The sequence below is a fragment of the Phalacrocorax aristotelis genome, chromosome 6 (genome assembly GCF_949628215.1).
Source record: "Phalacrocorax aristotelis chromosome 6, bGulAri2.1, whole genome shotgun sequence".
Lineage (NCBI taxonomy): Eukaryota > Metazoa > Chordata > Aves > Suliformes > Phalacrocoracidae > Phalacrocorax > Phalacrocorax aristotelis.
In genome coordinates, this window is record NC_134281.1 from 35564758 (window position 1) to 35636846 (window position 72089).

Here is a 72089-nt window from a genome sequence, read left to right on the forward strand (position 1 = left end):
CAAAAGAGGCTTTGTGAACTCATACTTGGTCATTCAAAAGTCATAGAGGAGCCTTGTGAAGTCACAATGGTGCTTTGTGAAGTCGTAGAGATGATTTGTGAAGTCATATGGGAGCTTTGTGAAGCCATAATGAGAGCTTTGTGAAGTCGTAATGGGGTTTGTGAATTCATAGTGGGGTTTTACGAAGTTATAGAGGAGAATTGAGAATTCATAGAGCTGCTTTGTGAAGCCTTAGAGGAAGTTATGGGGTCATAATGGAAGCTCATAGAATCATAGATGAGCTTTGTGGAGACATAACGGATTTTCTGAAGTCGTAAAGGAGGTTCATGAAGTCATAAAGGATTGTTGTTAAATCATAGACGAGCTTTGTGAAGTCATAGTAGGGTTTGTGAAGTCATCGTGAGTTTTGTGAAGTTATAGGGGGGGCTTTCTGCAGTGATACGGGGGCTCTGTGAAGTCATAATGGGGCTCTGTGAAGTTATAGGGGAGGTTTGGCCATGCAGTTCCAGCCAGGTTTCACTGACTCCTTTTGTGCTTTAAATGCATTTTGTAAATTGCTTACAACATTACTAACACTGCCAGTTCTTCCCAGTAGCGTCCCATTAGCTGGTAAGTCTGCCCTAAGCCTCTAATGATTCAAACCACAAAGCCATTTTTCATGCTATGTCTTCTTCCCCAGTGAGTAAAAGTCAATTAGTGTTTTCAACTTTGCTCTGAAATAGCCCCTGCTCCCTCTGCTTCTTTATGCTACCAGGAAACCATCTACAATAATTACTTGTTTGGATGTCTAGTGCTCAGTTGAGGTGAATCTCAAGCTTCTATACTTTCCTCTTTGTGGTTCAAACACCTTAAGCAGGAAGCATGCTTTGTTGCCAGAAATTCCAAGATAAATGAGCTTTTCAACCTGTCATGTGGCCACTTTTAAGGTTTTATTTTCATTTTTTATGCTCAAGAAAATAATGATTTTTTTCTACCAGACCTTATTTCCTATCTTAAACACTTAATTTTTCATCAATCTCTTTAATTTTCTTTATTCTCTCTTAGTAGATGAATAAACTCTTGAAAAACAAATTCTCCAAAATGTGTGCAGGCTGAGACCTGATGATCTACGCAGTCCAAGCATGTGCAGCCAATGCAGGTTGTCCTGTGGCCACCAGTGAGTTTGGGGCCCTGGCCAGCAGCAGGTGCTGTCATGCAGCATTGGCCCAGGCCTGGCCCAGGCTCCCTGTAATGTGACTGCCTGCAGAGATGCCCAGTGCCACGTTTGCGAGGAGCTTGAAGGAGGGGGCTGCTGCACTCAGTAGCAAATCAGCTCCAAACACAAGCTGCTGAGAGACAGTGTGAATTTCTTTTGCATTTGTCAGTGTTAGGATGTAATAAGGCATTAAAACTTGACCAGTGTGTAATAATTGTATTAGAACTGCAAGGGTTTCAAAGTTAAAATAGAGTAATGTTTCTAAAATGAAGAAACTCAAAACTAGTGCTTTCTACCCTACTGATATTTTAATTTGAAGGTATAGCCGTTCCACAGAGTAAATTAAAATTAAATAAGCTTTTTTATTAAATTATTTGTTTGCTTGGCCATTGCATATTCAATTATTAAATTTAATTCATTTATTAAATAAAATAATACGTACTTAGGTTCATTCCTACCCTGCAACTAATGGACACATTTGCTTAGATTTAGTTATCATATGTATTTTTGAACCAGAAGCGGAGAGAAAAAGCTTGAGAAGGACACACTTTTAATGTGTAGCCCATGGGTCTCCTCCAGTGATGGCTGTCAGTCATCTGCTGATAATGGCTTCTATTTCTCAGCAAGAATGTCAGAGAATTGCCAACCCTTCTTCTACTAGTGTTATACACATATGTTTTGTTTGGATGTTCCCTCTACATTTGCTCCCAAAAGAAAAAAATCCCATCTTTCCTCGAGGCTTCCAGAACCATCTCCTGGACACAGATGCCCAGCCTGCAGCTAGCTGGTACCTCTCCAGTTAGGCAGTGGTGGTCCACATCACACCTCTGCCTCCACCACAGTGACAAGTGTCTGGTCCAGTAGGTTTGTCATACCACCCTCTTGTGAGTGACTCATCTGCAGCAGACAAACAGCACCCCTGAGCACTCTGCCTGAATACGGTGTCTGAGATCTCCTACCCTACCATGGTGTCAGTGTCCTCCCTTCCATCCCCTGTGAACATCCAGACCTGTGGATATAGCAGATCCTTCCATTTGTAAATATTCCCTCCTGGGCAGTTGGTATTGTATTATCTGCTTCAAAGGATTCATGGTCTGTGGCTCATCCACAAGCAGAGATGTGGACTAGTCTCTGAATTCCATGGCATCCTTTCTGGTAGCTCATGGTGTAAGCTGCATGCCATACCAGGCCCTGAATGCTCCGGTGAGTATGCTCTCTAGCATCCACATCTCCTGATTGTGCGGGGCTTGCCTTGGGAAGCAATGTGGTGGGCAAAAATAAAAGCCTGAGTCAGTTTTGGGGAGAACAGACACTGTTTAGGTGTAACTGAACATGTGCACAGTGAACTCTCTGTGAGGGTTTTGCACATCTCTGATTCAGCCTAGGAAGCAGCTGGCAAAAGTCACCCAGCCTGGCTTCAGGCCCAGCTCACACAATTAGAAAAGTATTAGCTGAACTTAATCGGGAAATCAACATTAAGCAGATAGGAGCTGGTGCAGTTGTTAAACACAATGTAGTGTTTTTCCCTGGCAGAAGCCCAGCCTAATGGAGGGCTTCCAGCATCCAGAGCAGCCGCCAAATGAAGGCTTAATTGGCCTCTGAAGCCACACGTACAATTACAAACACTTGTAATGAAGCATGAAAAATACAAGAGCCCAGGACCGTGACATGGAGGGAAGAAATGATCTCATCTGTCTCAGAAAAATAAATCAAAGTTACTTTCTTCCTTACATTGAACCTTCTTCCCAGCTCTTATCTGGCCTGCAGACTCCATTCTGGTGCTAGTTTCCAGGGCAGTGCTAAGACCAAGGGGAAACCTACCTTCTAACACAAAGCAAAACTTCTGCCTTCCCCTGGCTGCTGGGGACACCTCTTCAGCCTCCCACCCTCAGTGAATGTTGGACACTGGGTGCACATTAGAATGAACTTTGACTGCCCACTGCTGGTGTGCACAGCACAGCCCTGCCAACAGCAAAATATCTGCTTTGGCAAACACTTTATATTTTGATTCTGCTTTAACTTTAACTAAATAAACCTCCATGATTCCTGTTCAACAGCTGCTCCCTGACCCATGCGTCTCTGCCAATTACTCAGACAGAGTCACAGCAGCAGTAGCATCTGGTCCAGGCAGAGCCAGGTACACCCCACCTCATATCAGGGACCTGCAGCCCCTGCAAAGCATGTCTGAGAGCAAACTGGTGGAGATTTCAAGGTACAACTCCTTTAGTTGCTACCCTGGATTGAGGCAAAGATCAATGGGGTTTGTGCTGTTCGTTGCTCTACAATATTCTGGTTCTTTGGGAACAATTTGCTGGCTTGTTTGTATTGAGGAACACTCTTGAGTCCTTTGGTGCATTCAGAATCAGAGAGTAACTGAGGTTGGAAGGGAGCCAAGCCTCATCTGGTCCAACACTCATGCAAAGCAAGGACAGCTTTGATGTCTTGTATCACAGAATCACAGAATGGTAGGGGTTGGAAGGGACCTCTGGAGATCACCTCATCCAACCCCCTTGCTTGAGCAGGTACACCGAGAGCAGGGGGCACAGGAACGCATCCAGGTGGATTTTGAATGTTTCCAGGGAAGGAGACTCCACAACCTCCCTGGGCAGCCTGTGCCACTGCTCTGTCACCTGCACAGGAAAGAAGTTTCTTCTCATATTCAGGTGGAACTTCCTGTGTTCCAGCTTGTGCCCATTGCCCCCTGTCCTGTTGTTGGGCACCACTGAAAAGAGTCTGGCCCCATCCTCTTGAGACCCACCCTTCAGATATTTATAAGCACTGAGAAGATTCCCCTTCAGTCTTCTCTTCTCCAGGATGAACAAACCCAGGTGTCTCAGCCGTTCCTCATAAGAGAGATGCTCTGGTCCCCAGATCATCTTGGTAGCTCTCTGCTGGACTTGCTCAAGCAGTTCCACATCCTCCTTAAGCTGGGGTGCCCAAATCTGGACACAGCACTCTAAATGTGGTCTCACTAGTGCAGAGTAGAGGGGGAGGATAACCTCTCTTGATCTGCCAGCCGCACTCCTTTGAATGCAACCCAGGATACCGTTGGCCTTCTTGGCCACAAGGGTACATTGCTGGCTCATGGTCAACTTGCTGTCCTCTGGCACTCATAGGTCCTTCTCAGCCGGAGCCACTTTCCAGTAGGTCAGCCCCCAACCTGTATTGGTGCATGGGGTTGTCCCTCTTCCATTTGAGTTTCCCTGGAAGCATTTTGCTCATCCATGCAGGTGTCCTGGCTCCTTTGCTTGACTTCTCCTAGGGATGCACCGATCTTGAGCTTGGAGTAAGTGGTCCTTGAATACTGACTGACCAGCTGTCTTGGACTCCCTGCCTTCAGAGTCCTAACCCATGGGATTCCTCCAAGCTGGCCTTTGAAGAGGCCAAAGTTAGCTCTCCTGAAGTCCAGGGCTGTAATCCTACTTGTCACCCTGCTTCTACTGTGCAGGATCCTGAACTTGACCACCTCATGGTCAATGCAGCCAAGGCTACCCCCAATCCTCACATCCTCAACTAGACCTTCTTTGTTTGTTAATATAAGGTTCAGCAGCACATCTTGCCTAGTTGGCTCCTCCACCACCTGTGTCAAAATGTTATCCTCAATGCTCTGCAGGAACTTTCTGGATTGCATGTGCTTTGCTGTGTTGCTTTTCCAGAAAGTATCAGGGTGGTTGAAGTCCCCCGTGAGAACCAGGGCCTGCAATTGTGAGGCTACTTCCAGCTGTCCCATAGAAGACCATGTCAACTTCCTCTTCCTGATCAGGTGGCCTGTAGCAAATACCCACAACAGTGTTGCCCATATTTGCCTGCCCCTTAATTTTTATGTATATGCTTTTGACTTGTTCTTCCTCCACACCTAGGCAGAGCTCGATACATTCCAGTTGCTCCCTCACATAAAGAGCAACTCCCCGACCTTGCTCTGTTGGCCTGTCTTTCCTAAAAAGTATGTAGCCATCCATTACAGTATTCCAGTCATGTGAGGTATCATCTAGGGATCATGTGATAGCTGGTCCCACCAAAAGGAAATCTCAACCAGGCATGTTAGGGAGGACCTAGAAGTGGTTTAACTTTGACCAAGAAGGCTTCCTCCCTGCACATACCAGCAAAGCAGCTGTACCAGCACAACACCCAGACTTGTCCAATTAGCCATGCCATCACCCTGGCTGATTAGCCTACTCAGAGCTTTGTAAGGCCAAAACAATATTGCTCATTCTTTCAGTGTTGGTTCAGATGACACTGGACCACTTCACCTCACACTTTTTCATAATGTTGATCACTAAGGCCAGGGGCAGGAGCTGTACACATCTGTCACCCATGCCTCTATTCCCAAAGCTCACAGCTGCTAATGCAGGGAGAGAAAAATTGCAGGAGAAAAATTCCAATGTCTCCTAAGGAAGGGGAAGGTATGGCACAGGGACTACCACCCCTGCCAGAAGGACAGCAAGGAGGCAACAGCCAGCTGGGTGCCTGTTTTGCAGTAGATAGGCACCAATGAGCATCACTTTTTTTCAGGTTTGTTTTCACCACACACTTGTGATTTGATGGGTCACTGCTCTGCATACACCTTGGCCTTCTCTCCTCGACCCTGCACCCCTCCATCTTAGGAGCCCTGGTACTTGTTTCTTGTGTGTCCACATCTGCCCAACACTATGTCCATACAAAGCCAGTGAGTCACTCCTAGTGCGGATGAGAGATAAGAAACTTCTGTCCTCTTCAAGAAACTACCTTTAGCTGGACTTACTCAGCCTCCTGTTATTACTGTGGCATTCAGCTGCAATTAAACACTGAGGGCTGAACATTGGTCACTGGACAACCATCTTTTTCACGTGACTAATATTGTTCACCAGCAACTTCTGTCCAAGAGTTTAAATTCTGCGTAGACCAGACTGCATCAAGAAATACCATAGGACAGTCTCACATCTAGCACTCATAATCTTAGAATGTCCCAGCTGGTCTGATGAAGCAGGCAGTATTCAAGCAAAGGGGGAGCATCCTATCCCACCAAGGAAGATGGTAGTTAACAAACTCCAGCTTCCCTGGCACAGTCTGGGCATAGCCAGCCCCAAAGCCATGAGTTTTTCCTTGCTTGTACTGGGTTTTTTATAATTTTACAGCTAAGGTTTGATCCAATCACGCTTAGCTAGGGCAAGACCTGATATGAGCTTAACTGCCCTCAAGTGACAACAAGCAGAAAGTGCAGATTAAGAAGTCACCTGAAAAGAAGCACGTTTGCGGGAGCCTGAGACTTCAGAGAGGCTTACCTGTGCGCAAGAGGCTTTCCCTCGTGTAGTAGGATCAAGCCTAGGATTTTACTTTGAAGTGGCTGCTCTGGTTCTGCCCCAAGGGCTTGCTGGCTTCATTGTTTTCAGCTTTGCTCAGATAACCATCACAGTCACTCCTGCTAAATGAATACAGCATGGCAAGCGCAGAGGTGAAGCAGTGCAAATAATTCTTCAGAAGCTAGAAAAGGACCCCAGCTCATAGTCCATCTGTTTTCTTGCAACTGAGATTATGTAGGTTCCTGCACGCACTCAGTTACAATATAATGACGCCAGGTGCAAACGTCAATAGAGCAGTTGTGGCTTTTGCCACGTCTACACAGCCCTGCCACAAAAGTAGTGGAAACAAAAATGACCAGGGTGTGTGCCCTCAACACAAACGGATTTCTTACTGATGGGGCTGTCATTGGAAGAAGGTGACCAGGAAAATGGTGCATGATCACCCAGCTCTAGATATCAGAGATCCATCAGAAGTGACAATGTATAGGTTGAGCAGGTAATAAGAGCATCCTGATCATTCTCAGCAGGGACAGAAGGGTTCTCTGATACAAATGGTCTTCGAACTGAGGGTTGGTGGTCTGAGTTTGCAGAGTCAAGGGGGCCAACTCTTTTTCCCCCCCAGGTGGCTGACAAGGAAGTTCACACTGTGGCAAGTGTCTGGGGTGAGTCACTGTGAACCCAATAGCAAAACTGAGGGTACTAGAGAGGCCTGGCTCACATATGAGCTCTCCCATAGCTCACAAGGCAGATCAGGCTGTAAGCCCAAACCTGAAGCCAGGGCAAGAGTCAACACAGGACTTGTGCACTCATGTAGGCTGCTCAGCTGTCCCACCAGGAGACACTGCAGGGGTCCACTAGGGGTATACCATGGACACGGGTGTATTCCCCTTGGCCCCAGGGCGGCCTGGCTGTATTCACCTCTCACTAGCTAGTCTTTCTGCTGGCTGCAGGTCTGGCCCTGCTCACAGAGAGAGCTCTGAACCTTGGGGGAAACCTGAACAGGACATGATGTGACAAAATTACCTCCAGAAAAGGAATGCAGTATGATAAGGAAAACAGCACAGGTAAAAGGCATAGGATAAAGAGTAGGGTAAGCAGACCAGGAAGCCCAGTTTGCCTGTCCTTGATCACAGCCAGCCCAACCCAGGGCAACTGTTTACAAGCAGCAACAAGTGAGGGAGCAGGGCTTTCTGCCACCCGCTTGCTGCAGGAAACCCAGTGGCCAGAACACTGTTTTCAGAACGCTGAGGCAATCCACAGCCTCACCACACCCCAAGATGACATCTTGTCAGCCCATGTCCAGCCACTGCCTGTTGCTCTCTCTACCCACGTAAGGAAGATGAGAGTGGGGTAAGCCCAGAGGCAGAGCACTGCCCTGTGTACAATTGCACAGGGTGATGGCTTTGCAAGCTGCCCCACCCATGCCAGGGGCCACACTGGCAGCTACTGCTGGTGGACCCTGTCAGGGTCATCCTCTCTGGGCCCTCCCCTGGCCCTACCCAGAGGGAATGCCAGGAGATACAGTCCTGGCGCCCTCACGTGAGAGAACACCATCCAGGCCAGCATGCTGTGACCACAGTATGCCGGGAGATGGAGCCTTGCTGGAGGCCCTTTTCTGCCCAGCAGAGCTTTCACCGCCTTTCCCATCAGCAAGCGTGGCCCCGCAGCCCAAGCCACGCCGTGTGTCTGCTCCCAAGTGACAGCCACCCACTGCTGTGGTGGAGGCTGAGGCTTTGCCCCTTGGTGGGCCCCGGCAGGGCGCTGAGGCCATCGCTGAGCCAAGGCCATTGCCACGCCAAGGCCTGTGCCCTGCACTGGAAATGGGCCTGGCGAACCCAGGTGTTTTCTGTCCAGCAAAAAAACCCCAACAAACTCCTTTCGCCAGAAAACCTCCTAGGCAAAATATTTGCAAGATATCAGACTATTTTACTGCTCTTTTTTTTTTTTTAAATGTATTAAATGTAAAAAAAATATATTGCTCTGTATATCGCTACTCCAAACTGAACAAAACCAAAGCAAGCTCCCCTTTGCTGGGCTGCATCAGACAAACCCCAGCGTTAGGTGGGAAGGGAGGAAGGAAGGTGGCAGCAGCAGAGGGATGCGCTGGTGCACAGCTCTCGCACACAGCTCTCTTGGATTGGACTGAAAAACACCTGGGACGTTGATTTCCAAAAGCAGGGCTGCTGGAAAGGAGAAAGGATATGTCAGAAGTTTTCCAGTAGAGGGAGCACAGGGACAGCCGTGGCCATGGCACTGCCAACCCTGTCAACCTGAGGTGCCTTTTTTCGGCGCTAGAAGACCTGGATGCCAGTACAGCTATCTCACCTTCCACCCTCTGGGGAGGATATAACAACACTGTCAGGACTGGGGCATAATTTGGTCATCAGAAAGCAAAGATTTTAATCTTGGACAGCATTATGTACAGGGTCAACACTTGCGAAAGTTAAGGACTGTGTCAAATCAAAACCGTAGTAATGAAGCACATCATAAAGCCAGAAACATTAGAGACATGGATAGTGCCCAAATGGCAAGGTGTTTTGTCACAAACATGATGGCAAGGGTGACAGTGAGGAAACCATAAAATCCGTAACTGCCTAGAGTCCAGAACAGAGAGTGGGTCCAATTCTTTCTTACGCTGCAGTTCACATCTGCTGCATCCCAGAATGTCTCAGATCTTGGCCAGATCACATAGTCTCCAATCCAACATAGCAAATTCATTAGATAAGATTTCTTGCATGACTGAAATTAAACATATGCATAAGGACTTTACTAGAGCAGAACTTTATCTCTGCTATGCCTGAAGCTTTTCTGAAGGCTAAGATTCACAGCCCTCTGGATATTACTGTGCTAGGTAACCAGCAAGCTTTTCTTGGGGGTACTTGCAGATCTGAAGAAGAAATTGGATGGCAGTTTTGGGGAAGCTGGTGTTACCCTGATGCCTAATAACAAGATTTTTGTTGGAAATTCTGGTATTAGCTAAGAAGAGGCGAGACTATGACTGGCTGGTGAACAGTGACAATGAGTGTCCCTGCCTTGAAGCCAGCCTCCTTGTAAAAGAAGATTTATAATAGACTGGGAGAAGGAAAATGAAACTAGTACTGCAAAACTTTCATCATCTAGGAAATAAAACTGCCCAACTGCCCAAGTTATATTTTAGAACACAGCTTTTTTCGATCCTCAAAAAAAAAAAAAAGAAAAGCGCAGAGGGAGGACATGCCTGACATCCAACATGAGGGCTCTGCTTAAACCACACAGCAGTTCAGTGATAGCAGACTCAGTTCTGATGTAAAATGCATTTTATTGCCTTGTCTGCTGTAGGGAATTTGTTTTTATGGCTAATATTCAGTGGACCAGGAGTCACAGCCCTCTTGCATGACTGATAGTCTCTCCATTCTGTTCTCTCACACCTTTCATGGAAGGACCAGAAAACACTCAGCCTAATACTTGCTGTTGCTTGCACTGTTAGCAGGGATTGATAAAATCTTTCTTTTGGAAAAAAAGCAGGTTGTCATGTGAGGTATTCTTCTGGGTTCCCGTAAGACGGAAATAAATCCAGTAGCGAACAACTTCAGTAGTATATTTTGGGCAGGATTTAGAGTACACTCCTGCCTTTTACATTTCCTGTGAATACCACACTAAAAAAACCACATTTTAAAATGCATGTGAATGTCCTAGGTGAGTACTTACGGAAGCTCATCATCAGAACGCAATTGTCTAATGAGCACTGATGTCATTGCTATACATTTGTGGAGAGCTAGTTGTAAACACTGAGTGGTTCAACTGAGAAACTAGCTTCCTGTAGATTAATTGTGACAGTGATGTATGTAATATGTAAATAGAACTAATCAGAGATGCTGGCCATATAACCATGGGGCAGGCAGGAAATGAATACAGCTGAGAACTCTGCAGACTCACTTTCTTATTTTGACCTTTCAAAAGACTGAATAGATTAGTTTAGTTTAGCACAGATGTAAACATTTTCCACAGCAGAAGTTCTGCAGAAACCACAGAGATTCCCAAGCCTGCACCAAGCTTGAGTTTTCGTATCTGAAGAACTGCAATTTTGTTTCCTTCCTTTTAAACAGCAGCAACAAAAGAGGGTTTTATGATGTGAACTATGGGTAGGTGTTATAATGCTTCCTATCCACTAACCCTGAAGTATCGCACATACCAAGTTCCTCCTCTAGGATTAATATTTTAAGTGCACCACTAAAGAAATTCACTGAATTAGCAGACTGCAAGCTCCTCGACTTGAGATTTACAATAAAACTATTTTCCTTTTGGTATTGCTTCATTTTTTTACCTGAAGATAAGCAAATCAACCATATGTTAGATCATATAATTATTAACGCGTAGGTACAATTATGGTTTCCAATAAGGAATAAATAACATAAATATTGAGGAGTGACAAATTAAGAAGTTAGTGAAGAACAGAATTATTTATTAAAGCCAAATTAATTCAAAACTTAATTTTAAATTTGAACTCTTCAGATCCCGTTACAGGAAAAAGGAAGAGAAATATGGAAATACATCCTTTCAGTCCATGCTCTTCAGTGAAGTTTCTTTCCATGCTTATTCTTCACAGGACAGTAAAGAGGATGTGTTGCTTTTTTTTTCTTCCCACAAAGATGAATATCACTTCCCTTCAGCAGAAACTAAAGCAAACATAACTCCACAAAAGCCATACTGGTAAAATTGTATTTGAATAAGAACAATGGTGGAGCTCAGATATGGAGGAGCCCAGGCAGTGCTAGAACCTGAGCATGGACATGAAGGAGGCAAAGTTTACACTCACCTGGGAAGTAACAAAAAGAGCTTGAAGAGAGATGTGACAGGATTACTAACAAAGGAGAACTCATTGTGCTCGAGCTCTTTATGCTGAGCTGAACCTCTCAAACGGGGCTTCACGTCTATTCAGCTGAATTGACAGTCTGGATCTTTCAGCACTTACCTTTAAAGAAGAAATATGATGTATTCGGTGTAAAATACAATGTCCTTATTGCTAATGGTATCAGTCAATATTTCTTTCACAGGGGGCAGCTATTGGTTCTACACAAGTCAAGCATGACTTGATCATCAGCTATGATAGGATCTTATCAAACACTAACAGAAGCCAGTGCAGACACTTTTCAGCTGAAGAACAGGCCCAAAGAAATCAGGACATCACCTCAAGGAACTTCCTGCACTTTGTGATCTATTCAATTTTGCTTTTTTGTTACATAAAGATTGTTTTGAAAATACATATTCTGTTCATGTAACTATGAAAGCTCTTGAAAAATGTATTTATTCTCTTCTACAAGTAATAAATCATTAAGTCAATATTGCTTTCACTTTGCAGAGATGATCTTGATCTGAGGGCTTAAAAATCACTAGTCTCCTTCCCAAAATATTTGTGAATACACTTCAGTGTTTAGAGGAATGGTTGGGAATCGGGACATCCCAAATTTATTTAGAGCTTTCTAGGTCTCTAGTCATGTCATCAACATAATATTCTGGGTCTGCTTTTTCTGGCTTAAAATAACTCATTCATTTTTCTATATCATCATCTTGCAGTATACAAAACAGCCCAGAAGCATTCATAGGGTCATTAATACCGTTAGTATAACTACTGTAGCCTGCAGTGCAAAACAGAAACACTTATTAGCTCCAGCACCACCATTGACAAAACACAGACTGACTTTGATGCAATTTGGCTACTTCAGGGCCTGGTTTTAATATTAGTTTTCTATTAATGGAAAAAAAAAGTAGGGAGAAGAAAAAAAAGAGATTGTTTGTAATTATTCTTTCCCTTGTCCTCCCAAAGTTTCCAAATGAATTCTCAGGAGATGCACAGCACATTGCTACATTTGGGACTGAAACTATTGTCACTGTATAGTACAGTAATATTTCAAGCAACTAAGACATAACACCTGCTGCTTTTAGAGTCATTTTAGAGTGGATTGGACAAACCATTCAGATGTGTGCTGGGGAGAGCCCATCAGTGGTGGGTGCTAAAAGAGATGACATAACAGGTCATTTCCATTTATAAGTTACACGGTATAGTGGCAAGGCCACCATAATTCACCTGTGAGTGATGTTTCATGCTACAAATCTTTCTTAAATCAGCTTATATAAACTATTGAAGCTACAATTAACAACATTTTTCAGGAACTGAAATCACCAGGTAATAAAATTACAGCAGATGAACACAGACAGTATTATATGCACATCATAGGTGAAAAGAAAAACACCCCTACCATTGTTGCAGAAAAGTGAAATAAAAGAATGCATTCTATATTTATTTACTTATTGATAAAAGGCAAAATATATTATTAAAGAGAGCTGTGGTTAAAGCCAGTTTAAAGGAAACAGGATGTGATATATAAACCTACTCTGAAACTGAAAATGCAGTTTAAAACCATACCCCTGATTCTTAAAAGTCCTTGGGTCACAAAAGGCAGAATATTTCCCATTCAGTCTGATTTTAAAATTTGTATCATATATGTGAATACAAGTGAGTTTTCTTTCATTTTTTTCTCTCTTAAAAAACATCACAATAGATAACATTTTTGTTATGTTTCAGGAACTTAGAGTCCCAGCAGAGTTGTCTGATTTATTTTTTTTCTAATTTCTTTTGAATATTAGTATCTCCCGTCCTCCTCAGCTCTGCAAGCCACAAGGAAAAGGCCATGGCGGGACTCTCACCAGAACTTGCCTGTGTTGCAGTAACTGCACAGAACTGGGCAAAACTGTGGGAAGGTGATGGGGTCACATCTTCTTCCCAAGGCTCGGTGTCTTACCTGAATAATCAAAATGATGCGTTTGCATTAAAAAAAGGAGGACGAATTAATTCTTAATCAATTCATGGCTGCATAATCTTCATCATTGCCAGCCCCTCATCCAACTAACACTGAAGAGGTTTCTCTGGTAGGTGTATTGCTCCTATGACATCTCCAACACAAATTGTACTTAAGAATGAGAAACTTAATTGACATCAAGCTTATATGTGAAGAGGTAATTTGTGCTGATCAGCCTAAAAAAAACCCAAACATTTTTATGTTATGCAAACTGAAATGAGAAACTTCTGGTTATTGACTGTCAAAAAAAAAACCAAAACCAAAAACCAAAACCAAAACAAAAAACCACCCAAAATTTGTGCTGAACTAAAGATGTTTTATCCTGGCTGGGAGATTATAAATGAAAATAAAGCCCTAGATATAAAAGATAAAGGATGAGGTTTAAGCAGACAAACTTGAAATTAGAAATGTGTTAAGCATTTCTGAAAAATAGTAGCAAAGTTAAAATCCCTGCTTATAAAATATCTGATCAAGACAGCTTCATCTGGCTCTTGCAGGAGACTCTAGGAAACCCTGAGTTTCAAGTTACCTTGCTGCAGATAGGTGCAGATAGAACTGTTTTTGTGTCCAGCATATGGCACCTGAGGCTGTAGAGGGCAATCAGGTCAGACAGAAATTCTTCTAAGAGCTTAAGACAACATTGTACATTCTTTTACGCAAAAGTATTCCTATTAAAGTTAATTTTAGAGAAACTGTGTACACTTCTCACAGGTCTTTGGGGGAAAGTGATAGTGTCGCCCTAAGCCTAGTAAAATATCAAGTTCCACAAGCAGAAACCCAGGAGTTGCTGTCTGCTGGTAGCTGTGTTTGTCTGGGTGATCAACGTCCATTTTGCAAAGTTGCAATCTCACTTCCCTAAATGACGACTGTAAAACCAGAACTCTACTTAAAGTCCTGTGTATGTGCAGCTGCAGCGGCAGTGAAGGTGGAGAACCTCCTTCTTCACACTACCTGCTCTGGAAACTGCTCAACAGCCAATTGGGGGCAACCCAGCCCAATACAGCATGTGAGAACCCTCCTGAGTGCATGAGCTACCCCAGACGCAACTGCTGTAAGGAAGTAAAAGCAACATTTTCTGAAACTGGGAAGCTCTTTTAAAGGAAGATGGAGAACCCACTTCTTTTATTCCCCCAACTAAACATTTCTGCTTCAAAGGATAAGTCCTATTACAAAGTAATGAAAACAACAATTAAAGAAGAGCCGCACCAAGCAAGCAAGTCTGGGTAAGTTTTCAGGTCAGGCTGACCCTCCGAGCATTCTGTGTACATAGAGGATTCTTCTAACATAGCTTGTGGGTAGGAATTTAGTGCACAGATCATTTTATTTATGACTTATATGAAAACTCATATACTGCAGTCCTAGGATTTGTATATATAAAATATTAATTAATTGGGGAAATATTTCTAAGAACAAGAACAAATCAAATAAAGCAGGAAAACAGGAGGTGGAGGTTTCAAGAAGTTCTGGGAAATGCTTCTTTAAATTCTGAACATGATCTGGGAAAGTTTCTTTTTAAAAATTTCAAATGACAGGAAGCAATACTTCCTTTTTCTTTGCAAAACATTAAAAGTAGAAGATGCTGAGCAAACTGTTTATGTTCGCTAATGTGAAATTTCACCCCCTCATCTTTAAAATAAATAAAAAAGATATTGAAAATTAAAACATTTCCATTTCTCTTTGCCAGTGCTTCATATGTAAATTTGTTCTAAGCTATAAAGAAAAAAAATCATTCATGGGAATAATTTATGTAGGAGAAGTAACATCAACATTACTGTAAGTGAACATAAGGAGATCTATGATGTAGAAGCAGAGATATTAGTCAAAGGAAATGTCTGAGAAAAAAAAACTAAAACAACTCCAACTTTCAACAAGGTTGCTTGAAAAGCTACCCTAATTCTGTTGTAGAGCTAAGCAGAAGAGAAATAGGCTGAGCCTTCTCCTGCAGAAATCTGAATTCCATGAAGGTGATCATCTTGGTAAACCTGGAAACTTGACAAAAGCAGCAAGGTAAGCATTATAAAAGACTGAGCCGATGGGGATTCCTTTCAGAAAGTGACTGTGTGACTCAGAACATTTCCTGCATTTGTGTGTGTGCGCGTTCAGACCTGGCAGAGAGCAACACTTTCAAGATCTATTTAATCTAAAAGTTAGCAATCTAACTGAAGCATACAAGCACTATAGAATTATTTGGTATGCGTCAAGGTAATTCACCACTAGTGCTTTCACATCACTAAGTGTTGACCAATCCCCATACACTTGCAGGCACATTTAAACCTTTACTCATGCCAACTCCATTTTCATTAGTCCGCTGACTATATTGAGCAAGAATCTACTCAGAAATATAGCAGACAAATTACTGCTCACAGGGAAATCATACAGCTCCTTGGAAAGCAGGTTTGCAAAAAAATTCTGTTGCGTACAAATGCCAGATGCATGTCAAATACCAAATGCATAGTTCCTCAATAATTGCGGTAGTTGTTTGAACACTCTTGTCTCCAAAATTCAGATACTGATGTTTAAATGCTGTTGTAATAGCATTCCTGTTATACTATTTCTCATAAGAGTGCAGGGTGAAATCTTGTTTTTGTTGGCTTCAATAACAGCTTAGTTCCTGACTTCAGTGGGGTACCAAGTTCTCACTGATATATTAAGAATTGCATTTGTAGGTCTTGACTTAAAAGAAGGAATGTGTAAAACACTGCAACTCCGTGGCCTAAAAGATTTACCGCCCCTTTCTTTTCATCACAGATCACTTCAGAACACTTCAGGGCTTCCTATGCCTTTTTGTCTTGTTAAGCTTGATGAAGTTGTTTAAGAAGTTACTAACTTTGTGGCCAAGATGCCTGCGATGATCACAACTGCTTCTACTAGCCCTTACTAATAGTGAATACATGGTAAAAATTGCATAAAGGCCCAAACTCTCTTTCTAGAACCCATGAAATAGTGGCCGAGAAGTGGCTATCTAAACATTTGCACATATGCATCTGGATAATTAGGCAATGTTTGTTGCTCACATGTCCAAATATGATGCCCATCCAAATGATAGGCTGTAATCGTGACCTGGAAGACTTTCCACTCCACCTTTGTGGGGAGTTCCATTACTTTCTGTTTTTCTCTTTCTTTCTTGTTTTGCTGCTGGCAGAAGCCTTAATTCAATGGTTTTACAGTTCACTCAGAAATACAAGACGTTGCAATGGTGAACAAAGCTAAAACAGTGCTGAGAACACTCTTTTTCTGTGTCTTGGTTCCAGACATGTAAAACCATGATAAGATTGCATCTAAAAAGAGAAAGCTCAGCCAGCTGCCACCTGTATGCAACTGGTATTGGGTAGCTGATTACCCTTGGGTATTTCATACAAAGTACACAGCCATCAGTGCATTCTTATAATCTGTGAAAAGGCACTTTCAGAGGCAGATACAATAGCAATACAAAAATTCTCTGAAGAATTTCCCCCTTTTAACAGATTACCACTTCCTTACTCAGCCAACTGCCTTTTACCATGTTACTCTCAGCCAGGCACCTGACCAGCAGTGATTCTGCTGGTTTTATTGTATAGAAGAGAAACTGGTGGTTTTTTACTGATCTTTCTCTTTACATAGATCATATATATAGAGAAGTAGGTTATTTTTTGTAAAAATGAAAAAAAAAATACCCCTTTTCAAATAATAAAGGGAGATAATACTTTGGGATTTATTAAGTGATTTACATAGTTTTTATGATTTTTCACAGAGATACTAACATAAGTAGAAAAAGTACTTAATGGAAAAAGAACTTAATGGAACACTGCAGGTGGACAGCATGGTGATAGTGGAAATGCCTATAACCTGTTAACTAGTTTCTTCTCCTCTTTAGAAAGTGGCAAAGCTGAACAAATCTAGGTTTTTGTCTATTGCAGCAACTCATTGCTACAGCCAGCTCTTGGGGATCTGTGAGGCTACTGGGTTGGTGCAGTTCCTGAAAGAAAACCAGAAATTGACACCAGGAGTTTCCAAAGCCAGCAAAGAACCTCTCCACCACTCTGTGCAGTTGTGGACTGCATATGTTGTCTGAAGACATAAGGGTTTATCTTTCACTATGATCACATTAGCTTCTGTAGCTGTAGAAATCCACTGTTCCCAGACATACAAGTCCACACAGTTCAGAGAACTGCACATTCAGAGAACTGCACATGTACTTCTCATAATCAAAAAACTTTGTAAGGGAGTGAGGTCTCATTTTCCCTGACTCCAGAATCCCCCTACTTTAGTGGCCAATGTTCATTTCTTGAATTTCAGTTCTCCAGAATTTGTACCTCTCAAGAACTGTTTGTCTCTCCCTAGTTAAAAATTTAATTCCTATAAGCAATGACTTCAGCTAGGAGAGATGTGACACCTATTAAAAAAAAAAATCCTCCTTTTTGTTTTGTGCAAAATCAAGATCATTACTGGCTTAAATTCAGTCTCAAAGTGATTGGAACTTCCCTTCATCTAAGCTTCATATGCCTACCAATTTTGCCAATGGAACCCAAACTATGTGAATCAGGCAATTCACAACTACGTGAATGGCAAACCTCCACAAGGAAGGGGGAATAATTTTTGAGAAGTATTCAGTCCATAGGAAGCTGTTCTAACCAACTAACCCTGGACAAGTTGCTTATTGATACTTTCAGTGTACTGTGCTTTGCCCTAGAATGAAAATAGTTCTAAATATTAATATTCATAAAGCATCTGATAAACATTGACTTCACCTTCAGGCTTAGAACTTAAGTCCAAGTCCTAGTATGATACAGTTCATCTCCAGGCTTACTCCAGTTCTGGTCTACAAAACTCAAAGTACTGTCCAGGTGTATGTTCAGGGTTAATCTATACAATGCCAGCAAAGGGTTTCCCCAAAACTGTATTTGAGTGAATGAAGTAGGGTGTCCTTTTTTCCTTTTTGCATTGTTCTCTAAGGCAGAATACTTGAAATCCAAGTAGAATACGTGCAACGTGACATATTTGATGATGGATATGTGGAGTTTTATAAATGGAGAACAGTGTCTGAGAATATCATGACATTTGAAACATGTTTGCGGTAAAAAAAACAGGCTATGTGTGCAATTACCCTATAAAACTATCACCTAAACCATATCGCTACAACTGTTTCTTTAGGCTATAGAATTTCCTGTATTTCATTAAAAATAGTGTGTGGTAACACAGCCTCAGACCGAGTACATTCAAAACCACATCTCTGCAGGACTATTTTTTAAGTTTAAATAGCTGACTGACCTGGTTCCCTTATGAGTCCACCATACTGCAGGATCTCAATTTCCTTAAAAATTAGTAGTGCAACACAAACACTGAAGAGAAAAATCTCTGCTCTGATGTTTTTTTTAAACAGGGGGAAAAAAATACAACTATGCAGGAAAAATATAAGAAAAAAATTAAACCAAATGTTTCTGAAGTACATAAAAGAATGAGTTAATGAGCTCCTTTAGTAATGTGATCTAATCAAAGGCTTTACGAAACAGTCCCAGGCAATGATGGTAACAGACAACAGCTTCGTAAGTTCACAATATGCACAATTCTCAAATCCACTTTCTGTTTCTTAAACAGTGTGTCCCCCGAAGAAGCAGTGAAATGGGGAGAATCTTTTGACAAACTGCTTTCTGAGAAAGGTTAGTAGTTTTTTTCCTCTCCATGCAGACTATGGAAAATTGATGGAAAAATAAAATGATGGAAAAGAAAATCCAGTTGTGCACCTAAATAGTTACCTAACTAGGTACCTGTTAGGTAGTTACCTAAACTAGATAATTTATAGCAGTTTCTGCCCTCCTCATGTGCTTAGGTTTTGCGTGCTGTCAACTACTGAAAATAGATGAAAATAACGTTTAAGTTTCATATTTTATTGAACAAAGTAATAGAACAACCAGCAAACAGTTCCTTCAATAAACAGTAGAATTTAATTTGAATATTGCTGAAATATTCCTGATGGCAGGACCAAACCTTAAAATTTAAAACATATTCTATGTACTTAAGAAAAGACTTTGTCACTTCTGGCACAGTTTGTTTCTAAAACAGTGATAGGAACAAAATCAGGCGTATCATTTGAAAGGGCCTGTTTCTTACATAATTATCAAATGCACATATGTCCCTCCTTCCGTTTTGGAGGGACATACGTATGATCCAGCTACAGCGCAGGACACAATGTGCTTTTCAGATCTGTTCCTTGAATAGCTGACATCAGTACAATTGCACTACTTCCACAGATTAGGCACATTTGGGAAAGAAAAGTATCTTCACCATAATAACAATAGGATAAAGCAAATTTTAAAGATGCTAAAAGCCATTCATTGGAAATTGTTACTGGAGAACAGTCTACTTATGAGCAAATATTCAAATAGTGTTTCAGTCAACCTAAATTGATATTCAGCTGGAACAATGTCCAGCACTTCCACATACATCCACATGTTTTGATTGCTTCCATTTCTAAATTCACGAGACCTTGGTGGTGGATTTTTACAGATGCTGAGAATATTGTAAGGGGAGTTACAGCACTCAGGATCATAATGAAGGAACTGCACTTATTTGAAAACCTTCATATATATATATTAAAAATTGTCTATAGTGTGATGTAATTCAAAGTGAGTACAATCTAATTTGTTACCTTGCACAGACTGCGCAAAAAGAGTAACTGTCTGATAAGGAAATTTTTTTTTTTCATGCAATCAACATTGCCTTTTCTAGCTGGACTGGATACCTTTACAAAGTTTCTGAAAACTGAGTTCAGTGAAGAGAACATTGAGTTCTGGATAGCTTGCGAGGATTACAAGAAAAGCAAAAGTGCACACGAACTTTTGCCAAAAGCTAAGACCATTTATGAAACATTCATACAGAAAGATGCTCCAAAAGAGGTACAGTAGAATCTTTCTTCATTGTACACAGTGTTTGACACAACTGCATCTGATGAAATCTGCTTTTAAGCAGCACATGCCCAGAAGTAGGGGCAACAGTTAATCATGCAGTTGCTGATGTAAGAAGGCTGTATCTTAAACGTCAAAGCTCTGGAAGGAACTCTGGAAGCAACTGCATAGTTTATTTTCACTGTTCTCCATACTCCTTTCAATAGTCCCTCCATGTAACCCTTCTAAGTGTAGAGCAAGAGTTTAAGTATTATATCATAGGAATCAGAGATTCCTAGTGGTCTGTAAAGCCCAGATATATATACACATATACAGGGTATATTTAAGAAAAAAATAGTGATGTTAAATGTTAAAGCTGCAATAAGACACAGCAGCTAGCATTTGTGAAAAAGTATCTTCTGCCTTTATTTAAAGCTACCTCCAGAACAACAGACTTATCCTCCTTTTCTCTTAAACCAGTAATGATCTATTAAATTATTACATAACTGAGATTCAGAAGCTTTAATTTTAAATAAGCCCAAAGACTAAAAGAGACTAGAAGAAACTATTCAATGAAACATAACCTTTGAAATATTAATTATGTTTTAAGCATGGACTTGTCTTGATTGGCCCCTCCCCCTTTTCCACCCCCCAGCTCTAATTGCATATTCTTGGCATGTTATTGCCAGCACACGCACAAAAATGTGTTGGTATGTTAATCCTCACCAACACTAAGGCCTTTTTATATTACTACAGTAGTGCAAAAAATTTTCATATTTACAATTTCTTCACATTACTGAAGTGTGCTATAAAAATTCATAAATGAGCAAAAGGAACATTTTTTGCTTGCTCTAGGTAGGAAATGAACAGGTTGGGAGATGATCAGCTCTCACTGAAATCACAATCAGCCTCTTCAATACGTCTTTTGGACTTAAAATTTCCTATATTTCTATCAAGTTTGAGCAGATCAAATCTGTCACTTTCCAATACTCCTTTTCCCCTGTATTCTTTCTCTTTTATTTGTCAGAATAGCAAAAGTTAAACACTAACTGCTACTTCCATGTAACAAGGGTGAAAAAGGTATAAATTTCATTTTAAGAGGATTGCAAAACAGTGCAATCTCCACCTGTAATTCCCATAGATTATATTTAAGATTCAGATCAGATTTTTCTAGGAAATATCCACTTTCACAGGCTTACATCCCTTTTTATTTCTTTCCCTGCTGCATGCCTTTGGGGTGGACCTTACATAAAAAAAAAACCCTGAGTTGTTTGAGGTAGTACCTGTCATTGACTATTTATCAATCTATTAGCATTTATGGTGGGCATCAAGTGCTGATACTGTCGATGCTTATGAGACTGATGCAAGTGAAAAGATGAGCAGGAGGAAAGCTAGGGAGGGGACAGGCTGTGGAACTCGTACTTTGACTTGACAGTAATGTAACAATTTATTTATCTGTTGTGCTTTTGACTTGGTGCACATAGCATGGGTGCTCTTCACCTTAAGCAGTCAGCTTTGGTAAGACTTCCTTCCCTGGGCTCAGCTGAGCATCTGAGACCAGCCAACAGCTTCTTGTTTCAGACCACGCAGCTCTGGAGATTGCATCCTTTCTCTAACTTCTTGTCCAGCAGAGCTCTTTTACACAGAAATTTCTAAACATACAGTTCAATAAGATCATAAAATCTTAGGTTTGATGAGTGGACCATTTTATCATCATTAATTGCTCTTCACTTATTATTCACGTATTTGTTTTAACTAGCTTTATGGAAATGACAGGTGTATCTCAGTAAGAAAAAAAGCATCTTACAGAAGTAATTTTTTGACTGGATCAACCTTTTTTTATATATATATATTCTATCTTAGTTTTCAAAATAGCATGCTTAAATCAGTGCTTGACACTTCAATAAAATTCTCATACTAATTAAAACTTCCCAGGATGGACATGCAATAAATGTACGTGGAATAAATGATCATTTTGATATGCTTTTCCCATCAAAAGCCTCCAGAAACCCATTCAAATATTTTTTATATTTTATTATTATTAGGGTTTTCTCACCTTCCTACTACCCAAACTGTACACAAGATCCAGAAATTTTAAATATTCACTAACATATTCTAATGAGATGAAGTTCTACATGAATCCTAAATAAGAATGGAGTTCTGCATTAGTCTGGTGTTGCAAAGCCTGACAGCTGCACCTATACCAAGATCACTATTCTAAAGTTACTTTTAGTCAAACATTGAACTTTGTCTTCTATTTTACCAGTTTTCCATTGACCAATGACACATCTGTGAAGACTTTCTGACAGCCATTACTGAACGTGAACATATTAACTAGTTCTGTGGTATTAATATCCCATTGTATGAGGGATTCAAGGCCCTCTTATCAGAAAAGACTTTCACCAAAGTACAGTATCATTGCTATGGATAATTACGCAGTAAATGCATGAATGTACATTAAAGAAATATACTTTTCCTCATTCTCCAGGTGAATTTAGACTTTCAAACCAAAGAAGTCACAAGTCAGAATATTGAACGGCCCATCATCACCACCTTTGATGCAGCACAAAACACAGTCTATAGGCTGATGGAGCAAGACAGCTACCAGCGCTTCCTAAGATCTGATCTTTACTTAAACTTGGTTAAGGGGAGAAATCCCAGTCGCCCTACCCTGAGGAGACGATCACGGTCTTTTACTATCAGTGATTTCCAGGGTGTACGACCAGATCTTACCGTTTGGTAACAGGGAAACTCAACTATCATAAATTCTACCTGCTGCAGCAACTCGTATGTGTTTTAAAATCCAAATCCTTAGCAGGTGTAAATGAGTGGAAAGCAAAATTACACGCACTTATACCAGGTCAGAGTTCTGTAGCCAGTGATTAATCTCATTTATTATAGAGGAGCAGGCAAGACGTATCATGTAAAGTTTTCATAAAGTATTTTTTTTAAACTCAAGCAAAAGCTGTAATTTTATTTGGAGGAAAAAATTGAGTTTCCTGCATCAAAATGTTGTATAAAATGCTATTTGATAATATCCATCATGTATCCTGGGCCTGTATTATTTAGGACAGAGTTTGATCACAGTTAGAATCTATATACCTAGCCTTTGCACATATTTACGTTTCTGCAAATTTTCCTACACTAAGCACAGAGTATTTGTGGTATTTTCTCATACTGAAAAACACATCGGAATGTTATTAGGCATAATGTAAAGTTACATGGATTTTAACTACAGCCACTGCATAATGAAAATTTAGCTATTGCATGTTTTAAGAGGAATATAAGAATACCTATTTAACTTTCTGGGGTACACGTTGTACTGTTTTCCTGTTACATGTGCCTGTTCTCGGTTTAAGTTATCCTGTATAGATTAGCTTTGCCATCAAATACCTGTATTTTAATTTTTTGCAACCAAATGAGCAGCAACAAAGGGCCAAGAATGCTATTTTAACATAATGTGTGTCATTAAATACCAGGTCATGTGTATGTGTATATTAAAAATATTTCTACTTTTATTTGTAAATATTCATTATTACCAACTTTGTTACTAAACTTAGTTCTAAATATTTTCTGCCTTTTATTTTGAAAAAGAATCTGGAAATTAACAGCTCTTGGAGTCAGGTAGAATAACCTTCAGTTCTACCAGTCATTAATATATTTTCCCCTTTTCTTTCTTTACTATCAAAGTCATGCATATCCTTTTCATAGTCAGTATACGCAGTTATCCTGCCCTTTTCTTTCAGAATTGATGCAGACATACCTTGAAGCATGGGACAATTCTTAAAATCTTAAACATTGGTTCAGTTTAGCAAGTGGCTGCAGGATTTAGTTGTAACTATGACTTGTATATTCAGTCACTTTGCATGGAATTTAAGCCTTCTCCCTTTTCTTCCCCTTTCTGTAAGTTGTCAAAGTGAAGAGGTGTGGTTCCTGACGATAGGGCTTCATGTTCATTACTAATTCAGTGTATATATGAACTGCGTGGTCTGAGGGTTTCTGTCTGCTTTACCAACTTTCAATAAATTTGAAGTTATCTAATTAAAAAGCTGTCAGGATTCAGTTTATCACTAGTAGCTTGATGAGTAAAGCGTGAAGACTTCACTTATAATTCAATACTAGCTGTAATCATTACCATTTCAATCAAAAGTATTAATGTGCACAGAGACCAACTTACAGGAAATGCTGCTGAGCCACAATGACCTGGGAACTATCTCCAAGATATTAGCTTTACCTGGAGAAGAGACAGGAAATACATTTGTAACTATGAGGAGCATGATCCTTGCTGGTTTATTCCATCATCCTTCCCTGATCCCAAAACGCCAGGCACATGCTATTTCTAACTCTGTAACCAGTCAGAACCTAGGCACAGGGATTCAGGAACAAATCAAATATTTCAGTAGTGTTGATATTGTATTTTGGTCTCTTTATCAATATCAGATGCAGCTTTGGAGCTTGTCAGCCTCCTTTTTTAAAGAACTTTACACTCCTGTTGTCACATAAATGAGTGAATGCAGTGAAAGGCAACTTTCTAACACAATTTCATTGCTGAAGTCAGTATAGTTTTCCATATAGATTATTTACCCTTGCTCTTTGACTGTCTGTCCCTTAAACATGCATCAATTCTGCCAGAAGTTATCCTGTTTCCAATTAGGGAATCTCTAATATCACCAGGAATATCTGGATGCCAGAGTTCTCAGATAGGTACAATATGCATGTTCCTATGTTTTGTATTACTAACTTTGTGAGAGAAAGAGAACAGATCTGAGAATAGACCCACCTGAGCATTCACAGTGGGTCTGTTGCAACACAGGTGTAGGACCTACACATTTGCAGCTAGATTCTCCCCAGGTGTGATTATGTTCCTTCACACCAGCTGAGAATCTGCACCTTTGCTCTTGCCATGGATGAAATGAAAAAAATATGTATATTTAATACTGTTCCAAAATCCAAACAAATTACAAATATAGTACCTTGAGTAAGACTTTTTCGTCTTAGTAAAAAACCAGCTGTTAGTCAAAAAGGTCTGTAATGGTAAATATAAGTCAGCCCGTGCCCTTTGTTTTGTTTCACAGACACATGGAAAATTTTGCTTATCTCCAGGAAGGCCTTCCTCAAAGCCATCAGTCTGTGGTACTGACAGTGCTAGTCCCTCTTAAGAGTTTTACAATGAAAACAAACAAATAACATATTCCTGGTAGCTACTTATGCATGTATGTTTTTCAAAGATAATTATGAACCGTAGATGAATTTACAGCAGACTAATGCCATGGGAACTACTGTAAAAAGAAAGTCAAGATAAATTCAGAGAAAGGAAGGCAAAGGGCGCACAGATAAGCTAAAATGACATAATTATCCTGCAAAGGGTTTTTTTTCCAGAAGAGGCTCCTTTAGTGAGAGAAAATTAGTGCTCTACTATTTAGTGCTCTGTTGTCACTCTGGAAGATGAATTAAGCATAGATTTAGTACAAGTCTGTGATGTTGTTCCAGGATTGAGTTAGACAGGATTGATCACAGTAAGGGCTAGCCCTGTACAGATGTATTTATAGAACGAACACTACAGTAGTGCCAGAGAACATAGTTGGGCTCCTCTAGATTTGGCAGAATCAACACAACTGTTATGTAAATCCTCTTGTTTAGCTGACCTAGTGCAAATAATATATATACAGAGCCTATTGGGAAAGTATTTTATGTAGCAGCTTTTTAGATTTGTGTGTGCCATTCAGCAGTCAGTAAGAGCTTTCAAAATCCTCCTCTTACCAACACAATAATTTACCCTACACAAACACTTCCCTTTACTCATTACATACATGAGGTCTCCAGACCCAAAGTATGAGGGTCTAATTACTTGAGGGTCTGGTGACTTATACAGCACACAGGTTTGCCTCCTGTTTCAGTACTTAGGTCTAATTACATGCTGTTCTTTAACTTGAGGGAGATGCAAATACACATATACACACATTTTCTTCGGCTTTTGTGATTTGTTATTGTGCAAAAGACAACTTGATTAATATTTGAACTAACAAAAGGATCTAAGATAAAGAGTCTCAAAGGAAAAGATAGATTTCCATCTTCTGCTGAAGTAAGTGATTGGTAATATGGCTCTTGCATGCCTTTACATGCTACAGCTTATAAGTGACTCACAAAACGGAGATCATTTTTCTCTCCTTTTTGTCCCAGCTGCTCAGCCTGTCTTAATGAACTACTGCCTTGAATGCAGTTCCCTCTCCTTTCCACGTATACTGTCAAAAGACCTCAAGAAAAAAACCTGTGAAAATCATCTGCCTCATTTCAGTGATTCATATGCTCATAAACTTATGCCTTGCTCAGACGCCTATCCTCGATCCTGCTGTTTTGCATTTTAGTCAAATACCTCAATCAAATGCCCTTTAAGCTCCTCTGTGGATCTGTGCCAAAGGTAAAAATGTATCTCCTCGATACACCGTCCAGCATGCTTCTGTTCCTACTTTTTTTCTTGCTAGTGTCTTGTTGTCATCTTCCATTTTTTGTACTCTGATCATTTACGGCTGATCTCATAAAAGCTCCCTCTGGCTTTATATCAAAGCTCTTCTCTCACCTCTCCCAAATGGCATCCATCTGCATAACCTCCTCATAAGCCTCCTTACAAGAGGTTATCTAGACATCAAGATTTACAATCTAGCCTCTACTGTTGCCTTCTTTATGAAACGTAACTAAAATTAACTAGCATGAAATATGATCCTTTGGAAGTCAACTTAGAGTTTTCAAATAGATTAAAAAGATTAAGCTGAAGCCTAACATAAGGACAACCTGAACTGTTGTTTCTTCACCATACCATTTGCCTGTATTTCAGAAACTCTTATTTCTTCCCAATTTTCCAGACTAATTTTAAATTTCTGCAGTTAACGTTACTCCAGTTTTTCTTTAAGAAAGAGAAGGCTTCTAAGGATTAAATCCTCATGTGGAGTGCTCCCCTGTCAGGGACTCAGTAGGAGATCTCTGGCATTGTACACATACTTTGCCCAGAGTACTTGGGTATGGGCACACTGGAGAAGTCAGAGTCCAGTAGCCATTTACATTACAAAAAGGTAATCAAGAACATCAGTATATTGGTTTTCCCTTTCATTCATTCCTAGCACAGCTTGGCTTGGGACAGACCACCCACAAGGCACTACTCAAGAGATAACTGATATTGGGGATTACGGTTCAAGAGCTTTCTGAGGCATAATGCTTACCTTTTGTATATTCTTTCATTGGTGTGATTTATACTTGTCTCCACACACAAAGTCATAATATGATCCTATACTATATGTTTGTGCTGTGTAGGCTTCTTGTATGAAGTTTTGTGATGTCAGGTGCTATGTAAATGGCAGTATTCATCCAGGACATGAGCTGTGCCAATAATCTGCTGGTTAGTATTAAATGAGAATCCTCAAGCTTGCATATTTTCTTGAGAATTGTTTCAAATTCTCTTCTAATGTAGGTTTGTGTTTGTCTAGTGCTTGGAAATCCTGTATATGAGGAGCCCAGAATGCTGTAAAACATTTTTACAGAATCACAGAATGGTAGGTGTTGGAAGGGACCTCTGAAGATCACCTCATCCAACCCCCCTGCTTGAACAGGCACACCGAGAGCAGGGGGCACAGGACTGCGTTCAGGTGAGTTTTGAATGTTTCCAGGGAAGGAGACTCCACAACCTCCCTGGGCAGCCTGTGCCACTGCTCTGGCACCCTCACAGGAAAGAAGTTTTTTCTCATATTCAGGTGGAACTTCCTGTGTTCCAACTTGTGTCTTTGTCCTGTAATTGGGCACCACTGAAAAGAGTCTGGCCCCATCCTCTTGAGACCCACCCTTCAGATATTTATAAGTATTGATGAGATCTCCCCTCAGTCTTCTCTTCTCCAGGCTGAACAAACCCAGGTCTCTCAGTCTTTCCTCATAAGGGAGATGCTCCGGTCCCCTGATCATCTTGGTAGCTCTCTGCTGGACTTGCTCAAGCAGTTCCCTGTCGTTCTTGAACTGGGGAGCCCAGAACTGGACACAGCACTCCAAATGTGGTCTCACTAGTGCAGAGTAGAGGGGGAGGATAACCCTTCTTGATCTGCTGGCCACACTCCTTTGAATGCATCCCAGGATACTGTTGGCCGCCTTGGCCACAAGGGTACATTCCCTGCTCAGGGGATTGATGGATTATTCTTGAAACGGAAACATTTTACCTGAAGGGCATACTTTGCTTGGGTGGAAAATAACAGCTCATTTCCTTATGCAAAACCACTCTGTGGCATACTGAGGACACAGGGAATTATTCATATGGAAAAAACCCTATTTTTGTGAGTTGACCATGCTGTGCAGTGCTGTTAGAAGGTAAATTTTACATAGAGCTGTGATTAAAATATATTTGCATCCCATATGACAGGCATTTCCATGTTACTAGGGTGCCAGCAGTGCTCAGATCATCTTGCCTTCTCCCAACATAAGAAATGCAGTCAAGTTCTGTTTGCCTGAATTGCTTGGAAGAGCAGAACATTAACTTTTTTTTCTGCTGAGGTCACACTGTACAAAACAACGCTACCCAAGCAAACCTGAATGTGGAATGGATTTAATGGATTGCTGAAGGGCAATAACATATTGAACCTGATCCAGGGGAAACACCAGCACACCAAAACAGCCATTGGGACCTTTAATTACATTGCACTCAGGTGAGTACAAGGCAACCCTTTTAGGAACACATATAAATGAAAGTGATTTCTTAGGTTAATACGCCAATAGTTGGAACATGAAGAGTTTTTTTTTGATACTGTCTATTAAGATAATTATCTAGGTCAGATGTGGGTCAGAGGAACAAAAAAATGACATGCCTTATTCCGCTAAGCAGCCAATAGCTTTTCATAAAGGAAGATAACTAAGTGAAACTAATGCCTAAAGATAGCTAAAGAATAAAAGATTAGTGTCAGTAAAAAGTCAAGCAGTAAGCCTAAAAGTTCAGGAGATTTAAATAGTCTTTAGCAAGTAATATTGGCAAAAGAGGAAACATTCAACCAATAGATCCATATTCCCTTTCCTACAGTTCTGGTTCTCCTATGGCCTGTCAAAGGCAGGGGGCTCAAAACAAAATTGTTAAGCCAGAGGCGTCACAGATAGTTTTTAAAATACACTGAAATTAGCTAAGCAGATAAGGGCCTGAGCTACTCTGCAAGACCAATTTGGGTTATTAGTGAACTGAAGCTGCAGTCATCAGCAGTGTCAGGTGGATCCAGATTTCCAAGAAATTTAGAAATAATTCTATCTGCAATTTCCAGCCCACCTTTAGTACATATTCATATTTCTTTTTATTTGCTTGATACTGTTTATTGTGAAGACCTAATACATTTGCACAAGCATCTGATGCATTTGTTTTAATACTAAGATTGCTTCTTCTCCTTACGAAATTTCAGCAAAATATTAAATTTTCTTTCCAGAAATGATTCAGTTCCAAGCAGAGCAAGTATATGACAATACTACCAGCTACTTTTTATGGAAAGAGGTGACTGTGCCTAACTTTCGTTACTGTACTTGTGATATTTGTACTGGGATAATAGTAATAACCTGCTCTGTACATGAAATACAGTCAGCTTACGTAGACTAAGCAGCCACTGAACAGCATGTTAGCCAATGGTGAAAATCCCTCATAGCTTCTTTGTGTTTTTGCGAATTCTGAACAGTACTCCATAAAATGCAAGAGCAATTGGATTGCATCCATCTAGCTATTCTGTGTGCTAGTCAGAATACTGGTGGTTTTTATCATCTTTCTGTGGCTGCTAAGACTGACTTAAACATGTTCAAGAGATTTTTTTTAAAAAGAGGATATCATCAGATGATCATTAAAAAAAGGTGCAGGTCCTGCAACACTCCCTTTCATAAATAGTCTCACAGAAGTTAATGGGACTATTATATAACAAGAATGATATGACCTCTTCAAAAATGTAAAGTAAATCAATATATAATCACAGTTCTAAGGTGGGTGAATAGTATAATAATTGGGATTAGACACAGGGTAAACATCAAGAAATTAATGCAATCATCCAAGAATGATGTGTTGCTTAATTTGGTGTCATATCTGTCCTCTTAACTGCACTGACTTTACTGGCATTACACCAAGAAATCTGAAGGAAACTTGCATCAAGCCTTTATCTAGAATTTTGTTACTTGGCTGAAAATTCAAAACCTATTTTGAACTGCTTCTAAGTCTTGGCCACTTCTCAGTGAGGACCTAGGGCACTTAAAAGTAAAGTCCCGTCCTAAAAATAATGACGTAGTAATGCATGTAAATGCCTGTACATACTTGCAGAGGAACCTCCTGTTTGCTGCATGAGAAAGGTAGACCAGCAGTCACAAAACATAACGTTAGGAAAAAAAAGTACCATTTGAACAACAAATTAGAAAGAGGCAATCTCACTGTTAGAAAATTCAAGCTGTAGCTACTTACAGTCTGCCAGGCCAGAAACTCTACAAATAAATATTGTTTGGTTTTGGTATCATGTTTATCCTCTTTTGCCAAAGCTCAAACCTGGGACTGAATTGGTCTCAAAGGATTTAATGTAAATGCAGATGCTGAAGGTTTTCTCTCTAGCTGTAAGATGCTGAAGTTAGTCTTACTAGCACAATACATGGAAAGTTTTTGGTCCTGTCTGGCACAGTGTTACAGTCCACAGTGCATACTCTGTGGAAATAAGAGGAAAATAAGGAAAATTAGAAACACTGCAGAGAATCAGGATGATAATTCATATTTCTGTCCGTTATAACTTTCAGAAGCAAGTGGATGCAAAAGTAAGAAATTGCAGAAAGAATTTGTATTTTGCTGCCAGGAATCTTTTTTAGTATTATGTAGGACTGAAAGGGGTATCTTGGCTCATCATTTATACTTCCCTATTACCAAAGGCAACAATTTAAAAATATCTCTTTCATAAATATATGAAGCTCTATCTCTGAAGTACAGAGGAATAGAGAGGACAAGCATTCCATGGGATACTGTTAAAAACAACACATTTCTGAAGCTGCCTGATTTCCAGCCAAATTTATTCACTGGCTGTTTATATAAATTATTTCTTTTGCCAACATGATCATTAAGCTAAAATAATTATTTTCTTTTTTTTTCTCTGGGTTACCCCTCCGTATTCACAGAGAGCAATCACAGCTCCTCTTTGCTTTCATTTTACAGACAAACTGAAGTCTTTTTTTCTTCTCCTGCAAGACCGTTCAATTCTCCCAAGCATCCCAGTAACCCACCTCTCTATACCTGTTCCCATTTGATTTCAACTTCCTGGCACACTACTGACCAGATTCACTATTTTTTGTCCCATGTGAAGTTTGTCAAATAGTTTGGCCTGAAACTTCTTTTACAGATCCACAAAAGGTGAGGATAAAGAAAAACCCCATAACGTTGCTGAGGTCAAAATGTGGCATGTGGTGTTTGGGTTTTTCTTTCTTACCTTAGAAGATAGGCATATCTAAAATGAGAAAGACTCTGTCCTCAGTCAGGCAGAAGGCAGCTTTGAATGTGACTATACCGTGTGGGAAAATCAAATGGGACCTAAACTCTTGAGGCTGCTTTACTTGGTGTAAAATATGTTAACAGAGAAGACAAAAATCCCTTATTCTGCAGGTTGGGACAGCTGGATCCCGGTTCCTGAACTACTGGAATTTTGTTTATATCAAGTGGAGACACTGAGAACCAGAAAGCTGGGTAGGGTGAGCAAAGGAATAGGCAGCAGGACAAGATTTGGAGGGAGGCAAGAAGCTAACAAGTAAGTCTGCTTGTTCAGGAGAGCGAAGGACAGCAAGCCACATACAGAGGAAGAAAAGAGCTGGGGAGAAAAGAATAATTATCAAGAACAAAAGACAAAATTATATTAAAATACTTTTGGGGCAGAGAAACCCTCCTAGAAGAGGGCTCATAGATGAAATATCAATAAGACTAACAAAATCACTGCATTGAAAGTATCAAATACTGCATGATCCCGTTATTTGTAACAGTATCAATGTGCAAATGATGACCACCCCAACGGTCTTTAGTCCCATTTTTGTAAGTCTTGTCTGAATAAACAAAACAGATAATGGCTCAAGGGCCTTAGACCTTCAAGTCGTGTAAGGTGATGGATCAGCTTTGCAGACACAATATGAGAGTAAATAATTATGATGAAGAACTTTCTACTTATGTGCATTGAAGCCCTTTCCCCTTTTTTCTTTTCAACAGTCAGTAAGCCAAATGGTCAATGAGAAAAATCACAAGATGATTTCTCTGTTAAGATGTTGGTCAGAACATAAATATGTCTTGAGAAATATTTGCATATGAATTGTTGTTATTTAAAATTACTTTTGCTAGATTAAGCTAGAATGGCCACTGCTAAAAAATAAGCCATGTTTCTGAAAGAAATAATTTTAAAGGAAGTGTTAGAAGCAGTTTGTCTATTTGCATTTTACTGTTTGGTTATTCACATGCTAATTTGTATTGTTCCTGCTGTCACATTACCTTCAGCTTGAAGATCAGTCAGAAAAAGAAATTCTGCCCTACCTGTGACAGTCAGACAGTGGAACAAAAAATGCCAGTGAAGTGAGTTGTTGTTTATGGCTATTTTAATTGTAGGAGACTTATGGATGGGATGATCAACTTTTGAATGATCTGGACAGCTTTTCTTTTCCTTCCCATTTAAAGTAGATATGGTCATTTTGATTCCTTGTTGTCAATTCTGCTTGCCGTTCCCATCTAAGTAAATCCCATGAGGTCAGTGAGATAATTCTCTGAGCGGTAAGTAAATATTGAAACAAATAATATTATCCATAAGAAAGAGAAGCAGAATTAAGTTCATGCTGTCTGCTTTACCCGGTTCTTCCATTTTACTTTTTTGTTTGACAAGAAAGCTAGTAACTATTTCCTGAACAACCTGAAAAATTGTTATACATTTGATAAAAGTTTATTACAGTTACTAAAACTAATTCTCTGCTGATTAATTCCATCAGCACACAATGTCTCTCAAAGTAGTACATAATGCTACATCTAGTTTTCATTTGTGTATTCAATACAGACTGACTATATTTCCACTCCAGTTACCCTCATGTATGTGTGCATATGTATGTATAAATATGCATAATTTTATGCTTTTTTAAAAATATAATTTTGTGCACTCTGGGTACAAGCAAGATGACAACTACAAAAAAAGCTTGTTTGTGAAAGGTGTAAATGTCACAATCTACTGTAATAACTACAGCTACGTAATATGGTGACACTATCATATAATCTCTTTATAAATTTACAATTAGAAAATACCATTACTGGTGATGCTGAGAAGTGGCTGTGGAATACAGCTCTCAAACTAACCAGTATATGTCAGAGCAGGTTGAGGTCTGAGACTCCCCTTAAGAATATGAAATATTTTTTACAGAATTCTAGGGTGGGTTTTTTTGTAAATTGAGAAAATCTGTAATATTTTATACAGAACAAAGTGTCTGGTCCATTTATTAGACTCCAGAGACTTTTAACTCCTAAAATACTCACTTTTTTAAGCAAGTATATACAGTCAATAGTCAACATAAAGGTCTTTTGATAGGTGGTTTCAGACACCAGCTGCTCAGACAGAAAAAGGTGTAGTAAACTTCATTTCAAAGGTTATTTTAAAATGCTCTCCTGATAGATGGGCATCTTATCAGCTGTGAAAATACATGCTCTTATAATGCTAGCCTAGAGGAAAGAGCAGCACTGCATGTGCAGGCAGGTGCTGTGTTTTAGCAGATCCTTTCCCACCCTGTTTTCCACTCACCCAAATTTCCCACCCCTCAGTATTGTGGACAATGTCTGTGGCTTGTGATGCTTTGCTGAGCCATGGATGACCTGCTCTACTTTTAGTTAGGATGAACTCCTGTCTTCTGTAAGGGCTGTGAATATAAGAACTAGGCATGAGGTAGAAAAGACCTACACCCTATGAGTTTGCATATCTGAAACCAGAAAGACCAACTGAGAAAAACCTTTCAGTACAGAATGACTAACCTCCATGAAAATTAAGTTGTGAGGTTTTTTCGAATGGTAATAGGGTCTAGTCATTTTGTCAAAAATCCTGGAATTTGTTTTGATTTTGCACTGAAACTAAACAAAATGTTTCCAAATTTTCCAATTTCCCCTTTCTTACCAAACGAGAAAGAAGATACATACTAATTATTCCAGAGCTGCCAAGATATCAAGTGACTGCTACATTCACACAGAATATAATTTCAGTTTCAAATCCCTGCCTACCATAACCTATACAAGATGCATAACCAGCGAATTAGAAAGTTGGTTAATACGTCTTTACTACTTGTATAAAATGTAACAGTCTCAACAACAGCAACATGAGATACCGATCTAATTAATTATTACCTACCTCTCCAGGTATTCTTGCAGGTATTCTAGAGTTGATGTATCTCCTTATAAACAAATCTGTATCCAAATGGGGTGGTGGGGTGGTGGGAGTGTCAATTACTTACTCTGCTTTTGTCTTGCACTTTGAACTATTTGTTTCATTTCAAGATGTTTCACAAGTACAAAATGCTAGTAAAACATTTTTCATTCCCTCCAAACTTCTATGTTAAAAAAAAAAGGCATTCATTTTACTAAGATTTAAAATAAGTTGGCATAAAACCTTCTACTGAGTCTGTTCTGAGAAGGTAATAGGGTACCACCTCAATAAAATTCTTCTACCTTTTACCACCTGCCTTTAAACATTACAAGAAGAACTGATTAACAGCTGAAATTTCTAGCTTGAAAATTTTGGCTGAGGACATTTGTAAGATTTGAATTTTTTTCAAAATTTTATTTTAAAAAAGCTATTATTAAAAAAAACCAGTTACAAACCACTGAACTGAGGTTTATTGAAGAAGTATGCGCCTTATTCTAAAAAAAAAAGAAGAGATACATGACTAGACACATTTATTCCTGCTTATCACCAAATGGCAGATGAGAGACTAATATTCATTTGGGGCTGCCTGAGGCTGCAAACTGACTGCCAACAACCTGAGAAAATCAAACAGAATGACGGGCATGCAAGAAAGCAGGTAGGCACATGCTGACTTGCGGCTGACATTTCCACAAATTATTTCCTTTTCAAGAAATCATATTCTTCCAAGGTTTTGTGACAAAAAAATACAAGCAATAATGATAATGCTGGTAAAGGAGGTTCTTTCTCTCTGCTGGATGTTTAAATTAAAAACTCATACGATAGTCATTTCAATCAAAGCATAATTTTGCAAGAATAAAAGACAGGTGTCTTTTACCTATGTACTCATGGACTAAATCGAATATCAGCATCCTGCCCAAGTTACAAGAAAAAAAAACCATTCCACACACTTGACATGCAGTTCCCTCATCTGATATCCTTTTGCCTGTCAGATCATGCGGCTGCCCTCTGTTAGCCTGCACACTAAGCCTTGCTCCTGAACCAGCTTGAACATCTTCAGAGTGCCCAGTCTTTCTAAAAGCGTTTAGTTCTATGCTTCATTTCTAACAGAAGCCTACAGCAAATTACAAAGGAAATGCAAAACTATGAATTTACTCAATTTTTATAGCGCTGAGAAACTGAAATAATGTCCATTTATCCTACCACTGTTAGCATGATAACTTTTTGACTCATAATTTGACTCATTCCTAGCAAAAACTGTCACATAAATTAATGGTTAATCCATTTGAACTTGAGAATAAATTCAGTGAACACTCTAGAACATTAATATCCCTCCTATGCCTTTATTCTAGTTCAGCCAATAGCAAGCATTACTATATCCTGGATGAATAATCAAGTTGCCAATGTCAAATAACGGTGTACTTTATGAGTCTATATAGTTCTCTACGCTCTAAAAAAAAAATTTGTCACAATTTTTTGGTCGCTTTCAGTGCCTAGGGTACCATGAATTACTCGCCCTGCTCCCTCAAGGAGATAGCCAAATAATAGACTCACTACCACAGACTGCACAGGCAAAAGATCACAATGCTATTTTCAAGGATAGATGTTGTTTCCACAGGTCAAACTCTGAGGAAACAATGGCCTGGTCTGATTCTGTGGATACACTACTAGCTAATAAAGGTAAGAAGCAAGTGAAAAACATTTTTTTAAAAACGTGTGTCAACCCAGTTCACAAACATTGCTGCCAGGTTTTCACGCTGCTGTCCAGTTCAACTCTCCGCATGCTTTGAACCACACCGGCGCTACTGCTGGAGGCATGCGAGCTGCTGTGCTGAAAGACAGAGGGAACATGTTTCTCCAAGATGCAAACACAATATATACATTCTGGCCAATGCTTAAGGGACATGTAAGAAAGCAGAAGTGCTCTGAAAGGGTTTGTTTTATGAAGACAATGGTTGTTAAACTCTCTGTGTAATGGTTCTGGTTTTCCATTTTTAAATTTTTTTTTTAAAGAAGCCACAAACCTTTTCTTAGGTTTCTCCTGTCACAAAGAAGTCTATGTGTTGTGCATTGACTTTCAGTCAAACAAAAAATGATTACTTCTATTATAGCCAAAGTCACTTCTCCAAGAGATCCCATTCCTACTGACCTGAAACGCCAAACCACGTGTAACAAAAATTTCCTCGCTCCTGCCCCATTTTGCTGCAGCAACTTTTTGGCCTGGACCCAGAGGTGCCTCCACACTCTTTCTGAGTAGCATTAACTTGACTGACATAACTAAATTTGGGTGCTGGCAACGTTCTTTTCTAAGAGCTGGTGATATGGATTAATTTTAAAACAATTTCTTCCAAATAAACCCTTTCTTTGTTTCATTTTTTCTCTTAAAAGAGGAAAAAATGCCAAGCAAAAAAGTAACGAAGACTTTGTCTCTTCATCTAAGCCTTAATCATTACTTGAAAGGAGATAGAAGCACTATTGAGGCAGGCTAACCTTAGCTCTGATAGGAGCACACTACGACCATATGACTTAATCTTCTGCTTGCTTCTTAGACTAGAAGGATTAAAGGGTCAGCCTCAAATCCCTAATTTCCTAGTCACTACAAATCTTCTTGAAGACCAAAATCTCCAGGAACCCCTTTTGACTAGTGTATCAGTGCTAGAGAGACCAAACCGCAGCAGGCATTGGGAGCACTCCTCAATTGGTAACTCCGAAAGAATTCTCTTAGTCACCTCATACATCGCTATAGTTTCATCTGCTATTTATTTCTCCCACAACAGCCTCTTAAGACTAACTGCCAGCTGACAGGCAAAACAATATCAGACACAAAAGCTCATAAGTTGCACTATATATGCTGCATGTATTTATATACACACACACACACGTGTGTATACACATAGGTATAATCTGCTTTGGTCTTTCAGTTTTCAGCTACCCATCATCTCATGCATTTTTCCCCAGATGGCTTGGCAGCTTTCCGGACATTTTTGAAGTCAGAGTTCAGTGAGGAGAATGTGGAGTTCTGGCTGGCCTGTGAGGACTTCAAGAAAACCAAGTCCTCTATTAAGATCGCCTCAAAAGCCCAAAAGATTTATTCTGACTTCATACAAGCTGATGCTCCAAAGGAGGTAAATAGTTTTTCATGTGTACTTTGGGTACTGAGGATAGGAATCAAGTGAAAAATTCAGATCCAAACTTCCAGGCATGACAGAAAATACAATTCAACGCGGCTGTACTCCCATTTTCATGTCAATTATTTACCAGGTAGAAAACAGGGAGTACCAGGTATGGTTTATATTTTCGATATATTATTCACACAGGGCATGGGTTTGTCTCTCCTGACATTCCTACCTTAAGATATAAGGAAATATGTATTCAATATAATTTGTCTTCTCTAACCATTTTTATAATGCAATAAGTGCCATTTCCTCCATATCTTAAGTACCAGTGCATTGGAGTGTTAATGATTCTATTTGTTCTTTTGTATAGGTATTTTTGACATCATGAAAACTAAAGTGCAAACTTGCACAAATTTCCATCACAGCATTCAATTTTATCAGTATTTTAAAAATCCTTACTATGAGGGAACAATCTGCTAATTAATTATTGTTCACATTCTACTCCGTAACAAAATTTTACATTGATGTTTTTGCCTTTGATAGTGAGCGTGCTTTGAATGTCCCCATGTCTTACATTTGATTGAAATCCATTTTATTATTATTAAAACCAAAGAATCCTTACAAAATCTGTAGGGCCAAAACCTAAAACAATACTGGGTACCTTCATCTCTAACTTACTCTTCAGTAATTGGTACTTCATAGGATTTGGTTTGGTAAAAAGATGAGATAATCAGAAGCAAGTTCTTCCCTTCTTTTTTTAGTGATTCCATCTTTTCAAAAGCCAAATGAAATTAAGAATTCGGCATGCTAGAGAAAGAAGGGGTCACCTTCCTGCTTATATGCATCAGCCAGGGTATTTGGGAGGAAATTCAAATGCAGACTATGCCCTGTACATGAACAGACCTCAGCTTTCCAATAAAACTGACATTGGTTTTATGCCTCCTTTCTTCCAACAGATTAATATTGACTTCCATACCAAAACCCACATCTCCCAGAATATCTCTGAGCCCACCCTCAGCTGCTTTGATGATGCTCAGAGGTTAATCTATAGTCTCATGGCAAAGGACTCTTTTCCCAGGTTTCTAAGGTCAGAGGCATACAAGGAACTAGTAAAGAAGCAACAGAATGGAAGTCAGAAGAGATGGCTCCCATTTTTGTGAGAAAATACCCAAGGGATTATGAATTTGTAAATGTCTCCCATTGCAACTCAGTACAGATAATATTGTATTACAGTGACTGCACAAACCGGACCTAAGAATTGTGGTGCCAACTTGTTTTTAAGAGCAATATGCACATGATACTTTCTCATAACAGTAGGGAAATATTCAAGAAAGAGGATGGAATATGCTAAGACATTTTTAGCAACATTTTTAGTAAAGAAGTTTGCCATTGACCATTTTTCCAGTGCTTGTTTTATTTGTCAAACTGTTTTCACATTTTTAAGCAGAATGTTTTGGTTTTCTGGTTTGCCATTGATTTCTCTTTAGAAGTATGCCCTCAGAAATAAATTCCTCTCAGGGGACTTAAATACGTTTACTCATCCATTCATCATCATATTTGTAATTTGTAAAAAAGTTTTAAATTCTCTTTTAAACATGTTTTATACCAATTCAAAACAGAAGAAGTAGAAATATGGTAGATAACATGCTATAATAATATTTAACAAATAGGCAGCTGCTTTATAACAAATGTTCCTGGCACTCAGAGCAAATTAATGTTTCATAATACAGCTGTCTTCGCTATGACTCCCTTCAATTTTCTTTGTGTTTACTTCATTTAAATTTTTATTGAAAAGTCTCATTTACTAATTGTGTACGCATTTGGGAAAAAACTGAGTAAATCTTCCTTTGTATATTTTCAATTAATAATTCTTTTTTTTTTCTTTTCCAAATGTATCAGTGATACTGTCCTCATGCACTCATGAAGAAGTAGTGTCAATAATTATTACCACTTTTCAGTGAAATACAGATAAGCAGAAAAGATATCAGAGAAACAGTTTCAGGCAAGTAAGCATGTAAATCAGAATTTAGTCACGGTGTTAGTTTTAAAACAAGCAAGATATGATAGGACTGTAGTGCAATCTCAGGTGTCTCCAGATCTTGTTCATTGCTATTAGAGGATTTAGTGCATATGTTTAGGTGAAGGAAGGAGCTGTGTCATAGTATGGAAGAAAAAAAATATTTTAAACCATATGGGGCAGGAAGAATTTTCACTATGGATATAATTCTAAACACAAGAGACAGCAATAAGATTTTTCTAAAAGACCAAACCAAAACAAACCCCTTTCATTTGATATTAATTTGATCCTTTTGATTCTTTTACTTTTGAGCTGCTCTAAACCTCCAGGAATCTCTCCCTGTTTGGAACTCTGTTCATGCCTATACACCATCACATCCACTATACAAAAGATCCTTTCTATTTTATCAAACTACATTAAGGAACTAGTTCATTTAGACAGTAAAGGATATTAAGTAACCTGAAAGCCCCAATAGGCTGCCTTCATTACATACTTTGGTTAATGTCCTGCCACAGCTTAGGTAGGTAGGTAGGGTATAAAGTACCTATTCTTTGATACCCATCATCTATTCTATCACCTGGTTTTTCTTCTTGCTGTCTGCATTTCTTTCTCTTTTCTTGCTTCCCCAGTACTAGTGGTTAACAGAGAAATGTACTCGATCACTGAAGTTGAGCTACAAGGAGGATGTGGGTTTGTTTTCAGTCCCACAGCTACCATTTATTTTGCAATGATACTTCAGCGGAAAATTGCAACTTCCGCCTGCAGCGCAGCCTGGGTATCCTTTCTGCACCAGGGGATTTCTGCTGGTTAAAGTCACAGTAAAAACAGCAGTCAGGATTGCTGAAATTACATCAGTTACTAAAAAATGTAGCAAGTAATTTTCCCTTCTTACAAATCCAATCCTCATTTTCAGAAGAGAAAATTCCCACATGTAGGAAGAATTGGGATCGCGTCATCTTTCTTACTAGGGCAAGTATCGTTTGGGACTTAAGGATAAAAAAAGTACCTTGAAAACAGATGTGTGATCATGAAGTCTCACAACTGTCTCTGTGCTCCTTTAAAACTTGCACATTTCTGACTTTACCTCATCACAAACAGAGCTAGGAAGTGGAAGAAAGATGGCTGTCAGGGATCTCTAAATCCTGATTATTTGAAAACACAGCATAAGGAGAAGTTAGAAAAATATACAAAATAGTCAAATTTAATAAAATAATGCATGTTATTATTCTGATAACTATACAAAAACAGTAAAACAGTAGCAGGGACCATCCTGTCCACATCATGTCTGGCTGATTCTCTATAAACAACAACATAATCATTGTCAAAAGAGTAGATAATTTTTAACATTTCAGCATTTGACCTTCTTTTTAATAATTACATAATGAAATATAATGAAAGGTTTTAAAACATTTTAAATTAATTGAAAATGTGTTAAGACAAATGTATAGTAATTGCACTTTCAGGAGTTATCATAGACTAAAGTGTAAAGTAACAATACTGATCCTTTCATAATTCCCTCATTAAAACTATGCTAGTGTTAATTAACTAACAAAGTTAATTAAACTTTTGTTGTTGATCAAGTCTTTCAACATTGTTGTTAATTAATCTGTGTCAGATGTTTAAATATGAGATGAAACTTTGCAAAGTTTAAATAAATGATCACTGTATATTCATATATATCCATAATTGGATAATTGGACGCACATTTACAATTAATTTTTAACCTCCTCAGAGCACTATCTGACTATATCATATGCAATTAAACAAAAGAATCTACAGCATATTGAAGTGTTTTGGAGTTTAACAATCAAATTTCTGAAAACGTGTATAATATAACTTATTATTAAAGCATTATTAAAGATCCATTTCCAAATGTATCTGAAAATACACAGATCTGAAAGATGGGAGCCAGTAGTTATCTCTATTTTCTAGGTCTAAAACTGATGCTTCTTATGTCTACAACACCAAAAAAAAGGTCACGGCCTAGCATCTGAGCTCTGATAATTGGACATAGAAAAAGGCCAGGCACTGAAGGGTGATTCAGAAGATTTAGACTGAGCTTTGCCAAAACCCCAGAGCTTTACCAAGGACTTCCAGCATGAGCTTGGCCCAGTTGTATAACCTGTTGTGCAGCAGTTATGAAATGGAGAAGTTCCCTCCATGTTCCATCAAATGCAATATATTTATGCCCTTTCGTATTTGGGGAACATGCAGACACTCCAGGAAGGCAGGATCTACGTTCAGGCTTCAGAGCAAAGCCACTTAATATCAGAGTAAGATCTTCATTGTCAATGCCACTAAAGTTTTAAAAACCTGGATATAAATTTTGTAAAGAAGGGTCACAACTACTCTTATAAGTTTCTACATCACCTATTCTTGTGGAACCTCGAGCACTAACACATTACCAGAATTATTTATCATAATATCAATTCTGGGTTATGATAGGAAAAGAAGACTACAGGTGGTGTTAACACTGAATTTTACATGTTCAATAATTATCTTGTAGAAGTTACGGTGGAATTTTTAGGGAGGTTGTGTTGTGGGTTGTTTTTGCTAGCCCATAATAAAAAGAGGAAGAAAATACTGTTTGCTAAATAGAAAGCACTTGTAAAAAGTTGCGTTAGAAACTATGCTTGCACTCCAAGCCTCCCACTTGCATTCACTGAAAACTAAAAAGTGGCTATTCAGGCTTTTTCCCCCTCTGCTTAGAAGTACCAGCCGGGCAAAATCTCAATTCTGAGAAGAATATATATTTTTTAAGGACTTAAATAATAATAATAATAATAATAATAATAATAATAATAATAATAATAATAATAATAATAATAATAATAAATAATAATAAATAATAATAAAGAAATGTAAAGTGGACAACACATTTCTTAAAAATAAAAAACCTCAATTACTGCATGCAGTGCCGATCCTAAAGCTCCAACAGCACTTAGACTCGCAGACCCCATCAGATCTATCATGCTTACATCATGACAGGACTATCTCAGTATTAAAATTAAAGGCATAATAATATAATAATAAATAATGTATGCTAGATTGTATATTTATATAATATATACAGATTCATAAGCACATACATAAATATAATAAATGCATAATTATTCATCCACACAGGACTGATATCAGGTTTATTCTGAAGCACAGGAACCCAAATTACAGGCAGCCAGGTATATTTCCAACGGCAGACAGGACTTTGTGAGACTCCTACCAATGTCTTGTCAGTTTGTTACACTCAGCATGCTTCTGTAAATGTTGGAGACAAAGACTCTGTATTTTCTGTTTTGTCAGAAAATTCTCTGCTAACACTATAATGCAAAAATGTACTTGAACAAACACACATAATCACAGATTTTGCATGAGAACCTCCTAGACTTCTGTTTTGATCCAAACAAAAAATTCAGAACACAGAATCCCTCAAGCAGTGTCTGCCGCTAAATAAGACAACCATCGTGCTAAGAACCTACACAGTTGGAGAAGAGTTTTGCACCCATTAACGCATACTGAATAACAGTCTTGCTCGTGTACCCAAGTATGTGGTTAACATAGTACAGTTATTCTATACTTCAGAGGGAGAAAAAGGTAATACATTTTTAATAAGAGGGTTCTTTGCCACTGGAATTGGGTGAAGAATTGAAAGGTGAATACTGTGCAGGTCGCCAAAGAAGCTTCAACCCAGGGATGGCTGGTCGGTGTGGGAGACTGGGTTCGGTAATCTCTCTGTATCACGCGTTGCTACATTCCCCATGCTGTGCAGCCATGGAGATGTTGCTGCCAACACATCTCTGGTTACAGAGTTGTCAAGGTGGATTTTAAATTAGCAGTTTTAGGTGCAGGGCTCTCCTGAGGCATTTTGATTGATGTCAGACCCAAGAGACCTGTCCCATGGCACACTGGCACTCTGCTCATCCTCTCCTCCCTGAGCTCTCTCCAGCCACTGGGGCAACAGTGCCCTTCTTCAGCTAGTCGTATTTTCTATATATAAGATCTCCCTCTTGTTAAGGTGTCTACAGCAGGTTCCCTTTTTTAGAGGATACAGCTTTTGTAATGAAATTCAATCATGGAAAGAAGCATTTAATAAACTGCTGCAATTTATCCATACGTGAATGGTACCAGCAGGGTCAAATTATTCCAGCAAGCAGCAGCTAGAAAATACTCAGTTTGACAACTTCCCCACGTACGCACGTCACAGCTGGCTCACTACATTTTTTATCTTTTCTCTATACCACACATCTTTAGGAATACTCCAGCTTGTGTGAAATCATGTGCACGTAACCCAGTGCAAGGGCCTCTGCTCACCTATGTGGGTGGTAAATCAGATGCAAGATAACACAATCCACTATCTGAAGTAGAAATATAAAATATCCAGAAGTTCTGAAGACTAGAGGCCAAAAATAGCCGGTTTTTACCAGAAAGACTCCCTCAATCTTGGGGAAGACTACCTGCTACACCTGTATTTTACTTCCATGCTTAAGAAAGGGAAACCTACCATATAGAATTTGGCTCCTACAAAGAATGGCAGGTAGATCAAATTAATGAAATCAGTGCATCATCTTTATTTCTGAATGACAATCACACTTTGTATTGCTGGTAGAACTCTAAAGGCACGTTATGGATCTGAAAAATGAAACATACTTTCTGCCTTCAAGTATACTGAAAAACAAGGGGGAAAAAAAGCCCATGAAAAGAGGCATTGTCACACTGGTTAAAGGTCTCATGCAGCTCAAGAGGCAGCCCATGTTTGTTAAGGAAAAATGAAATTCAGTAATGAAAACAAGATCTCCATGCATATTCACCTTCATTCAGTAAATACAGCATAAAAGGCTGTCTCTGCACTGCCTAGGAACTGTAATTGCTTGATACTGTAATGTTGAAATAGCTTAATTTTAAATATTCATTTAGTAACAAAGTATTTTGAAGAATTGACAAGTCACATTAAAATTATCACTAAAAGCTCCACTTTAAGTATTCTTAAGCTGTTCATTTTGGGAGAAAACACCTCCTAGAAAAGTTTCTTCCATTTTTTCCCAGATTTTCAACTTCTATAATATTAGGTATCAGAAATTAGATTCAATGTATTCTTACACATTTCAGAGGTGACTGTGGATGCTTTGATCTTCAGTGAGAAAAATGAGACAATACTAGAGCAAATGATTCCCTTCCTTATTTTTTTATATTGTTGCTATGGTTTCTAGCTGCCATGGTATTATTTCTCTCTTAAATGAGACATTGCCTTATATTTTTTTTCTCTATATTGCATGGGTTTTGTTATTTGCATATAAAATGAGTAGAGCTGGATTTGTCTCTCAGTCCATATCTGTTTCCATTTAGGTTTGCATGTACGTTATTTTTAGTTCTATGAATAGTTTCCCTACTACGCATAACAGTCCTGGAAAGGCAAACAAAACCATGTACGTGGTAAAAACTCTAAGGAAACAACTTTTCTTTTTTTTTTTTCTAATACAGTGGATATAACTTAGAAGGCTCACAAACCAGAAAAGAAAGGGAAAAAATAAAAATCTTTAAATAAGTTGTTTCTTGAATAACCTCTAATGTGCTATGCTGTCTTCTAAGTATGTTTTAGCAGAGAGAAGAGGGCAGGAAGAGAAGAAATCATGAAGATGAATGATTTAGTATTTTGGATAAAAAACCTTTGTGTTTTTATCTGTGTTGGCAGCAACATCTCCATGGCTGCACAGCATGGGGAATGTAGCAACGCGTGATACAGAGAGATTACCGAACCCAGTCTCCCACACCGACCAGCCATCCCTGGGTTGAAGCTTCTTTGGCGACCTGCACAGTATTCACCTTTCAATTCTTCACCCAATTCCAGTGGCAAAAAACCCCTCTTATTAAAAATATATTACCTTTTTCTCCCTCTGAAGTATAGAATAACTGTACTATGTTAACTACAGGCTACCGAGTCTCTAGGTTTTAAACTACCACCACACATAAGTAATGCTATTAATAGTTCTTCTGATCTAGTTATAGATATTTGCTACTAACCTAAGCAAATACCCAACATCCAAGGCTAAGGGGCGTTTGCTTTTAAATACATAAAAGATAAAGAAAGTAAAGAAGCGTAAATATCACAGACTCAGGAAAGCTCATTCTTCAGATGATATAACAGGGGAAGCTCCTGTGAAAGGTCGAACTAGTTTGTTATTTAAAGCATTGCATTCAGTGAAGAAGATGCATAGGGAAATTCAGGCTGAAAACCTCTGAAATGCTCTTGACACTGTAAAATGACACTACATAAACCAGGAGATGTCAGATAAAATGCCATGGACAGATACTAATGCTTGTATTACTAATATTTTCCTAAGTTCTGCATTCTGCCTACATGGTCTTTTACCCAAGCTCCTCACCGTGAACAGACTTCTTTTGCTTCAAGTCCATTCTAAACTTGCACAGTGCTATCACTTGTCTTGAAGCACCATCAGCAACTATACAATATGAATAGTTTCAAATGCATTTGAATTTGATTTCCAGAACAAATGGACTGGATTTTGATCTAAATGCAATCATTTTGCCTGTTGTAATGAGAAAAAATGGTGTGAAAAGCCCTTGTATTTATTGAATTTCTTACCAGAGCTGAGCCTTTTGGAATAAAATGAAAAATGTGGATTGTTAAATGACATAAAAGGGGTTTTGGTGACATATCTTTTCATGTCAGATGATAAATGCAACATATTCCAGACTAGAGAGCCTCATTAATACTGACATCTTTTATAGTCTCAAATGTTTTTCACTGTTGATAGCGAGTCAGTATTGGAAATTCTATATTCTGAGACAGGAATTATTAGAATAAACTGTAGTTGGGTCATACTTCATACTTTCTGGTATTTATGCCATTTTTCAGTTATTCTCACACTTTATGTAGATCTCTGCAGTGACAACTACATACCGCCTTGGAGCTGAATTCTGTTGCCAGGAATACCTTGGTTTTCTTAGGGAAATTATATTTTTGCATAAATTTTAAAAGAGGAAAATTGGATATTTTAAAAATATGCTAGCCAGTTGCAGTAATTTTTTAATGGTAAGTCTCCATGCTTTTTCTAACATTTCTATTAGGACTAACACTTTTTTTTTTTTTTTGCCACGCATGACCACGTAGTAAGCCTGTATTCTGAACTGAAATTAGAACTCGAGGAATGGTAAAGGGGGACATAAACGGAGGACTCCAGTTTAAAAAAAAAATGTTCATCTGGTCCCCTAAAAATCTCCACAGGTTTCTGTGAAGTGAATGAATAAAAAAGAATGCTTACCACCATTAAGTACTTTTCCCCCTAATAATGCGGTTTCAAGTCAACTCTATCTATGGATTTGATTATTATGAAAATAAAAACTTTTGTTTCTTTGTTAAACAAAGCGGGGTTTTGTTCAGTTTATTTCCCTTTAGAATGAATGGAAACATGAATTAATTCATACTTTACTATCCTCTGTGAAAATAGGTTTTTATGCATTGGCAATTGAAGTGCATCAGGCAATTCCTATTAGTTGTTGCCTATGAAAGCGCCTAGAGAAGCACTGCATTTTATGCACAAAATTATCAGGTTTTATTTTTTAAGAAAATTGTGTCTCACATCTCAACTTTGTGATAAATATCAATACTATTTTAGTGTTGTTAGTAATTTTTATTTCAATTATGTATTTTAGATTATCTGAGAAATTGATCCTTTGTTGGCAGACCGTATGAGAAAAGAGAAATTACAAAAGGAATGACAGCCTATTAGAGATGTCCTTTAAGTTCTTCAAGTATATAAAAGCAAGGGAAATTCATATGCAAATGAAATCTGCTGGCATTAAAAAGAAAGGTAGTACAATGTAATTGCAGAGAAACTGCACAGGTGCAGCAGAATAATGACAGGAAAAAATATAATTAGAGTCAGCTGTTAATCTAATGTATTTAAGGGAAGACAGCTTGAAATGCAGCCCATTGGGCCCGTGATATCTAGCCATATTGTTGAAGGACATTGTGCACCTTGGTGCAAGAGCTTGTGTATTCAGATGTACGTATTAACTGATCAAAAATACCTTTCAAAGATCTGAACCAATATGTAATATTTATACAACGGCCCTTTAGGCCTTGGATACAATGGGAAGTATAGAAATTTAATTCCAGGGGCATGGCCTTGCATTAAGGGCAACCCACTCCACTAAGCTTTGCTTCAAGGGTTGAAAGCAGTACGTATGGATCTGAACGTACAGGTCCAAACACAGTTCCAGAATTCAATACACATCTTGAACGTTACAGTTTGGAATTATTTAGGGCTCATTTCTTTTTCAGAATACTATTAGTATTCAAAGGGCAGAGAACTGTTCCTCTCCAAAATTTTTATACGTTGGCTTTTTGAAATCTGAGGCACGTCATTTATTTGAAAGATCTTAATGAATCAGCAGGAACTCAGTGACTAGGAAATTAAGGCAACAGATGTTTGATTTATGAAGAAACATTAAGGAGATCAGTATAAGCAGTATAAGTACAGTGTCTCATTCAAGCAGATATGATCCATGTACATTAATGCAGCATAAAACAAAAGACATGGAGTGTGATTCAAGGAACCAGAGTGATGGGTTTACACCTACACAATACAGATTGAGGCTTTATTAGGGTTTTTTCCTTGTTTATCCTGAGGGAAAGGGCAGAATTCCCATGAGATGGGATACTTATTGGAATAATAAATAGATAATGGACCAGAGGAGAAATCCTCACTGGCACAGCAGGTGGGCTTCACCACTAATAGTTCTTTTCTGCCATAATTCACTTCAGTTGGACACTGACACCACTACTGCAGATGCTGAACACCAAGTTGGCGCTCAACTCCCATACAACAAAACCGCCCAGGTTTCTTGCTCCGTTGACTCCTAAGTACCCCGGCGTTTTCAGGGAAATGTTTTTGTACAATTCAGGCACAACTGTCCTTACCAAAGAGCTGGAAAATGTTATAGTGGCTAACATATGGAAGCAGGAAGGTGAAAAATCAAGACAGACATCAAGATTAATTTGCTTATTTAGACAGCAATTTAGGAAAATATTTAATCTGCTTATCTTTCAGCACTTAAGCAATCCATCTTGAGTAATTATGGCAGGAAAATACATTGCAAACATATCTGTCCTGTTGAATCAGTGTCGGCAGACAGAAAGATGCTAACGCATTTATAGGAGAGATTCAAAGTTCTGTGGGGAGTACTTCTGCAGCACTAAGGGACATTATCTTAAAATAAAGGCGTGTTTTATATCCACATCTATTTTACTTTACACCTAGGTTAAGAAAATAGTTGTTTTGATATGGTAATGTAAACATAAAATACTGTGGTACCACCTTGTGGTAGCTTTTTAGATAGCACTGTTGGCATTAAGACTGTGAATGACTATATTAAAAATGAAATTAGAACAACTAGCATTTGCTCTGAGTAGAGTTTTGAGCTATGTTTAGAACCATCTGGATCCTCCTAGCAATTAGAATACTTTATGGGTCTATGGGTGTCTGTGTTATAGAATATTTGAAGTAAATTTCAAATGTATTTCAGTGCAAGCTGGATATCAGTGTTTCAACACTATTAGAAAATCACTTCATACATATATATACACACACATATAAAAGAACTCATCAGTTGAATTTTCTACATCTGGAGTTATGCATGTACCCAAATACTGTCAAGTTTGGGAAGCAAAAAGACACGAACAAGGGAATTTCCTGCCTCCATCAAGGCTGACAAATCAGGAACAGCATTTCCAACTCTGGGCTCCAGAAACAAAAACAAACCTCTTTTGAGGCACAGCAATGGAAGAAGCCACCAAGCAGATCCATCAGGTGGGACTGACAGCTCCTGTAACTGCACCCCTCTCTGTGCAAGCTCAGGAGGCTGCTGAGAGCAGGGTGGTATCAGCAACACAAGAGGGAACTAACAGATGTGGGGGAGCCCAGGTTGTCCCTGTTGTCTCGCAGATCTACAAAGAGAAGGAAGCCAGTAAGAGCTATAGAGAGGTGATGCAGGGAAGACAGCAGCTTCTGCACTTATGATGTTAAAGTTAGAGGAAGGCATGGAAAACTCTGGAAGGCAAGTAGGTGTGTAACTGAGCTGCCACGGTAAAGATCAGCTTTCGGAAAGAAAAACACAGAAATCCATATACTGCTAATTGGACTGGAGACATCATACTGAAAACCCATTTATTTTAGGTGACCTGGCTAGGCCAGTATCTAGTTAGCCCCTTTGTACTCTTCTGGGTTTGAATGTTTTTAGAGACACTGAAATATAACAAACAGCACTATTTCAAGGACTTTTTGGTCTGCTTCTCCCAGAGTCATCTTCTCCTTTCCACATCACTGCAGGAAATAAGGTTTCTGCTCTTAAACAAGATGTACCTTCTGTTTAGATTTTCTGCTTTCATTTAGGTCCATCTCAGGCTATTGAAGTTTAAGTACAATTTATCTCTTACAGTTTTGACTGATTTGAAAACACAGAACAGGAAGGAGAACTTCTCTTGTTTGAAAATAGTAGTTAACAGGTTATTTATTTTGTGTACAAGGAAGCTCTGGGTTTCTTCAAATTTGAAGCAGCTTGCCACATTCCAGCTCAAACTCGTATGTGCTCCTGTTTTGTTCACTAACTATAAGCATCAGTTTAGCATAAAAAAGGTTAAAAACTGCCACAGAAATTAGGCATGAATGAGACCATTTGAAGCAAGGGCTTTTGGCTCTGTGAGGTCTAGTTTTCCTCCAGCATCCCGCTTTCTAGTTTTGCAGCTGAACCCCAAAGAGAAAAGCACTGGGATTATGTATGGCACCTATTGATTAACTTTGGCAATGAAATATGAAAATGCAAAAAGATCAGATGTTTGGGTCAAGCTAAAGAGAAAGCATAGGCTAAAATATAAAGCAATCGAAAAAGTGAACAAAGGCTCTTACATCTTCTTAAGAACACTCTCTGTTTAGATATCTTCCTGTCACATTTTCTAATGTCTCCACCCAAATGCTGGTGTTACCTCTTCACCTCAGATTCAGATTAAAAAAAAGAAAAAAAAAAAAGAAAAAAATCACAAAAAAGTGCTTGCTTGGTGATTAGAGGAGTAAAAACACTTTTTCCTGAAGCAGTCTGATGGATGCTTGTTTCTGGTAGAATAATCAGATATGTACTTTTTACTATTTTCTTAGTTTTTAAAAGCTACCCTTTTAAAAGCACACACTTCTGTGTTACAGTGAGCATCACAGACTGTTAGTATAGTAAAACATTTTTCCACTAAGTAGGCACTTATGTACCTGGGACATTTGTTTTCCAAACTTTCTCATGCATACTCTATAAGGCAATGTTGATTGTAACCTGGCGAATAATCATGGCAAATATCTGTCATTTATGGTAGCTATAAGCCCATGCCTTGATGTTATGTTAAATAAGTCGTAACTCATAACAAGAGAAGCAACAGAAGGGGAAGATATGTTGCGCCAATTAAAGGAAGGTTTCTTAAACAGTTGCTTTAACCTTAACACACTAAGCTCCCATTTATCATTTTATGCTGTATACTTGTAATAGACTATGTTACATGTCATCTACTCAGCAAGGAAGGCCAATTCAGAAAGTATTCAAAGACGTGCTCACCTCACAGGTGGTGAGCAGAGAGTCAAGTGCCTCACTGTGGAGAAGTGTGAGGAAGAGAAGGAACATTATGAGAAAACATGGGCATGACTGCCTAAGAACAACGACATAATGAAGCACAACAGAAATATAGATTTCTTCTGAAGCCATCTTAGAAATCAGTTTAGATTTATGCAAGAAGATAGGTGAAAACTCCATTTCCTTCATTTGTGCTCCCGCAGTTATAGGGTTAGTGGTAAGGGTATGATCACAAAGTTGTATGTAGTCACTTGCATACACAGAACTGGAATTGCAAACTGTGAAGGCTCAGTAAGAATCTTCAAACTGTGACACAGCCCTTGTATACTTCCTTGTGCCTTTTTGGTTTTTTCCTTTAACACAGGCAGAATAATGCCCCAGTGGACTTCATGAGGAAGCTGTAAACTACCATACACAAACTGCCTGCAAAATGGAGAGCTGGAAGGTGGCAGAGATACAAAACTGGAGGCTTTCAACAGATGCACCTGAAACAGTGAACATTTTTGCTCTCAACTTATTGGTACCTCAATTCCTCAGCTTTGTATCCTGTATCTGTCCAAGTTCATATCTTGCAATCAATATACAAATGAGTAGCTTGCAAATCTGTTTCTGTATGTCAAGTGATAAAACCTGGCTAGGATTTTTTAACAAAAGCTTATTGAAGGGAAAATTCTGAGTGAACCCCCAGATATTCTATAGAAAAAAATATATTTCAAAAGCGTTGTCAGGAAATTTTCTCAGGACAAAGTTGGAGGGGGGAATCTATTTTCTTCATCACCACAACACTTTCTCTCTTGAGAATAACCGGTGATTTACAAGCTAAGATGGGATGTATGGAGGCACGTGCAGAGCACAGGACACATATCTCAATTCTCCCTCACTCCATATGCTGCTTATCTTGTGACTAAGGGGCGTCTGTCTGACTGGTGTGGGTTCTTCTGTAAAAGCAGTAGTTTCAGTTCTTCTATAGCGAGGAGAACTTCTATAGTGAGGTTCTTCTATACTGACTTTTTTTTTTTAAAGCCAGACTCATTGTCCCCACTTCCCATTCCATCCTCTTGCCTTTTTTCTTGATTTGAGGTATTTTGGTTTTTGAGGTTCTGATGATGTGATCCCCTGCCTGTCTCTACCCACGGAAGGCTAAATGCTACTGTGTGTGTGGGTGGACTTTATGGGCTTGCGTGCTTTTTTTGGTTTGTCTGACTTGTGGGAGGAGGATGGAGGTAGCACTCTGGCCCACATTTGAGCCTATTCATCTATAAATAGATGTATAGCTATGATATTTCCACAACTGCAGGTTTTAAGGGCAGTCTCAACACAAAGAAGGTGGTGACTTGCAGGGAAAGTATCTGCTAACATGCCCACCTATTAATGCATGCTTGAGTCAGCCCATTGTATTCTCCTCCTTGCCACTCCTGAATTACCCATCCTGTCCAAGTCTGGTACACAATCCCCTTTTCCACTCAAAGACATCTCCTTCTTAGACTGAAAAGTAAAAATCTGGCTATGGCATTTGTGACTGCATCTTTTCACCAAGTTGTGGTGAGAACACCGGAACCAGTGAAGCCTTTTTTCACTATGGAAACTTGTGTCTTCTACTCCGAATATCACATAGTTGCCCTGCTGTGACCTACCACCTCACCCTTACACAAGACACTATTTTCTACACCCACAACCCTTATGTTTCATGCTTTCTCCCTCCCACTGCCTGTGGGCCTCCAGCAAGAAAAGGAACAGCAGAAACAGCACGTGGTTTGGAGATATCATGTGCTGTTTGTCAGCAGTATATCAAACCCAGCCTACTCAGTCACCAGTTTCATAAAGCCAGAAGGAACATACCTGCACCCCTCTGTCAAGTTCAGTTACAATTGGCTGAAAGCTTAAAGAGTTGCTGTGCAAGGTGGCCAGGCAGACAGAAGATAACATGATAAGTAGGCCCCATTTCTTTGGGAAACAAGTTTGATAATTCATTAATCTCCCTTTTTATGAAGAATAAATCATCCAGGAATAGAACCTGGCTTCTTACCTGGTTTCCATCCTGTTTACACGGTTACGTACAGCAGCAGACACTGGCAGAACCACTGGCTTTGAGGACTCTGCCTCAATGACCAAAATCACTCAAGCACAGGCACAAAAATAAAAGAAACAAAGAAACAAAAACTTTACCAGGGTTTAAAGGGACAAAAAGAATGGTAGTTTGCAGCAAAGTGGGCTCAGACAAGACTCTGTAACAGGTGTTTTAAAAAAAATCAAGTTTACACGAGTTACCAGCAGGGGACAGCAAGGCTTTATATGTAAAGAGATTTATCTGGTTTTCTGCTCTGATAAAAGAGACTGTTCAGTCTTTAGATACCATTGGGCAAAGGCTTCCAAAAAGGAAGAGTCGCAAGTGCTCATTCAGCCATAACTGTAGGATAATAATAGTAAAGATCCAGAGTACTGATATCAAGGTTCAACCTTAGGTTAAAAATACGACCGTCACCCTATTTTACTTACCAAAATACCCAGGGAGAGATTTAAATTTTTAATTAATGACAGTTAGTGTTATTTTACATGCTGAACGGGATCCTACTTGCCCTTAGTTGCTACTTCAGAAGGGCAGAGGTCTGTAGGTTCAATGTCATAGCTGACAGCCCTAGACCTTCAATATTTTAGGGCACCTACAATGACAGTATACACTAGGCAGCTAGCTCACACTCTGATTCTTTGCATAGGGAAGGTGTTTCAAAACACATGTAATCATTTCCGATCATAGCTGTCTTTCCATGACTTCATATTCCACAAGATCTGATGACACGTCTATCATCGAGGAATGACATCATTCATGTGGTCCCCCATCACAAACTACCAAAAGCCTGCACTGACTGTGTCTTAAAAATCAGGACAAGGGATTTCTTATTTAAAGGACTGGTGAAAATTGAGAAGTCTTCTTTTTAAACTTTGGCATGTAAGAAAAAGTGTTCTTTTAAAAAAAAATCAATAAGACATTTTCGGTTTATTAAAAATGTTTCTGAAAAATATGCACTACCCTGTAAAATCTCCAACTACTGAAAAACGAATGGGACCATTTCCAAATAGCTATCAATGTATGCATGTGCTGAGGATAATTAAACTGCAGTTTCCTTTGAAAAGTAGTCTGCAGAATCAAAAAAGGAAAACTATTCCTGTTCTTCATGTACAAAACCGCATTCTTTCTAATTCAGGAGCTGTTTACACATCACCCATAGCAAGTAGATACCAGGCCAACAGACCATAACCCCAAAATCTGTGTTATATTTTATGTATATATTATATACACGCACATGCATATTTTCTGCATTCCAAATGTGATTAGGAAGTTTATTTTTGTATTTTGGTTATTCATACAGAAACGTATTAATGTCCTTGCCTACAAAGTGGGCCATAAATACCGCCCCATAGATAACTTCTGTTTTCCATGCTTTAAAGCTACCATTTCCAAATTTAAAAGGCTTATAAAGAGAACCAGGGTTGAGGTCCAGCAGTCTCCTTACTAGTAAAAGAATAAAGAAATTCAATATGTTTCATTTTTCAAGGAACAAGCCAACAAATAACTTAATCACAGCCTATAATCAAAATAAAAATACAAAAGCAAGAGAAGTTCAAACTAGAATGAGACACATTTTTAATGATAACACTGCATTAAGACATGTTAGATTTAAACTGAGACTTTAAATCTAAACTGGATAGCATTCTAAAGAATGTTTTACTCGTACATGATTCTAAAGCCTTTATTTTGCAGCAGGTCAAACTAGGTCATCAAGGTCTTTTAGGGGGTTTAAAATCTCTGAATCTATTGTATCAAAATCTTTTGCAAATATTTTTAAGCCCCTTATAATCTTATCATTACCTCTCTGATCTGTCATCTAGAATTACTGTAGGCCCTGCTGTAAACATCATGAACCTCATAAGTACTCACGTGAACTTCAGAATCAGCAGCATCATGTTGTTTTATTGCTATTCATGAGGTACATGAAATTGTTTTCCATCTATAAATCTTTTTTAATGCAAGCTGAGCATACTAACATTAATCAAATAACGCTCAAAAAGAGAAAACACAGAACACCCTGGCTGTTGGACAGTTATTCAATGATATACACTGGTTGCTATTAACAGCTAGAAACAGTTTTAAATTTCTGGCAGTTGCATTGTTTCATTGTCAGCAGGATTTGCAAGAACTTGAAAATCGTACCAATGATTAATGAACTTGATTAAGGAGCATTTCTAGAGTTACATTTTTCAAGATCCCAGTGAACTCAGTTGAAGGTCTGAGGGCTGATCAACTACAGGAACATAAGTCATATTACCAAGGTATTTTATTTGTTAGAGACTTTAATCTTTCCCTTATTATCTGAGATGAGAAATTAAACTATGGGTTTAATACAGAACTATGTAAAGATGACCAGATTATGGTGCATTTAATATGGAAGGGAACGCATATGAATGAATATACATAGTTTTCGGATCACCTACAAATGGAATCATAGTTCTTTTAACCAGGACAGTCTTGTCCCTATCATGTCTAACTTAAACAAAAAGCAAAAACAACCACCAATAATGACTGTCATTCTCTTTAAGCCTTTACATAGTCTTGTCAAAGGCAAAAGCTAGTAAATTCAATAGTGTCTACAGATATATTAGTAAGATAGGGGAACTTCATTAATTTTTGCAAGTTTTAGTCTGGTAAAAAAATCAAGCCAAAACAAAAAAACCCAAACCTCCTCACCCTCCCCATGCTCTAAACAGACAGAAGTTTTGTCTCACTGCACAACTAAATGCCACATACGAATAATTTCAAATTGAAAGTATAAAAGTTTAAACTAAAAAATGATTGATTAAGCTTTCTTTTATATACTATCTTTTGTGTTCATCAATCACAATTACATGTTTAGTCTGGAGAAGAGGAGGCTGAGGGGAGACCTTATCGCTCTCTACAACTACCTGAAAGGGGGTTGTAGCAAGGTGAGGGTTGGACTCTTCTCCCTAGTAACAAGCAATAGGACAAGAGGAAATGGCCTCAAGCTGCGCCAGGGGAAGTTTAGGTTGGACATGAGAAAAAACTTTTTCACCGAAAGGGTTGTCAGGCATTGGAACAGGCTGCCCAGGGAGGTGGTTGAGCCTCCATCCCTGGAGGTATTTAAAAGAAGGGTGGACGTGGTGCTTGAGGATATGGTTTAGTGGTGGACTTGGCAGTGATAGGTTAGCGGTTGGACTTGATGATCTTAAGGGTCTTTTCCAACCTTAACAATTCTATGATTCTATGATTGGGCTTGTGCTTATAATAATAAAACCATTTTAAAGAAATGCATTTTAAAGAAAGACCATTTAAATATATTTAAAATGTTTCTTTCAACATCAGGCTTACAATCTACTTCATTCTTAGATCCAAATGTTATAATAACTGAGTTAAAATTCCATTTGACCAGGTCTTTAACATATTTTAGAACATTTTTCCTCAGGATTAACTGTTGTAAAGTCAGTCAGGGAACAGTATTTTCAAGAAAATTGAATTACATATACTGAAAATACACACTCTAATTGCTTTAATATCTAGCTTAAGTTACAACCCATCACACTATAAGCAAACAGAAGAATAACCTTTTCTTTTTTAGAAAATGACGTATAGCATGATTGAAAAAATATAGTACCAAAAGATGTAATGAAGACCTATTCAATATGTTGATTTATTCATATGAGGAGACAGTGCGTAAGACCAGAGTTGGGTCTGTCTGGCAAGAGCGTGTGGTTATGTGGGACGTATGTCTCAAACGCAGTTTTTCAGACAACTTGTCCCCAATTTCCTTTTTTGTGTTTGGTCTCCTCTGTAGCGTGGTTCTGGGTTGAAGTCTTTGGCTTCCGTTTTAAAAGACTGACTAATCAGTAGGGACACATGTTACTCATTTCACTCGATATTTGTAATCTCATGGTGAGATTAAAAGAAAAAAAAAAAGCTGTGTTGGCAGAAGACATTCAGGACCTATCTGACCTTCTATTTTAATGATGGGACATTGTAAGAGTGTGGAGGAAGCAGAGTCTCCCTACACTCACCTTTTAAGTGAAACAGTAGAGCGTGTAAATAAGGAAAGCACTAGATGTAATCACGTCATAGATATCTAAAGCTGTGGAAAAAGAAACAAGGAAGAAAAATAAATACTTTTCTGTTTTTAATTATCTACGGAGCATTAAAGCAAGAAGAGAAAATGCATTTTAGAAGGTGTCCCCCAAAAGAAAGGCAAACTAATCCAATGTTAACTGTGATGCAGGGTCAGTCTGTCTAAAGCGGCCAAAACTCTATGTGCATTGGCTATTCATACTCTGAGCGAACCACTTAGAAAAATCCAAACCCAGGCCAAGTACCTTTAACAGCTTCATAAAACTTATCAATTAATTTCAGATGCACATTAGGTTGGACTAATAACCTTCTGAGTTCAGCTTTCCTGTCCCAGACTGGTCATATCTAAACTGAATAAAACTCCCCTGTAAACACTAGCTCTTAGCTCAGGGCTACGCGAAATGTAGTAACCCTAGCATTCGAATCATAAAACTCAAAATTAGTCTTTGTTCACATCAGACTGTGCCAAGGTTCATTTTAGGTTTTCTCTTTAACAAGTTTACTTTTTGGATCTAGGTTGTTCTACTACATACAGCTCATTTGCTAAATCCCATAAAAATCCTTTCTTCTGACTTCTGTTCTTGCCACTTAACTTATCAGAGGCCAAACAGGTGTAAGTATTTTCTGCTTTTTTCAGTCATGGATATGAGTAACCACAGATTCTGCTTTCCTTACAGTAATTTATAAGATCTAGGGCTTTGACCAGCAAGACCTGGACAGGCTGGAGAGCTGGGCTGAGGGGAACCTCATGAAATTCAACAAGAGCAAGTGTAAGGTCCTGCACCTGGGGAGGAAAAACCCCATGCACCAGTACAGGCTGGGGGCTGACCTGCTGGAAAGCAGCTCTGTTGAGAAGGACCTGGGAGTGCTGGGAGACAACAAGCTGAACCTCAGCCAGCAGTGTGCCCTTGTGGCCAAGAAGGCCAACGGTATCCTGGGATGCATTCAAAGGAGTGCGGCTGGTAGATCAAGAGGGGTTATCCTCCCCCTCTACTCTGCGCTAGTGAGACCACATTTGGAGCGCTGTGTCCAGATTTGGGCACCCCAGTTTAAGGAGGATGTGGAACTGCTTGAGCAAGTCCAGCGGAGAGCTACCAAGATGATCAGGGGGATGGAGCATCTCCCTTATGAGGAAAGGCTGAGAGACTTAGGTTTGTTTAGCCTGGAGAAGAGAAGTCTGAGGGGGGATTTCATAAATACCTATAAACACCTATAAATATATAAAGGGTGGGTGTCAAGATGATGGGACTAGGCTTTTCTCAATAGTGCCCAACGACAGGCCAAGGGGCAATGGGCACAAGTTGGAACACATGAAGTTCCACCTGAATATGAGAAAAAACTTCTTTCCTGTGAGGGTGACAGAGCAGTGGAACAGGCTGCCCAGGGAGGCTGTGGAGTCTCCTTCCCTGGAGACATTCAAAATCCACCTGAACGCGGTCCTGTGCCCCCTGCTCTAGGTGTCCCTGCTCAAGTAGCGGGGTTGGATGAGATGATCTCCAGAGGTCCCTTCCAATGCCTACCATTCTGTGACCCTGTGACTCCATTCCCTCACTATGCCCCAAACTGAAGGTGGGAAGAAAGGTTTCTCTGTGGTTCACAGAAGAGGCGTTCAATGCTTGTAAAAGAACACAGCACTGGAGCCTTCCAGTGTCTAAAGCAGATGGAAACAGGACAAAACCTCTCACCATACTGACCAAGGATGGCAAGTTGTGACTCTCAAAGTCAGGAAAAAAACGGATCTTTTTATGCTACTAATAAAGCTTAAATTGACAATTATTAGACAACTTAAAAAAATCTCCCCTTTAAGTGAATAAAGTGACAGCCCATGTTCACACCCTGCTACTCTAAATTTAATTTTTCTTGAATATAACATTACTATTCTGTCAAACCTCTATTAACCAGGTTGCCATGTTTGTTTTTCTCTCTGCTATTACTTAAGAGACTGAATTATTTTTGTAAATGCTCAGAAAAAGGCTGCTGGAATGTTAAGATCACCCAGCCTCTTTATATCATGTATAGCCTCTAGAAAGCTTATTTTAAAATCTCAGTAGGCAAGACAGAAATTCAACAAAGCAAGAAAAAACTACTCCTTCCCTCATTTTACAGGTGTCAAAAAAATTAGAAGATTGAACTCAGCTGCCCACACATAGTGATATAATGCCATCTGACATCCCCTCATGTACCACCTGATCTTCATTCATGACCTCACAACACCACAGGGCTCCCCACACGTCCTGTGTCATACTTGCCAGTGCTGCCTAGACTTTCCAGATACCCTGCTGTGTCTCATATGGGAGTAGACACCTATGCCGAGGCAACTGATATGAACCCAGAAAAACTAAGTTTTGCTCTAACTCACACAGAAAATCCATGGCAGACCCAGAAATTAGACCCCATTTGCTTAAGTGTCATCCCGTAACTACAAGACCTCTGATATTGCTGGTGATGAAACTTATTTAAACAGATCACCACTTTTTGGTGGTGGGAAACTGCCTTCTTTTTACACATCCTTCAACACTGAAAAAACCCATGCTCTATCTTCCAATCACTCTGACAAGACTTCTCAGCTATTTTTGTCCCTAACATTTGATCTACTTCCTTCTCCTGTTCTCTGTCGTGTACTGTTCTCACTGCTGTAGCAGTAAATACTGCTGATATGTGACCAACATAGAGATTAAGATCCATTGAAGCACTAAGCTGCATATCTGCCAATCTAATATTCTAGTATACGCAGTGTGCTCTTCAGAAGTGAAATTGTGTCTAGCTGACACAATGAAACTTTTTCTATAGCACAATAGTTACAAGCCAAATAAAAACAGACAAAATTTATTTGAATTCAAAATATGCAAGTTTGAATCCCTCTAATCATTTTGAGGTGGCAAGCTGATCTGTTTTCCTTTTCTCCACATGGCCATACTTTCACCAGTTCCAAATGCCTTTAATCAGCTTTGATATTTAGTCAGGTGCATGGCTGCATCTAGCAAACTGATAGGAGAGTGAACTCAACAGGTTGTAGAATTCAAAGGAGAAATAACAGGAATAACAGACAACTCTTTGACAAAGCAAAAAAAAAAAAAAAAAGAAAAGTATGAAGGAGAAAAGAAATAAAATTCACATGTTAGAGAGCACATTACCAGATTTTGGAGGCTATTCTATGCTCAAAAGTGACAGTTCAGATCAAGACCTCATCTTACAAAGGGCAAGGAACATCCTTCAACACTTCTGCTCAGAAGTGGAACTAGACAAAGTCAAATATCCTATGATGACGTTTTGCAAAGGTTGACAAGTATCTCCTTGTAGGTTTCTATAAGCAGGCTCATGTTATTTTCTTTTAATTATGCTAATGTTTAACATTAAAATAATTTCCAAAGAATCAATAAAGTTTAGGGCTACACAAAGCATTCGACAAAATCTCTTTGAAGATAGGATGGGCTCCAAGATGATGCTGCAGCCTTGTGTGTGACAACAAAGACTAGCCAATTTGAGACTACTACTATATGTACAATCTACAACCCCAGTTGTGTAAGAATCTCCACTTATGGATACTTGTTTCTTCACAAAACTTCATATTAAGATTTAGGGAGGAGCTCTATCAAAAAGCAACTGAGCTCAACTTTTGCTTATCCAAGGCCCAAAGAATATAGCATAATCTACCATTTTGGTTTATGGGTAGGTTTTTCTGATTGGTTTTGTTGTTGTTTGTGGCATTTTTGTTTGCTTGTTTGGGTTTTGTTTTTTTTTAACCTGTAGCAGTCACACTAGGAGTGTCCTGTGTTATCACATCAACAGTTGTTCCAGGAATTCACAAACTACCTTTTTGCATTGCAAATGTAGACTGGTGTATGTTGGGACTCAAGATCAGTATGCCCCAGAACATAAAGACCAAAACGCTTTGCTATAATTCCCTTAATATTTCACTTAGGTTGAACTCAAGAATAAAAAATGATGGTTTTCCTCTCTCTTTCTGTTATGTAAAATATACATCTGTATAAATCATTGTCAACAGCTAACCAGAACTCTTTGTTAAATGAATTATGCATTGTTTATGGCTATCCACCATTTACTGTCCCTCCTCTGGCTCTCTAGTGCTGAAACTAACTCCCGTTATTCCCAGACCTTGAGGACCCAGGACGACCCATGACTGGCACCTTGGAACAGAGAAAGGAATCACAAGAGGTTTTTATATTCACCTTTACTTATGTAAGTGTGCTAATATCAGTAGCTACAGCAATGCCTGGTAGTACTGGATCAAAGCCTGTGTCCCAGGTTTTATGAAAATAAAGGCAGCCAAACTGAGCAAATTTACCCCTTCTCTCACAGATGTTTGCAACTACCTCCTGCTGATGCTTTGAGCTAAAACAACATGACCATATCAGTGCAGCAAGGAGCTTAAAAAAGCATGTTGTGTCTGCATTCACACTGGCTTCTGACATTCTTTACTGTCTACAAGTACTTAGTGAGCTTATCCTCTGCAATCAGGAAAGCTTATTAATGCAGTGAGTCTTAGAGCGTGTCATTCTGCCTTTTCTCTGCAAAATAGCTTCCAAATACTTTCCCATTCTACACAAGGACAAATGTGATATTATTTGGTGTTCCTTGTGGGGGTGCCTGCATGGCCCACCCTCAGCAAATGGTCTGGAAAGCATGCTAAAATAAGAATGTTTGCATGGTATTTGCTCAAAATTCATCGTTTTAAAGAGAAAAACAACCACCATTAGGCAGGTTCAACAGTGACTAGGGAATTACAAACAGGCTTTGAAACAAAGGAGGAGTCATCCTGAAAAAAGCATTAAAATTTGACACTGGGAGGAAAGAGCCCTTTGAGTGTAAACAGCAGCAGTCAAAACCTCGTTGACGCTGAGGTTACTCCACTGACACCACGACTTCTGCCAAGGCCAGGCAGAGCATCCTCCCTGTTGGCATCACAAGCAGCCTGCATCTAGCTATGGCAGAGACAGCGCAGGGTGCGGCACCAGGGACACACGCCAGGGTGTCTGTATGTGACCTTGGTGGTTTTCTCACTGACACGTGGAGATGTAGGGAGGAGCAGGCATATATGTAAAGCTGGGGCACTCACAGGTCCAACAGGAGGTATGTGCAAATAGGGAAACCCACACCTGAGAAGGGGGATATGTGCTTGTAATGCACATGACTGCATTGTTAAGGGAATAAAAAAGAATTAAAAAAGGTTATGAGAGACTTTTCCCAGAACAACTGATAGGAAACACAGCTAGAAAATTGAAAGCATTAAGCAGAGCAGGGGCATGAGGATGAACCTTGCAGAGGTCTGTGGTGAGCCTGAAGTGAGAGGCCATTGACTGAGCTGGATCTTTGATAATGAAACAGAAAATATATCTCAACTTAAAAATTATGTTGAGAGAGTTTTCCCGTTAATATAGGTGCAATTCTATGAAGTATTGTATTTTAATTAGAATATTCTAATGAAAATATACTCTGAAAAATTCCAAGTCTGTCTACTAAGAATGATGAATAAACTTCCTAATGCTACTCTAGCAGTGCCACATATTTCTTAGAGCCCATGGTCAAGTGACTTCCTTTTATCTGCTTTTGAAATAAGATCAGTGCTTTTCATTGTCAGGGTAAGCTCTTAACAGTTGCTAATTTGTATTTCTGGAGCATCCTACAGTTCTGTGAGTGCTGCATAAAACTTCCTCATCTGCCCGGTACCAAAAATATTCTGCAGTAATCTGGCTACCCAGCAGAGATCATAACAAAGGCAGTTGGGGTCATTTATGTAGAAGAAAGCAGAGGAGGGAAATGTGAATGAGAAAGACACTGCTATGCAAATGTTCTGTATATGTGACAGATTTCCAAGTATATTCTGAAGAATCATGGCTTTGTGTTTGTCCTAAGTCTCAGGTATGCCCTCCCTACCACGTCTTGTTGGCTATTGTAACAGGGAAAAGGACTCATTTACCTTTTGAAAAAGGCTGATAAACATTGCATAGACAGCGGAAAACCACTCATCCTGAAGTGGTTTCCTTTTGCCAACCCCTAGGGATAGCAGCTGCAGATGCACTGGTGGCCACAACTGCTTCAGGTGTTTGAGAGTCGAGCAGCGTGCCTCAGATCACATGAAAAAGGAGAGAGAAGTGCCTTACAGCCTTGATATTAACTCTAGAACAAATAGGTTTATGCAGGCTGGGATTCTGTATCACTCCTGGAGCCACTGTATGCTAACAAGTAGATCTCACTACTACCCTTAAAAGACTGAGAAGTTTAAAACTATGTCATTTGTTTCTAAAACCTCACTTTACATATCCTTGGCAAGTTTGCCTATGGGACACTCCTGGGCTTTCTTTGTTATTTTCACGGAAAGCTTCCGTGAACATGAGGAAATTTCAAGATAAACTGCTCTCACGTTTAGGGAGAAAATGATGTAACAGCTTCTTCCTCATCTCACTGAATCTGACCTGTAGAAAGTCCAGGCTTTGGACTCATTCCACAGCACAGCTGTGGGTTGTATGGGAAAAGTGCCCTCTCACTCTTTTATTCCTTTATTTTTATGTTCTTACCAGCTCCTTTGTTTCAGTCATCTATTACCATTACCTCACCCACAGTCCTGCACACTGCCATCTTCCTGAAGTTAACATGCAGTAATAACATGGTAGAAAGGCTGAGCTGAATGGTCCCTCTAGCTCTGACAGAGACACTTCATAGAAAGAAGAGGATGAAAAGCAAGGAGTTGAAAATCCAGATAAAGCACAGGTCCAGGTTGATACATACATTAAAAATATTTTTTAAAGTCATTTGTTATTTGCTTCTTTGTCTTAGCATTAGCCCTCACCTAATTTCCTGAAAATGCAAGAAGCATATACAGTACTGAGTTAAGTCTTATGGCTGTCTGTGTTCAGAGAAGTCCCTAAAGGGATTCTTTTTGATTGAAAGTGCTTTTCCTTCGTTATGAATACCAAGGTATAACAAAAGTTAGACAAAAAGGAAATAGGTGTGAGTATAATTCAGTGAAAGCAAGAAAGTAAAATTCACAGAAATGACATCTGCAGAAATAGCAGACTAATCTGAAAACGTCTGGTCTTGAACTGAGCCTGTCAACTGATAGCTCAGGTAAACAACACCCTCGTTCAACAGTAAAACCATAAGTTTTGTAAACTATATATTCCATGTGTTGTAATGTTTTGAGGTCTGTGATAGTCTCTTGGGTTCAGAGATTATATTTTTCCAATTGTTTTGATCTGTGACTGGAAACCACATGGAGCCTTGGGCTTTGTTATACTGCAGCTCCCTAATATTTGGAATGTTCCATAGCAACACACAGTGAGACTAAACCATATGACAAGTGAAAGTAGTGCTGGTTATTCAATGAACGTAAGAGGGATCAAAAAGAAAGAGGGTGACAATATGCAAACAGTATTCTGAACTTCAAATGACGTAAGTAAATGTTTTTAGGTGTCTCTCTTATTATGACCTGAACTTCAGAGGTTGATTTGCAAGACACATGAGAATATGGTAAGCATGTATTAAATATTCATCTAGGTTCATTGTAACATTCTGTTAGTATATTCTGATTACACCATCCTTGATGGTCAAATTTAGAGTGGCCGTGTTGAGCAGAATGTCAGATAACACTTTTTTTTCCCCCAGCAGTAATAAGACATCCTTATTTTGTCATTTTCAAGGCAGCAATATTTTTTCATGTGAGAGGAAGTCTGCCACATTCAAGTTCCTCAGCCAAATGTAACCAAGCAAAATTATTACAAGGAAAACCTTCCCATGGTGAAGAATCCATGAAAAAATTCTTCATAACAATAAACATCTGAAAAGTAAGTGGCATGACATGGTAATTCACTAGAAGAAGGCAACCACAAAGTAGGAAGAATCCTGCCATTTTCCAGTGGTAGGAGAAAGCTAATCAATAATCTTCCACTACTTATCTGTGCCCTTCTGGTGTAGGTAAAGACTGTTATTTATTATTCAACTTAGAAGTTAGCTTTATTATTTGCTGACCTATCGTCTTTACTTGGTCCTTAGGTTCCAGCCTTTATATTCAAATGTCCAGCACACCTTTCCTCCACATTCTTTTGCCTTTTAACAGAGCCAAAAAACCCCACCACTATAAATTCATTACCAAGTCTCCTCCTTCTGAATAACAGCAATAAGAGGAAGGAAGTGACAACTAAAAAGAAATAAAAAGCTTCCAAGCTCAAGGGAAGTGTCTTTTACCATTACAATTAAGGGGGAGATTGTTTGCATCGATCAGTCTAGCTCCACTGACTTTAATTCAAACTGCATTACCTGGCTTGATTTTTTCAATAAAAGTAAATAGGTGGAGGGGCTATTCAGAAGTTTTCAGAAAAACAAATACAGCAAGTGCTAGGATTTCAAGGGCATTAATAAACACGAAAAAATGACAAAATCATACCTGAAAAATCTGTCATCTTCCATTTCCTTCATTTAATGTGGATATTCCTACATTAACTGAGTTTTATAATAAACTGAAGGGTGTTATCAGATCCTAAACAATTCTATAAACCAGACCCATACTACTGTACAGAATAATAATCTATCATGTTACTCTTATTTTCTAGTTGTAACACCAATCGTCCAGTGCTTCTGTGTCACGGAATACAGCATGTTCCAGTATATTGCCTGAGTGTTAAAGATGACAGCCAAGGTTTAAATGAAAACCAAGCATAAACTGTGTTTGAGTGGACTTGGAAGTTGCAAAGCTGATTTAAGTAACACCAGTAAAGGTCCACACCAGTAACACATGTAAAGGTCTACAAATATTTCCCAACAGCTATGTTTTCATCAGACCTGCTGCAAACATTCTGATGTTATATATCATGTGTGGAAAGAAAAGAGCCATTCTACTATTACATTTAAAGGGATATTAGAGGTAATGTAAAGTTATATAGACATGTACATATCCCCACATGTGTTTAGAAATATCTTACACTTTTAAGACAGAAAAGATTAAAAAGTCTTTTTTGCTTCTTTTACACTGCCCAGGCAGTACCAACCAAAAGAAAAGCTATCTTTATAAGCGAGTAGTTTCCAGGCCCCATTTCTCAGGTCAAGGTTAGACCATACATGAAGCTTTGATGACTGCTTTCAGAGTAACTTAAAGCACCACAAAAAAGCTCAGCAGTTAATAGCAAAACTGTTATTGTCATGAAACTCAGCGAGTTCCGTTTCCTGCTGCTCATATGAAACCTTCCCTCTAGATTTGGTTATCTTGGTTTGCACACTGAATTTTCTTCTGTTCATCTTCAAATTCATTTCAAAATTAAAGGGAAATGGTCACATATATTAAAACTCACCTGGTTTACAGTACTGCAGTAGACATGTACAGCACACAGTTGATGGGGAATTCCAGACCTGACAGCATATAGCCCACATTGCAGAAATGGCAGTTTTAATCATCTATGGAAGCCACAGAAACCAGGCTGAAATAATTAGTTTTAATCACTGGTGGGGAAGTGGTAGGGGATGGTAGTTACTTTGTGTTTTAATAATGATACTTATTAGGAAAATCCATTCTGAGGTACGACAACTCCTCTTTTCAACAAAGGCTATATTCAGTGTTCATATCAGCCGACATCTGCAGACTTCCAGATAGAGAATTAGTAAGGAACTGAACATTGGTTTTGAATGACAAGGGCCCATCTTTCTATGTCCTGTAATTTAGATGTGAATTAGAGTAATTTCCCATCCATTTTAGAGAGGAGCCAGATACTTAGGGACCCAAAGAGGCAGATACACATTTTAGTAGAACCATGGCACCTACATAAGCTCTGTTCCTAACTCTGCAACGAGAAGATATCTGAAGGCTTAGGCTGTTCTTAATCAGACTCATGCCCTGAAGACTTTGCTAAGCATTCAGACTGGCACCCTGAATCATGCATGCCTGAACAGGTGCCAAGCACAGGCACTGGTAACATGGGGGGAATACATTCAGGAATATACGTCTTGTCAAACATAAAACCACTGTTTGTTACAAATAACTTGTTTTAACTAAAAAGCGTATCGTCAAAGAGGAGTTCAGTTTTCAAAGAAACATAGTAGACTTGCATTGTAATAATGCCTTTGACCACATTCTTCCCAGGAATGACCACTAACCACTGGTAGCTGGATTTCCCCAAAAGCACAGAGGTGCCAGTAGTTCACAAGTAGCAGCCATTCTAGCAAAGACATTTCATAGAATCAGAGAATAGTTTGGGTTGGAAGGGATCTTTAAAGGTCATCTAGTCCAACCCCACTGCAATGAGCAGGGACATCTTTAACAAGATCAGGTTGCTCAGAGCTCTGTCCAGCCTGATCTTGAACGTTTCCAGGCATGGGGCATCTGCCACCTCTCTGGGCAGCCTGTGACAGTGTTTCATCACCCTCATCATAGAAAATTTCCTCCTTATATCTAGCCTAAATCTGCTCTCTTTCAGTTTAAAACCATTACCCCTTGTCCTATCCCAATAGGCCTTGCTAAAAAGTCTGTCTCTGTCTTTCTTATAAGCCCTCTTGAAGAATAGAAAGACTGCAATAAGATCTCACTGGAGCCTTCTCTTCTCCAGGCTGAAAAACCCCAACTCTTTCAGCCTCATAGGAGAGGTGCTCCAGCCCTCAGATCATTTTCATGGCCTTCTTCAAGACACGCTCCAACAGGTCCATGTCTTTCCTGTGATGAGGACCCCAAAGCTGGATGCAGGACTCCAGATGGGGTCTCACCAGAGCAGAGTAGAGGGGCAGAATCACCTCCCTCGACCTGTTGGCCACACTTCTTTTCATGCAGCCCAGGATACTAGGATATGGTTGGCCTTCTGGGCTGCAAATGCGCATTGCTGGCTCATGTCCAGCTTTTCATCCATCAGTACCCCCAAGTCCTTCTCAGCAGGGCTGTTCTCAATACCTTCATCCCCCACCCTGTATTGATATTGGGGGGGTGTCCTGATGCAGGAGTGTGACCTTGCACTTGGCCTTGTTGAACCTGATGAAGTTCACACAAGCCTGCTTCTCGAGCTTGTGCAGGTCCCTCTGGATGGCATCTTGTCCCTCAGGCATGGCAACTGCACCACTCAGCTTGGTCTCATCTTCAGATTTGCTGAGGGTGCACTTGATCCCACCATCTATGTCACTGATGAAGGTAGTAAATAGTACTGTTCCCAACACAGACCCCTGAGGGATACCACTCATCACCGATCTCCATGTGGACATTGACCCATTGACCACTACTCTCTGGATATGATTTATTACAGGCTTCTTCCTCATTAAACTAAACTGACACTAATCACCCTGCTAGCAAGTCAAAGCCCTTCACCAGACTAAATTAGAACTTCCTAGTATTTTCATTGTCCAGGGTCATCTTCATCTTCTTCAAGCATCTGGAGACTCTCCAAATCCTCAGATCCCTCTCCTTGTTTCATCCTCCCCCCTTTCACAGTGCTTCCTTTGCAGCTCCCATGCATGCAGCAGCAACTGCTAAAATACCAGTAGCTTTTCAGCTCTTTCCCAGCTAGCCCAAGCTCTGCAGGGGTGAGTGTGCAAACTCGTAAGGCGTTGCAGTTTTTGGTTGCAGTTGTTGCAGTTTTGCACTGAAATTTTTGTTACACTGTGCGATCAGCAGCAGGACTGGCTTTGCCTTAGACGTTAAATGGATTGAAGGAGGCAGCATGGTTGGCAGGAAATAACCTTCCTGAGCATCAGGAAAAATCAAAGTTTCAGCTGTACTGTCAGGATATGTCAGGTGCAAAGCGTATGGAAGGGCAGTAGATGAAGACTAATAGGATGGATGGGGTCTGTCCTTGTGGTACAGCTTGTAAAGTGCAAAGTTCCCACATAAAACAGCAAGTATGAAGACATTCAAGTCTTTCTGTTGCACACATTCTAATACCTGATAATTCAAAGTAGACAGCAGGTGAGATTCAAAGTAAATGACAGGAAACAGAACTAAACTCCCTTCCCTGGTTCATCACAAGCAGGACCAGTTCTAAAAGGACATTAGAGAAAACATATAGCTTTTAAATTTTTAAATATTTACATTGAGATTATGTAGCTATCTTCATTTGCCCATTTCTTGAAGTGACTTTCTGTTACTTCACCTACATACTAGGCAAGTATTTTCAGAGGGAGATAGAGGAAATGGTAATTTGAATGATGCACTTTCAGTATGCATCATTTCAGTTCTCATTCAAAAAAGTTAAGTTGGAAACTTGTATTAATTTCTACAATTACCATTCTTTTCTGGGTAGGACTATTCTAAATTAATTCGACTTCTATAGTGTGTCTTTCATTCATTCATTGTAGCTAGTATCTTGGGATAAATCAGGTTGGAAAGGAACTCAGGAGGTTCCTAGTCCAACCCCCTGTTCTAAGTACGATCAGCTATGAGCTTAGACCAGGTTGCTCAAGGCTTTATCCAGCCTGGTCTGGAAAATCTTCAAGGGTGGAAATGGCCCACCCCCCACACAGCCTGCTGCACTGCTTGACTGCCCTTAAGGGGGGAAAACGTTTTCTGTATATCCATGAACTACTTTTATGCCAACTTGCACCCATTGTCTCTCATCCTCCTCCCACACGCTATCGTGAGAGCCTGGTTTCATCTTCTTGATAACCCCCCTGTAAGGATGTTTTCCAACAGCCATTCCTATACACCTGGACAATGTCTCCTTGTACACTGCTTCTTTGAATCTGAGCAATGTCGTGAGATCCCTGCTTAGCCAAGATAGTCTCCTGATATATCTGCTTGTTTTCCTGAGTGTCAGGACAAACTCTTATTGCATCTGGAGTGGCTTCCCATAAATAAGGCAATCTTTGGATGAATCCATCCCTGTGAAGATTTTTTTGGTCAAAGTGAAAGATGTATCTGAGCCTGCACTGATGTGATAATTCAGCTAGGAAGTGTGTAACACCAAGTATAAAATAGACACTTGAAACTGTTTGTAATTCTCTAGAAAAGTCTTTATCAGCGTAACTCCACTTAATGCTTAGGTAATATTTTTTCTGTTTAAAAGTGGCTAAAAAAATTTCTCAAAATGGAAACAAAGAGTTTTAGCTTGTTGTCTGTGTTCAATCAAACTGTTTGTTATTCTAAAAGTGAAGGATACAGAATTTTACCATCTATTAAAACAGTAAAAGGGAAAAAGCATTTGAATTTTCTCCATTCAGATTCAGGTGAAACTGAAGCCTGCAAATTTCAAAAGTTAGACTTGTATTGTGCTCACATATCACATTTCCAGGTTCACAGTGAAAACACTCAAACCCTGCTTCACACACCAGTACCTCAGGCCCTGTTCTCACATTATTTTGCTTAATCACACACAAGAAAATGCACTGGTGTAGTGCATCAGTGTGTGACTGCATAAAAATTTGAGTAGGTAATCAGAAATGTGTGTGTTTCCCAGATGGTGCGTGATGAACACGTTTCCTGCGCTACCGAACATCAGACACAGGAAGCATCACCATCAGCACCCAAAAGTCACAGTAGTGCACATTTTTTTCTCTCTTTTTTTTAAATCCATGTGTCAGTCAGTATGGCTGAGAACCAAAAGTACCCTGATTTCACAGAAATAAAACAGTTAATTTATTTCGGATGGAAAACCCCAGAATGAAAATGATCTGATTTCTGATAAATCATATAAGCTTATTACACTCTAATTAAGAAACGGTCATAAGAAAAAGAAGAGTTACTGGGTATGCATGTCACAAAGTGAAATGTGCTTCAGTATGAGGAAGAAATGTATATAATTCCTTGCACTGACTCTATAGTATAAACATGATTTTTAATGCTAACAACACTTAAAATATTGTTAACATTTTTCTGTAAAGATAAAAGTTTGAAAAGATATCATAGAGAAAATAGTAACTGTAAGAACAACTTCTATTCAGAAATGCTTTTTATTGGAGACTTCCAATAGTTAATGGTGACTCACAACAGCCACATGAAGTAGCCAGAGAAGTTAGTAACATGACTGAAGTCACACAAGATAAGAGCTCAGTGCTTATGGAAATATTTAGAGGTTGAGACAAAGGAAAAACCTGTCATAATCAGTTTACAGAGCTAGTACTCATACCAGAATGGATGCAGGGAATGGGCTATATTTTAATCTCCATAGGATCCATAAAAACAGGGAACACTTCACTTGTAGGCTCCCCACAGTGAGTTCAGGAGCTCCTGCCAGGTCTCCCCTTCAATGTCATGGTAAAAAAATAACTTCACAAGGTCCTCTACAGAAGTGAGGGGAACCCCTAAAAAAATCCCCTAAAAGTATTCTGCAAATACTTCAGAAGTAGACAGGGCAATTTTGGACACAACTGGCAGTTTGCAGGAGTGTTTCTGTGAAGGCATTTTATACTGAGGAAGTGAACGAGTTAAAATGGAATTCAGGAAACTTTGGTCACTTGTCCTCTGGAGTGAAGTCTCTGGCTCCGTCCATACATAAACTGAAACACTGAGCTAAGTATGTCTTTTACTCATTTTATGCTGCCCACAGAACAAATGCAACAAGACTTTTTCAAGCGGAAGATCATTACCCAAAGTTGACTTGTGGCATCCCTTGCTCTAGGTTGGCATTAGACATCAGATACTTTTCAAACATGAAAGTCCTCTTGTATTTTGAGAAGTCTGATGTTATTCAGTTCTGCTTAGGCCTTACTGGTTGCAAAAATAAAACTACCA

The 72089-nt window shown here is 39.1% G+C and overlaps 2 protein-coding genes and 1 long non-coding RNA gene across 3 annotated transcripts; 2 read left to right on the plus strand and 1 right to left on the minus strand.

Moving 5' to 3' along the window:
- The first annotated feature begins 14179 nt into the window (after nucleotides 1-14179).
- On the plus strand, nucleotides 14180-23688 carry RGS18 (regulator of G protein signaling 18). Its single transcript, XM_075097187.1, has 5 exons — nucleotides 14180-14533; nucleotides 15216-15317; nucleotides 18885-18946; nucleotides 20016-20182; nucleotides 22659-23688. Exons 1-5 carry the CDS (start codon nucleotides 14415-14417, stop codon nucleotides 22911-22913), a joined length of 705 nt encoding a protein of 234 aa, XP_074953288.1. The 5' UTR covers nucleotides 14180-14414; the 3' UTR covers nucleotides 22914-23688.
- Nucleotides 23689-35145: 11457 nt separating this feature from the next.
- RGS21 (regulator of G protein signaling 21) lies at nucleotides 35146-39528 on the plus strand. Its single transcript, XM_075097188.1, has 3 exons — nucleotides 35146-36231; nucleotides 37510-37676; nucleotides 38624-39528. Exons 1-3 carry the CDS (start codon nucleotides 36189-36191, stop codon nucleotides 38825-38827), a joined length of 414 nt encoding a protein of 137 aa, XP_074953289.1. The 5' UTR covers nucleotides 35146-36188; the 3' UTR covers nucleotides 38828-39528.
- On the minus strand, nucleotides 36119-42932 carry LOC142059001 (uncharacterized). Its single transcript, XR_012661169.1, has 3 exons — nucleotides 42774-42932; nucleotides 40691-40826; nucleotides 36119-36382 (listed from the first exon to the last, which is right to left on the minus strand). It is a non-coding gene; the product is annotated as an uncharacterized LOC142059001 (long non-coding RNA).
- Between the last annotated feature and the right edge of the window lie 29157 nt (nucleotides 42933-72089).

Excerpts from the sequence above, each read along its gene's own strand:
- RGS18 (XM_075097187.1), top strand. The coding sequence starts at position 14,415 with ATGGAGAACCCACTTCTTTTATTCCCCCAACTAAACATTTCTGCTTCA. Across the intron at positions 14,534-15,215 it reads CACCAAGCAAGCAAGTCTGG|AGCTAAGCAGAAGAGAAATA; the intron begins GTAAGTTTTCAG and ends ATTCTGTTGTAG. Across the intron at positions 15,318-18,884 it reads AACTTGACAAAAGCAGCAAG|TGTGTCCCCCGAAGAAGCAG; the intron begins GTAAGCATTATA and ends TTTCTTAAACAG.
- RGS21 (XM_075097188.1), top strand. The coding sequence starts at position 36,189 with ATGGCCTGGTCTGATTCTGTGGATACACTACTAGCTAATAAAG. Across the intron at positions 36,232-37,509 it reads TACACTACTAGCTAATAAAG|ATGGCTTGGCAGCTTTCCGG; the intron begins GTAAGAAGCAAG and ends ATTTTTCCCCAG. Across the intron at positions 37,677-38,623 it reads AAGCTGATGCTCCAAAGGAG|ATTAATATTGACTTCCATAC; the intron begins GTAAATAGTTTT and ends TTCTTCCAACAG.